Genomic DNA, 72,089 nt, shown 5'->3' on the forward strand with positions numbered 1-72,089 from the left:
ATGTTATTTAAAGATGTTGACCTGGAGCTTTTCGAGTTACACTATATGTATCATTGCATTGAGTAGATAATTGATTTTAATATTGGGTTAAAATCAAACTGATCACTTGTTCTTTTAATTTGAAATGATAAGTCCCTGAATTTTGAGAAATGTTTAAATTGATCAATTTGTTATTATTCTGTCAACGGGAATGAATGGAAAACACATCATGTGAGGAGAAAGTGTTTCCTTTAAATATAATATTCACTTCAAAGTAAAATTTATTTGAATTTGTTAACTATATTATGACAGAATGATCAATTTAGACATTTTTCAAAGTTGAAGAACTTATTATTTCAAATTAAAAGAACAAGGGGCCAGTTTAATTTTGACTCCAAGTTCAAGAGGATCTTTATGTATTTTTCTTTTCAATATATTCAGTGAAATAATGTTACTCATTGAAATTACCTGTCTTGTAAAGACCATCCAGAAAGATTGGCCACTTCTCTCAAAGTAGCTCTCCACTTGTGAACCTTCTTCATGTTCTCTTTGAAATGTTTTTCGTGTTCAACAAATGCTTGTGCATAAATTTTTGTCTGTTTACGAACTTCAGATGGATTCACATCATAAAAAATGGGTAGAATTATAAGCCCCATCTTTTCTTTGCATTCCACAATTTTTACAAGTTCATCCAAACACCATGGCGATGATGCATAGTTTTTTGAGAGAATGACAATAGCAAACATTGATTCTTCTATTGCTTTTAAAAGCTCAAGTGAAATGAGTTTTCCTCTCTCAAGTTTTTCATCGTCCTTGAATGTGAAAATGCCCTTTTGCTTCAAAGCAGCGTATAAATGGTCTGTAAAACTCTTACGAGTATCTTCACCTCTAAAACTTAGAAAGACATGGTATTTCCACTGATGGCTAGAAGAGAAAGATGGGCTTTTTGTATCCATGACAGCCAATCTAAGTTTACAAGTAAATTTGGAATATAGAGTTATAGATAAGAAATGGTATGTACGCATGAAAAAAAAAATCATTCAATTAGATTTTGAGGAAAAAAAACAAAACAATTCAGTAATAAAAGTGAAACTACGAGCCTGTTTGGATGGAAGGGGAAAGGAGGGGGAGTGGAGGGGAGTAAAGTAAAATTAGCTAAAAAGAGGCTAATTTTGGACAAAATCTACTCTACTCTACTCTACTTCCCCTCCCTCCCCTCAATCCAAACCGACCATAAGGGGGAGAGAGATAAAATAAAAGCATGTGCATGACAAATCAAAACTTACAAATTTTGGAGAAGGATGCTCACAAGTCAGAGCTTATACAGATTTTGGAGAATTGTAGTGTTAGTGAAGAACCATGCAATTGATGGTTAAATAGGAAGAATAAGGTTTGGGTCTAATACTATTGTGCATTGGATTTGACACGATGTGAGAACATGACATTTTTTAGACACGTGTATAGGTCTAATATATTAGAGTAATACACTCAAACCGTATTCAATTAGGAATGTGTGAAGCAATTGCAGTTATATTGACACTTCCTTTTCTTGTTAGTCTTAGGTGAAACTAAAAATATAAATCCTACCACCGTGCACCCTCGGTGTGGTGGTCACTCCACAAGTATAAATGCTTATGGAGTGTGGAGGGCAAAGGTTAAGGTTCAACTCTCCAAGAGGGAGTTTCATATACATATACACTTAGATTATGTTAGAGTATAAATTCTATTTTGTATCAATATATATATATATATATATATGAGTTGGGTTCAAGTTACACCTGGTGTAACTCTAAGCAATGTTACACCACTTAATTTTTTTAATTGAATGCAAATTTTGACAAATCTACCGTTAAATTACATTATCTTTGTATATTCTCAATACTTGCAAAATTTCAAGGTGATCAAAAATTAATAGGCATGTCATCAATCAATTATTTTAATTCAAATTTTTGTAGTTTAAAATTATGCATAAAAAATGAGTTTGTGGATTAAATGGTAAATTACATTCAATTGGCATGAAAATTGGCATGCATGTTAAGAACATATAGAGTATATAATTCAATGGTTGGATTTTCAAAATATGAATTTTATAACAAGTTATTGGATGGTGTAACATTACTTAGAATTACACCAGGTGTAATTTGAACCCAACTCATATATATATATATATATATATATTTATATATATAAATCCTACCATTTGGCCCAATCCTTTTCTCGTGAATGTCATACTCCAAAGTCCAAATATTAACAAAATTCCAGATCTCCTCTAACAAATCCCAAATCACCACTATATTTATAAAATAAAATAAAAAACATATCTGTCTACACCATCGCGGAGCTGCCTTGCCATGTTGTTTGCCAATCTTTCGCTCAACTCCACTCCTAAACCAATCCAACCACTGGTACATCTCTCTCAAGCTATCACTCTCACTTTATTTCTCTGTCTACTAATAACACTGCTGTAAAGTAGTTCACAAAACAAATGACACTGGAGTATTTGGCCAAGTAAAAGTAAAAGTTGGCTGCAACATGTGTCAGTTTGGAAATAACTTATTTAGTTAAAATTGAAATTTTTTTACTGAAAGTATTGTAAATAAAGCTTAAAAGTAGCTGTAGTTTCCAGTTAGCTCAACTGGTAAAGTCTCTGATGGTTGTATAAGAGATTTGGGGTTCAATCTCTTACACCAAAAACTGATTGGTGTCTTGGTCTGATAATAAAGAACTATTATCAGGAGCGAATGTCATAGGTTGAAACTCTCTAAAAAAAACACATATTATAATTACACCAAAAACTAATTAGTCTTTTTTTTTTTTTGAGAAATAATTACAACATGCTGCTAACCTTGCAGCTCGAACCATTTCTCTCTTAGACTCCCAAGCATTTTGGGTATGGGGAGGTGCCAATTTAGCTACAAGGCCTTTGGCTCTGATTAGTGTCTTGGTTTAAATAAAGAACTATTATCAAGAGCGAATGTCATAGGTTGAAAATCTCTAAAAAAAACACATATTATATAAAAAAAAACAAACACTAAATAAACTTTTAAAAAAGAGTACATATTATAATTACACAAAAAACTGATTGGTGTCTTAATCTGATAATAAAGAACTATTATCAGAAGCGAATGTCATAAGTTGAAATTCTCTAAAAAAACTTATTAGTGTTTTGGTCTGATAATAAAGAACTATTATTAGGAGCGAATGTCATAGGTTGAAACTCTAAAAAAAAAAACATTTATTATAAATAAAAAAAAAACACTAAATGAACTTTTAAAAAAAGCACATATTATAATTACACCAAAAACTGATTAGTGTCTTGGTCTGATAATAAAGAACTATTATTATGAGTGAATGTTATAGGTTAAAAAACAAACACTAAATAAACTTTCAGCAAAATAAGCGAATCTTTAAAACTCTCTAAAAAAAAGCACATATTATAAAAAAACAAATACTAAATAAACTTTCAACAAAATAAGCGAATAAGCGAATCTTTGAAACTCTCTAAAAAAAAGCACATATTATAAAAAAAATAAACACTAAATAATCTTTTAGCAAAATAAGCGAATCTCAGACAAACATGTAAAAGGAACTGGGTTTTCACGCCAATGCCAAAGTCAACCATATTGTAAATTGTGATTGTGAACTGCTGTGCAGCTGTACAGCATTTCACATATTATATTATATATAAAAGCATATAATAGTTTTGTTTTTGTTTTGTACAATAGAAATAATTTTATATACTATCAAATAATATAATTCGAGTCCCAAAAAAAACAGTATAACGTTATCTATTTATGTTTGGTGGGAAAGATTATATAGAAGTTAAGTTTAAGATTATTAAATAATTTTTTAAGTGATTGTTTAAAAAATTATTATAAAACTTAGTTCAAAATCAAACATAAATAGTTTTAATACAATGAAATAAATTAAGATATAATTTTATTGAGTTAGAGTTCATTTATGAAATAAAGTATTTGGTTTGGGTCATGGATTTTTTTTCTTCTTCTACTTAAGAATTTTGGTTCCTCCACTAATTTTAGTATTTCTACTTTCCTAATAATTATTTAAATTTTTAGTAAATATTATTAGTTATAAACTAATAATGAATTTTATTTAATTAATTATAATTATGAATTAAATTCTCCAAGAAATTAGTGGTTTGGCCATTAATCCAACCTTAATTGAAACAAAAAATCGGGTATTTTCCAATTCCTTTTCAGACCTGATTTTTAAAAACAGAGATGAAGCCACAAAAATCTTATAATGTGCTAGGGTAGCAATTAATGCAAGCCTAATTATTAAAATACTTGTTAAAAGTCCAAAAACTTCGAACATGAAAATCTTGTCCATTCTTAAAATAACTTATCCAGACTTAATGAAGCCTTTTTGTCTAGAGTCAATATGCCTTGTTGAAAGTCCAAAAACTTTGAACATAACCTCCAAAATGGTGTTAGAACTCATTTCCCTCTCCCATGTGTGTGTGCGCTTGTTTCTAAAAAAAAAAAAAAAAAAAAAAAAAAAAAAAACCTCCAAAATGACCCAGGGGTTGGAAGCTATCACTTTTCAAGATTTGTTAGAGTAGCAATTTCCAACTAATATAGCCTTAAACTCAATTAGGGATTATATTGGAAACTAGAAAAATTTGGTGACTGAATGTTTTTAAACATTAGCGATCATGGCATTTAATCTCGAATAGACTTTGATTTTTCTTTAGTCGTGATCAAGCATATACATATGTACTCAGTTGATGGACTAAACAAATGCACACACTTAAAAATTATCATAACTTTTGATAGAGTTTAGAGCGTGTTTTGTGCTAAAATCTCATTTCTCTCTCCTATGTGTGTTTGTTTCTTGAAAAAAGGGAAAAAATTTAGTAGAAAAAAGATCAAGGGCCTTGTAATTAACTCAATGACATACCTAAATATTTTCAATTAGGGCGGTCCATCGACCCAACCCACCCGTCCGATCCGGTCAGACCCGAAGACCAATGGGCGGATCTGACTGCCAAAACGGGTCAGTTGCGAGTCAGTTAGAGATAAATTTTTGGGTTTTCGGTTTGGTTTCGGGTTCCACAACTCATAATCCGTAGAAATCGACCCGACCCGTAAGAAGTTTAAAAATAAGGCAAAAAAACCCAACCCGTGAGAAGTTTTCATTTTTCAAATTTTTACACTCTCTCTCCTTTAGTTTCGTATTTTCACGCTCTCTCCTTCTCTGATATCTCTCTCTCTCAAATCCCTAACCCTATCCCTTCTTATAGCCGCCGCCATTAGGGGTGTGCAGAAAACCCACCGACCCGTCAAACCCGACTCGACCCAACCCGACCCGCCGGGTTGGGTCGATTTTTTAGGCTTGGTGGGTTGGGTTGGGTTACAAAAAAAATTTTTATGGCGGGTTGGGTTGGGTCTGGGTCATAAAATTACAAACCCGCCAAACCCAACCCGACCCACCCATATATAATATATATTTAAAAAATATTTTTATATTTAATAATTTTTTTAAAATAAATTGTAGGGAACTTTTATATATATATATATACATTTAAATATATATTATATATTTAATAATTAAAAAAAAAACAGTTGTAAAACAGTATTTCCTCAGTTCCTTCTACTAATACTAATTTAATATATATATAATATATTATATAATTAATAAATTTTTTTAAATAGTCAGTTCTTCCTATCCTATATAAAAGCCAATTAGTTCACACAAATCCTAATAAATTACTATTGTTGTTTAGTCATTAGTGTTGTTTGCTTTTAAAGAGTTACCTTGATACTAATCTTTAGGTTTTTTTAATATTTTAATTTTTTTTTATACTCAATTTAATAATAATAATAAAAAATTTCAAACCCATGGGTTCAACCCGACCCAACCCGACCCATGTGGGTTGGGTTGGACTTATGTGATGGGTTGGGTTGGGTTGGGTTTTTTTTGACCCGCCATGGTGGTTTGGGTCAAAAAATCCCCTCAACCCGACCCAACTCGACCCATGCACACCTCTAGCCGCCATGGTCAAGTTTTCCTATTTCCACCGCCGCTGTCGTCAAGCTGCTCAAACCCGTCTCAAAGCCTCGTCTAATTTGCTTGAAATATCCTTTGATCATGTGCATCTGATGGTGGGTCAGTAAAAAATGTAATTTTTTTTTAAATTTCGCACTGATCTTGTGATGATATGGTGATGATGGGTGAGGGGTGTGGTGGTGGTGCCGGTTTAGTGTGATATCTCTCTTTCTTTCTTCATTTCAGTCCATAGATCTAAGTTCTTGTTTGTACTATGTGATTTCTGCAGTTTGTGTTTGGGTTTATGTCCTTTGGGTTTTGATTTCTCTGTCCTTTTTGGGTTTTTATTTTTGTGTTCTTTTGGCTTGATTTCTCTGAGTCCTTTGGTGTCGATTCTGTGTTTTTGGCTTGATTTCTCCATGTCTGTGTTCATTTGGCTTTTGATTTCTGTATTGTTTGGGTTGTGATTTCTCTGTTTTCTTCTTTTGTTTCAAACCCGATATTACCCGACGGATCTGACCCAGTCAACCGATGACTCGAGCTACCGGTTTCGATCCGAACATATGGTCAGTTGCGGGTTCATTTTATGTTCACCCGAGCCAATCGGGTCGGGTGCGGATCAACCCCAAACCCAATCTGACCTGACCCGTGGACAGCCAAAGATGTCCATAATTTGAATTTGCCCTCCCTCACTTAAAAAAGTGTATTTAAAAAACAAAATAAAATAAACTGGACCAAGAATTTATCTTTAGTGGACCAAGTCAAAACTATTATTATTATTGATGGTGCACTAAAAATTAACTCCAAACTCGTCCATGATGGTCGTCCAAGCCAAGAATGAAAAAAGTGACCTCAACTAAAGTGCTCGTCCAGATAAGGTCGTCCATCCAAAAGGTTGTTTGGACGACCTCCATACGTCCCAAAGCATGTTGCTCTTTGTATATGCTTTGGATGACCTTATTGCGAAACACAAAAGTCAAGGTTCATTATTGCTAAACGCTCCCAATAGCGGTTATGAGAAATAAGACCAGAAAATATGACTTCCATGGCAGTTATAGAGGTTAACTCCGAATCTTTCGAACTCCACAAATGTGGGGGAAGTTATGAGACAAGTAACTGCTTCCATGGCATTATATAAGCCGTTATCTCCCAACAAAGAGAGGTAAGTTTTTCCAGATATAATCATGAGAAGTTTGGAATTCCATTTATCAAAAGAGAGAAACTAAATCAAAAGAGAGAAACTAACTTCACCATCGGAGGGTTTGTGGCTGGTGAACCCCGGTCTCCTCTGACCTTTTGTTTCTTCTTTTTCAAGCCCTTGAATCATTAGAGCCCGCGCCATCCAGTCTACTGATTTTTTGAGTATTATCAATTATTATTATACATGTACACTATATATATATATATATATATTATGATAAATAGTAGTATAAAAAATTATAAATATAGTTCCAGACATGAAAGAAGAAGAAGCTATTTGTGTGCTATAGTAGACTCAAATGAGAAAACAGATCACAAATTTTAAATCTACTATAAAACTTAAGTGGGAAAGCAATTGATTTGAGTAAAGAAAGGTCATTTGAAAAATAAACTCAAAATCTGATAGAGATCGTTTGATGGAAAGTGTGTCACATTCGGTCTATGGAAATTAACAGGGCATGAATGCAGTCGGGAGAATGTTTTGTAGTACGGAATTTATTTGAGGTAACCAAGACGAGTATGCAACATTTCAAAAAGTTGGGCCAAGGGCCATACCCCCTTAATTCATGCAAATCCGTCCCTATCTAGGGCACCGACATTAAAAAAATTTCTATAATTTTGTTGAATGCATGTCTATGGAAATTATTATTGACGCATAACGGGTGTCATCTTACTTCCGTCAAAGAGTAATTTATTGGGTCCAACTATATTGGAATGCAACAAAAGCATATAAATAAATACTTTTTTTTTTTGGAGAAAAATATAAATAAATACTAAATGCCTTGAATTCAATAAAACCATTTAAACCCCTAGTCCTAATGGCCTACATGCAGTTTTTTTTTAATCGTTTGTGGATGATTGTGGGAGATTTTGTAAAAGTGGAGGTCAAAAATATCTTTGCTAATAAATGCATCCCCTAGTATCTAAATAAAACCTTAATCTATCTAATCCCAAAAGTAAATAGCCCGAAACCATTAACCTATACCACCCCATAAGCCTTTTTAACACAATATGTAAAATTGTGTCCAACATTTTGTTTTAAGATTAAGAGAAAAGTTAATGGATGTCCTAAGGGCATTAATTTAGGAAATATTTTTAGAAATTTTTTATGAGAAATAAAAGAAAAAAAAAACCAATTTTTTTGACAACTTTTTATATTTCACATCACAAGGGTAAAATTGTAATTTTGATAATTTGATTTTTAATTGGACTGCATGAGATAAATCTTGAAGTTGTCTAGGGAGAAAAAAAAAGTGAGAATTTAACCTAAACTCCAAGTCAAGGGAGAGAAAAAAAAAAAAGAGAGAGAACTTAACTAGGAACCCCAATGGATACATACACACATACATACATACATATATATATATATATATATATACTCATTTATTTAATTCCAACGAAAACTAAAACACCTAAAGCTACAGCAGTTTCAATTAAACCTCACTAAACGACACCTTTGGGTTTCTTTTCTTTTACTTATGAACTTTGATAATTCAATATGAAACTTGAAATTTGCAACTTATTAAATCATATATATTTTGTAAGGATTGGGTTCAAGTTACACCTGGTGTAACTTTAAATAATATTACACCATCTAATAATTTTTAATTAGATATGAATTTTGACAAATCCATTACTGGATTACATTATCCTCGTATATTCTCCTTGCTTACAAAATTTAAAGATGATCAAAGATTAATAGTCATACCATCAATCAATTCTTTATTCAAGTTTTTGTAGTTTAAAATAATGCATAAAAGATGAGTTTATGGATTGAATGGTAAATTACATCCGATTGGCATGAAAATTGGCACGCATGTTAAGAACATATAGAACATGTGATTCAACAGTTGGATATTCAAAATATGAATTCAATAACAAGTTATTAGGTGGTGTAACATTGTTTAGAGTTATACCAATTGTAACTTTTTTTTGAGAAACTATACTAGTTGTATCTTGAACCTAACCTGACATTATAAATTTAATACTAATTTGCTTGTTTATGTCTTATTATTTTCTATTATACTTTGGTGGAAGGAGTATTATTTTTGTAATATCAATTAATCTAGTTATATTTTAGTATGGGAGACGTTTTGTTACATAATGGGTTATATGGTAGCAAAAGAAAGCAACAAGTGTCCAAAGGTCATGTGCAATGCACATGATCAAGTGGACCCTTAGACACTTGTCACTTTCTTTTTGCTACCACATAACCCATTATGCAGCAATTGCTGCATACAAGTATGCAACAAAACCTTTTCCTTCTAGTATTTTTACTTTCATTATAATATATCATATAAATTTTTAGGAAGTATTATTAGTTATAAACTTGTCATTAATTTTATTTATTTATTTATAATTATGAATTAAAATCTTCATGCAATTGATCCAACCCTAATTGAAACAGAAAATTGGGCCTTTCCCAATTCTTTTTCAAACCTAATTTTTGAAAACAAGCCTGATGAAGCCACAAAAATCTTATAACGTGCATTGCGTCAAATACTTGTCAATTCTTAAAATAAATTATCCTGACTTAATGGTGGTTTTTTGGCTAGAGTCAATATGCCTTGTTGAAACTCCAAAAACTTCGGACATAACCCCCAAAATGACCTGGGGGTTGGAAGCTTTCAGTTTTTTTTCTTTTTTTGGGCGCTGCAAGCTTTCAGTTTTCAAGTTTTGTCAGAGCAGCAATTAATGTGAGCGTAATTATTTATAAACCAATTTCCAACTAATATGGCCTTAAAGTCAATTAGGGTTTGTACCGGAAACTAGAATAATTTCATGGCTGAATGTTTTTAAACATTAGCCATCGTGACATTTAATCTCGTATAGACTTTGATATTTCTTTAGTTGTGAGCAAGCATATACTCGTTGGACTAAACAAACACACACACACACACACATTAAAAAATTATCACAACTTTTTGGTAGAGTTTATGGTGTGTTTTTGTGTTAAAATCTCATCCCTCTCCCTTGTGTGTGTTTATTTCTAGAAAAAAAAAAAGTTGGTGGACTAAAGACCAAGAGCCTTATAATTAACTCAATGACATACCCTAATATTTTCAATGGAAATGTTCATAATTTGAATATGCCCTCCCTCACTTAAAAAATGTGTATTTAAAAAAAAAAAAAAAAAAAAAAACTGAACCAAGAATTTTTCTTTAATGGACCAAGTCAAAACTATTATTATTACTTGATAATTTGCCATGCAATGCACGAATACTTTGCAAATTAATTTAAAACAATTTTTATGTTTTTTAAGACCTATTTATAATATTTATGTTTTACCAGAATATTGTTAAATGCTTTGAAACTCAATTTTCTTAATTCATATTTTATATAATAAAAAATTGTCATAGAATTAGGTTCCAAATATTGAGTGGAATTGCTCTACTAATCTAAAATTTTGAGATTGGATCAGTAAAGTTTTTCAACATTTGTAGGAGACTAATATATTATATTATTTGTAGACTTTACTTTTTAAATCGATTAAATGATTTTAAAATTTGAATTTCAGAAATTTAAATTGAAAGCATAAAATCCTTTCATATCCTAAAGTTACAAAAAATCAAGCAACCTCCCAAATACTTCCTCAACTACTCCATTTTTACAACCAAATACCGAGCTCCATATCTCAGACACTCATTTCATTATGTCAACAAAAGGAAATCATTTGTAAGTACTGGCATATAGAGAATGTGGTAAAATAAAGAAAAAATGGTTAGAAACATTTCCATTTATCAAGATTTAATTGCCTTTAGCAAGGCTTCCACATTAAAAAATAAAAATAAAAATAAAACTCGAAAAACACTCTAAAATATCATTGACTTTTACTTTTATTGTCGTAGCTCATATTGATATTGCACTAAATAACAAAAAAAAACTACAAAAGAATCTATAAATTATGAGTTCTAAAACATAATAAAAAAGTAACTAATCTCATCAATAATTAATTTGCAAGTTTCTTTCTATTTCTCTTTAGTTCTAAAACAAAATACATTTCTGGTTTTCCCACACCAACACCCAAAGACCCAAAGCAATTATATGCTTTACAGAACCCACAACATCTGACCTCATCATCAAAACTATAATCTGTCATCACTCAATAAAAAAGCAAGCCATCTTCCTTTGTTATAGCCAACTCATATGGGTTAAGATTATATGGGATGACGAAATTGGAGTTAGGTTGGTGCCATTGAAAGGTTGAAAATAATTGACATTATTTTTTGTCTGGATATATTTGAGATGAGATGGCATGAAAGGTTGTGGGCTATATATATAAAGGAGTAGAAGTGCAAGAGGTTTATCTTGAAATATTGAACCAAAGAAAACAAAGAGTCTTACAAAGAATATTTATTCTTTAATAGAAAAAGTCTTGAAACATTGAACCAAAGAAACAAAAAGTCCATTTTTTTTTGTTCCTATCTTGTGGGTTAAGAGTATTTTAATTCTCTTTTTAAAGAGTGCACCACATGGCAGAACCTCATGCTCTTCAACATGAAGTCTCTGCTTTTATATATACTAGTGTTTAACCCGTGCAATGCGCGAGGTTGTTTTACGTATTTATGAACTTTGCTTTAATAATGTAGTATATTTAAGCATGTAGTGTCCAATATCCCCTAAAAATTTTAAAAATTAGTTTCTTCAAATCACTTCTTGTGTGTATTTCCTTGATATGAGAGACTTAAAAAAAAAAAATAAATAAATAAAATCTGACTTTTACAATTAAAACTTACATGACAATTTCAAATAGCAAATCTGCTATTCCTAGGAACCATAATAAATCACACCGAACTAAAACTTGCAAGACAATTTCAACTTTACAACCAAAATGTTTAAAAGAAAATAATGGCTAACCAACTAATGATATTCTCTTTATCCTGCTTATTCTTGTAAGATTCAATTGTGTAGAGTAGTCTTGATGCCACAGCCAACTGATGATGTAGGGGGTAATTTAAGTATGTTGTTGTTGGTCTTTACCAAGAGAAAACTCATGGATTTACAACTAAGAATAAATTATGGCAAGGCAGAGTGTTCAGTTCCAGAGAGTTCAGGTTGAATTTTTTGTATGCCTGAATTTACTATAAAGGACAACTATGTGTCGACTCTGTTTGCCTTGTATGCAAGGAGTAGTTTGAAACACCAATGGAGAATAAAGGTGTGTAACTTAGCGCTATGCCAATTGCGGCGAGACATGAACCCATTGATAAATTTATTGAAGTCAAATCACTTCTTGTGTGTACTTCCCTGCTATGAGAAACTAAAAAAAAGAATCCGACTTTAAACAATTAAAACTTACATGACAATTTCAAATAGCAAGTCAGAAAAATATGTCAAATAATAATGCATAATTAATAATACATGGGAATTTCAAATTCTAAAGCCAAAACAATACATAACCCTTAAAAGGGACATTGAATCCAACCTTTTTAACCGTAAAAGAAAAAAGAAAAAGCTGTAGTGCATCCCGAATCAACAATTCCAAACAGCTGCCATGATACACAAAAAGTCTAAAACAAAACAACCACCCTCAACCCACAATATATAATCAATACAGAATTCCACCTATCACATATAAAATGCATTATCAATAGTAGATGGGAAGCTCTAATTCTAAAACTAAACCAATTCATAACCCTTCACTAAAATTCATGGCAATATGTACAAAGAAAATGACATACAATAACTTAATAATACATTTAGTTTACTCTTCTAAAAAGAAAAAAACTTAGCAATACAATGAAATACATTAAAATTCATAGGTAATCTAGTACGTCCATTTGTTTATCTTGCTTGTAAGAGTATGTTATTTATAAAATACATTGAGATGCATTAGACTTCAATTTTTTTTCTTCTTTGATGCAATCTGCTTAGTACCGTTTTGATGTTTTTGAAGCATTTGGAGCGACATACTTTTATCACTAGTTTTTTCATCTTTTGTAGTTATTGCAACAATTAATTGAGGTCTTTCAACAGATGTTTGTCCTATTTCTATTTTTTGACTGGCGATGGACTTGCCCTTCCTTGATTTCCTTACAATTTCCTCTATTGTGTCCTGCAATAATTTGCACTTTTATTAAATGTTGTTTGAAATAATGGAAGAATATATGCATGTTGCTTAAAATTTAGAGTGCTTTCATTGTACTATACTGACTTTGATGGTGTCATATAAAATTTAAAATCATATAGCAAGCAAGGTGGAGTGTGTATGCTTCAATTTCAATGAACAATATATAAAGCATATTGGACATACCATGTAAAGAGTAGTTATGAATCCTATGGTACTTAGGTGTGATAAATATACTAGAAATAGATTTCAACTTTATTATTACTTGATGTCTTTCAACTTTTTGTGAGATTTCCGTTTCCCAAATCTTCAAAACAGTGTGATTTTCTCTTCCATATTTCAAATTATATTCATCAAGATGCAGTTGGAAGAAATATTCATTGCTAATTATCCTCTAAATCTCCCTTGGTAGGACATTGTCATCCAATTTTAAATTCTGTATAAACAAAGAGTCATACAATTAGCAAAATATATATACATGCATGCATCATGTCCTGTGCAATTAGTTTTTTTTTTTTTTAATTAAAAATTGAAATTCCTCTTCATAATGCATAGTAATGTTATTTGAGTAGTCCCTTTGGCATAATATCATGCTCCGTTAAACTAAGGCTTAGCCTTTTATTGAGCTCGACCACACTATTGACTACTCTAAAAACATTAGGAGTACACTGGTCAGATTAAACCTTAAAATGCCTCAATTCAAATGAATTATCCCTTGATGAAAACCACCTCAATCACCCATAATTAACTAAAGAGAAAAATAACATTAAGCATCAACGGCCTACAATAGTGAATTTTGGGCCCTTGAATAGGATCCCAAATTACATCAAACATGTAAATAAAGTAAATTCCTAATGAGATTGCATCATATATGGAATATAATATAATCAAAGCGGAAAGCCCTCTAATAACATCAATCATGATCAATAAAGTCCAACAAAATCAATCAGCATTTAACAGTTGCAATTTGGTATTTTTGAAACCTTTTTTTGTTCCTCTTCCCCAGATAAAGTATTTTGTTGTAGCATCTTCTTCTGTTTCCTAACTTTAGGTTTAAACTTACATTGCAGGTTGCAACGTGTTGCACCACTTACACATGCTGTTGGAAATGGACCCCTTAGCCCATTTGGATGGAGGGGAAAAGGAGGGAAAGTGGAGTGGAATCCACTTCCCATGTTCTTCAAATATTTGAATCATGAGTGGATTTAATCTCAGCACCTCCTACATTCAACCTATAAATGGTTTGGATGCCCCTTCCACTCAAATTCACACTATTGTCACCCACTCTACTAATTGAGTCTGTAAAAAGCCTAACTACAATGGGAACAATCTCAATGACATTTATGAACTCTAATGATCCTTTTACTGGTAAAAACTCTACCACAAGCACATCTATATTGATGGGTAAAATGTACTCTTTAATAAAATATATTGGGACCAATTTTAGACCATTTGCCACAACATCAAAAGTAGACTCATTTACATTGTAATTCCCAAAGGAGAATGGATAGAAATGGAGCCTAACGAAATAATTCCCTTGAATTCCTTCAAATGTGTAATTCAAACTATCTGTGAAAAACCGAGCAGTTTTGTACTGAGGTCCAAAGTTTGAGCTGCTGCTTAACACAGCAGTGGATGCAGCCATTCTGAGTACAGATTTAGTTTTGCCAATTTTAAAGCAACTATACCTTTTGTAGGCACAATCATGCTTGCGCATATATATGCATCTTTATGCAGGAAGCATAAAACTAATGAATTTCAACATTTTAACCAACAATGTCTAGTAACTGACTAACCAATTTTGCTTATGAATCATGGTTCAGGAAAATGGACAGTAACTGTACGGCTGAAATAAAGCTTCTAAGACTATCTGTGAAAACCGAGTAGTTTTGTAGAGAGGTTTAAAGTTTGAACTACCGCTTAACACAGCAGTGGATGCAGCAATAGCTTCTCCAGCTTTAACAAAAGTAGAGATTATCACTGACCTCATTAATAATAGACACCCAAAATCACTTTGAGTTGCGAGAAATACTTCATTGTTAGTCTACTCAAAAAGCATACACCCAAATCCTATTTTCCCTAGGATGTTGATAAATTATTTGATTAGTTGAAAAATATACGTGTGTAAGGGAATTATATATAACATAAGCAAATTGAAAATGACATGGGAAATTGTGCATATTTAAGATCACTTGTAACATCTGCCATAAAGCAATTAATTCATTGTATTGGCATCCTATATACCCCTTAAGAGATTAAGATGAAATATGAGAGAGTTCCAGTTACCCTTAACAGAACAGACAAATCATGAGAAAAGCTTTATACTATTCATCAGATATAGCACCTGAAGCAGGGAGATTCTAGCCTGATGCAAATCACGTTATGAAGAACAAAGAGTTTTTATTGTTTTCCTTTTCCTATTTGAATTAGGATTTATTTACTGTAGTACTCTGAATTAAAATCCTTTTCCTAATTGAATTGGGATTTTAATTGTTTTTCTTTTCCTAGTTAAATTGTTTTTCCTTTCTCAAGTAGAAGTTGGTTTACTATTTCTTTTCCTAAAAGGAGTAGGAGACATTCTATTCCTATAAATACTCTTTATAGAGAGGTTATTTATGTTATGTGTGTTTTTAAATAAAAGTTTACTAGAGAGGTTTTCTCTATTATTTTGCCTATTAGCCTAGTGTTCTTGTAGAACTTAGGTATAGTGGAAGAGTTGTAGTATTTGTGTGTTATAGATTCTGCTTCTACACGCCTACGCTGCATCAGTTGGTATCAGAGCACGGTTAGGTTCCTACCATGGCATGAGGATCATGTGGGGGATGGCACGCTGTTGTAGATGTTGAGTATGAACGCGATGAGATTGCACGCAATACACAACTAGAGGCACGCTTTCAGCAGATGGAAGAGCAGTTTGAAGCACTGACAAAGCAGCTTGCTGCCTTAGCCATTGTTAACCAGCCTCGAAACTGTAGTCCAACTCTACGTTTTGTGAAGGAAGATGAGGTAGACTATAATGTTGAGGATGAGATGGAAAATCCGTTTGCTGGACATAGAAGGAGGAGGGAGAAACCCTTGGTTTCATACAATTCAAACAGATAGGAATTTGGGTTCAAATTAGATATTCCAGAGTTCAAAGGTTGTTTACAACCTGAAGAATTCCTAGATTGGGTTGCTGCGATTGAAGAAATTTTGGAGTTTAAGGAGGTGCCGCAAGACAAAAGAGTTTCTTTGGTGGCGACCAAATTCAGAGGACGTGCTGCTGCATCGTGGCAACAATTAAAGCAAAGCCGTATTCGCCAAGGTAAATCTAAAATTAATACTTGGGAAAATTTTTTGAAACATATGCGTGCTGCATTCTTACCCCATAATTATATGCGTACATTATATCAACAACTACACAATCTTAGGCATGGTACACAATCTATAGATGAGTATACTCGAGAATTTTATCAACTTGTAGCTAGAGTTGACTTTGCAGATTCAGAAGATCAATCAGTTTCACGTTATATTGGGGGCATGAGGCAACAATTTCAAGATACTTTGAATTTATTTGACCCAATTTCTGTATCCGAAGCCCATCAGAGAGCTTTGCATTTAGAGAAGATGATGAATAGGAGGACTAACATGGTTTCAAATAGTAGTGGCAACAGACTACCACCAGTAGCTCCTCCTTATGGTGCAACCACACAATTTACACAAGAAAAAAGCCAAGTTAATCAAGCTAATCCACAACCCAACCGCACTGCAGCTAGTAGTTCTGGCCCTTGATGTTTCAAGTGTGGTGAGGCAGGGCATAGAATGGCTGATTGCAAGAAGGGTGGCCAGTATGGTAAGGGCTTATTTATTGAGAGTGAAGAATGTACTGATGATCATTTAAATACCTTTGAGTAAGAAGCTGTTTATGATGCTGAAGAGGAAGAGGAGTGTATGCAAGGGGATGATGGCCCTTTGTTAGTTACAAGAAGGGCATGTTTCACACCTCGCAAATCTGAAGGTGAGGATTGGCTTCAAAGCAATATCTTTCAAACTACATGTACTATGGGGGGCAAGGTATGTGGACTTGTTATTGATTCTGAAAGCTGTGAGAATGTGGTATCAGAAGAGGCTGTTTAAAAATTGGGATTGGCAACAGAAAAGAACCCTAACCCTTACAAACTATCTTGGCTCAAAAAGGGCAATGAGGTAACTGTATCTAAACGTTGCTTGGTTTCTTTTTCTATTGGGTTGAAATATAAGGATAATGCATGGTGTGATGTGGTAGTTATGGATGCATGTCATCTTCTCCTTGGTAGACCATGACAATATGATAGAGAGGTTCAACATGATGGTAAGAAGAATACATACAGTTTCATGTTTGGTAGCACAAAAATTGTGTTGTTGCCTTGTAAGGAGATTGAACCTAAGCCAACTTCAGGAGGAGGTAAGAATCTCTTAGCTAAAAGGGCATTTGTTGAAGAGATGTTTGATTCGGGGTTGGTGTTTGTATTGTTGGGAAAGGAGAGCTCAAAGGGTAGTGTAGTACCAGAGGCTGTGAAATCTTTATTAGATGAATTTGCAAATGTATTTCCTAACGATCTACCTGAGGGGTTACCGCCACTCCGAGATATACAACACCAAATTGATCTTTTACCAGGTTCTAATCTACCTAATCGCCCACACTACCGCATGAGCCCAAAAGAGCATGAAGAACTTAGAAGATAAGTAGAAGGTTTGTTGTTAAAAGGGCACATTAGAGAGAGTCTTAGTCCCTGTGCCGTGCTAGCCTTACTAACACCCAAAAAGGATGGATCATGGCAAATGTGCGTCCAAAGTTGTGCCATCAACAAAATTACAGTTCGGTATAGATTCCTTATTCCTCGATTGGATGATTTGCTTGATCAGTTGAGTGGTGCTATAGTGTTTTCTAAGTTGGATCTAAAAAGTGGGTACCATCAAATTCGAGTATGTCTTGGTGATGAATGGAAGACAGCATTCAAGACACCTGAGGGGTTGTATGAGTGGCTAGTAATGCCATTCGGACTTTCTAATGCTCCTAGCACCTTCATGCGTGTTATGAACCAGATTTTTCGCCCCTTCATCGGCAAGTTTGTTGTAGTTTATTTTGATGATATCCTGATATATAGTACCAGTATTGATTTACATCTCCAACATCTTCGAGAGGTACTCATAGTTCTAAGTAGGGAGAAATTTTATGCTGCCATAACCAAATGTTCTTTTATGACAGATAGTGTTTTATTTCTTGGTTATGTGGTGTCCAAGGATGGACTATCAGTTGATGAATCAAAGGTTACTGTTGTCAAACAATGGCCAATACTAACCACAATCCACGAGGTCTGCAATTTCCATGGGTTGGTGTCATTCTACCGACAGTTTATCCCTGACTTGAAGCATGTCAATGTGAAAGCTGAGGATCTAATCGCACAAATTCAAGAAATTCATACGGCTACTGCTAAGCGTTTACAGGAGACTTCCGCTAAGTACAAACAAGCCGCTGACAAGAAACGTCGAGTAGTAGAATTTGAGATTGGTGATTTTGTTTGGGCAATTTTGACCAAAGATCGCTTTCCTGTGGGAGAGTACAACAAACTAGCTGCTAGAAAGATTGGTCCTTTGGAGATTCTTGAGAAAATTAATCCTAATGCCTATCGGTTGAAACTTCCAAGTCATATGCGGACATTTGACATCTTCAATGTTAAGCATCTTATTTCATATCTAGGAGAAAATTCCAATCCAGACTCCAAACTTGAGGACGAGTTTCTTCCAACCTAGGGAGGATGATGCAAATCACGTTATGAAGAACAAAGAGTTTTTATTGTTTTCCTTTTCCTATTTGAATTAAGATTTATTTATTGTAATACTCTGAATTAAAATCCTTTTCCTAGTTGAATTGGGATTTTAATTGTTTTTCTTTTCCTAGTTAAATTGTTTTTCCTTTCTCAAGTAGAAGTTGGTTTATTATTTCTTTTCCTAAAAGGAGTAGGAGACATTCTATTCCTATAAATACTCTTTATAGAATTGGGATTTTAATTGTTTTTCTTTTCCTAGTTAAATTGTTTTTCCTTTCTCAAGTAGAAGTTGGTAGAAAATTATTAAACTTTCTTTTCCTAAAAGGAGTAGGAGACATTCTATTCCTATAAATACTCTTTATATAGAAATGTTATTTATGTTATGTGTGCTTTTGAATAAAAGTTTACTAGAGAGGTTTTCTCTATTATTTTGCCTATTAGCCTAGTGTTCTTGTAGAACTTAGGTATAGTGGAAGAGTTGTAGTATTTGTGTGCTATAGATTCTGCTTCTATACACCTACGCTGCATCATAGCCTTTTGCCTTTAATTTTTTAAAAATTTAGCAATATACCCCTATTTCGAAACTATATAGGGATATGCCCCTGTTTCGATACTCGATTACCTTAAAATCAAGTTTTAATGAAATACTCGATTCGTAGAAAATCGAGTTATGCCCGATCAAACTTAAAAAAAAAAAAAATGCATGGAACTCGATTTTAAGAAAGTCGAGTTCCGAAACGCCGCTATAGGGCTTTAAAACGTCACTATATGGCTTAAAAATGTCACTATAGGGCTCCTTGAACCTGGTATGGGGACTTACAAAAAATTTTGCAGAAAAACGCCGCTATAGGGCTTTAAAACGTCACTATAGAGCTTAAAAACGTCACTATAGGGCTCCTTGAACGGGGCGATGACACTTATAAAATTTTTTTGCAGGAAAACACCGCTATAGGGCTTTAAAACATCACTATAGAGCTTAAAAACGCCACTATAGGGCTCCTTGAATATGGAGTGATCATACTTGTAAAATTTTTTGCATTGAACTTGATTTCCTGAAACTCGAGTTCCATGCAAATTTTTTTTTTTTTTTTTTAAGTTTGATCGGGCATAACTTGATTTTCTATGAATCGAGTATTTAATTGAACTCGATTTTAGAGTAATCGAGTATCGAAACAGGGGTACGCCCCTATATAGTTTGCAAACAGGGGCATATTGCCAATTTTTTTAAAAATTAAGGGTAAAATGCCAGAATCTCCCCTGAAGTAGTCCAGATGAACAGAGATAGGGAAAAAGAATCTCCACAAAATAGGACAAAAGACACTAATGTACACAGGGTGTATACAACAGATACCCACAAATTAAACATGAAAAGTACAACACTTCATTGATTTTCATAAAATATAGCATCAAATTAAAACATATAATTAGGGTAGTAGGAACCCAAAAAATGATGTCATTAAAGCAAAAATATCCTAAATCTTGCAAGATATTAAAATATTTGGTTGGGTATACAGACTGTAGTGAAAAAAGAAAAAAGAAAAAAGAGAAATAGAAAAGAGAAAATTCTTTGAAAGGTCAACTTTAGTCAAACATATCAATACTTCTTCTCATGAAATCTATTTTCACAGTCATTTTATTTATTTATTTTATACTTCATTTTTTAATCCAAAAAAATCCTTTATGACTTCTAACTTTTTCATAATGATGTCCAACTTCTAGTTTATTTTTGGCCTATCTATAGAAGAATTTTAATTACTCTTATATTTCATGGATACAGCATAAATATGGTATGATACAACACAAACACAGTGTAACATGGCATAGATATGACATGGCTATAGCAAGTATATGTCTGGGAGTAATAAACTGAATTCTTACCCAAAAAGAGGGGCTTAATTATATATTAATTAGGACACATTGCACACATCCATGTACTTATTATTTTTTTCATAAAATTCTTACTACTGTGAAAAGGGGGGTTTAAATGTAAAAGATGGGATCTTGTGGCTAGAAGAACTTCAATATTCCAAATCTCTATAAATGTCAAACATGGATTATGAGTTATGTTCTTATGGGTTGTTTTGTTATTTATAACTTCAAAAACCAGATATTAGCACACTTTTTTAAATTAAAAAGAAATTAACTATGTATCAACAATTAAGGCCAATTACACAAAAAAGCTTTGCATAAAGGTGTAATATATGCCTTTTGATCATTTCTCAAGAATAATGCTGTAAGAAATTGCAAACGCATCCATATATCAGTAATCCACTTTCTCATATGCTTTGACACCTAATGGTCTTAATTAACTTAATTCCACATCACTAACCCAATGCAAGTTCACCAAAGACCACAAAATATGTATATGAAAATTAAAAGTTTTAATACTTTACATAGATCATAACAATAACTTTGAATTCAGAACTGTTTTTTGTCAATAAAACTTGAGCAATTTTTTAGAAACCTACTAATATGAACTCAAGCACAATAAACATAAATATTGTGGTAAACTTATATAATCTCTCAAATTAAACCCTCCAAAATATAATTAAACCACACTCCAAATAACCATCAAACACCAGCCATTTGATTTAGTCCTGCAACTTAAAGATCTGATTCCAGCTACTCTTTGCCCTCAAGAGCCAATCTTTCAAAACCCAAATCACATTTTAGACTAGTTCATCCAATCACTTGAATCTTCATTGCTTATAACCACTAAAACCTTGTCATAGTTCTTTTCTTTTAATGTGAGCTAAAAAAACCCACAGAAGAAAGATTTTAGAGAAGGGGAAATTTGAAACAATAAAAAGTAGTCCTTTCTCATAATAATTAAAAAAAAAAAAAAAATACTCTATCAATACTTACTTTAGACTGATCAAGCTTGCGGATTGGGTAGAGATGTTCTTTAGTAGACCACTTCTTTGCCAAGTTACCGTCATCTATCAAATATAGATAGGTCAAAAAATAGTTAGCTGACTAACCACCAAGGATTGTTGAACCACCATGCTGTCCTCAGCAATGGAATTGAACGTGTGGTGACCCACTATGCTTTAACAGATAAACAAAGCCATTCATCAACCCAAAAAAAAAAAAAAAAACGAATTTTGAATTTTTTTTCATTATTGCATCAATACAAAATAAAACCAAGTCTAACCCAAATGCAAACCAAAATCTAACCACCAAACCTTTAAAACAAGCCAACCAAAATATCTTGTAAAAAAAAATCCAACAAAAATACCCATAAAACAATTAAAACACATGGTTAAAATACCGTTTTAACAAAAGGGTCTACCGTTTGGTTTTAAACCATTTCAATATTAATAAAACACAAACAAAACAGCATGAACAAACAAAAATTGATCGAAGGGCAGGGGTAAAACGAAAAAGAAAAAGAAAAAAGGAATACCAAAGAATCCATATTCCTTAAGGCGTAGAGAGAACAAATAGAAATACCACCAGACTACCACCACCGTCAAGCAATTGAAACCATTAGAGGAAAAATAAAGGTTGCACAGTAGTTGAATTGGAAAAGAGTATACCATACTTACCTTCCTATAATTGCAGAGAAGGGATGGGCACTGTTGCAGTTAGAACGAATATTGAAACGATGGAGTCAAACTTATTTTCTTGGTTGGTTTGTATTTAGTTCCGATGAACTTTGTGTCTTTATCACCGTATCAAGCCTTCCGAACGTATACTAAGATTTAACCGGTTAGTTTTCCTTTTATATTGAGAGGCTATTAAATAGTATTCTTTTTTCTTTTTCTTTTTTGGATACATATTAAACGGTGTTCTAGTGTTTTATTTATTTATTTATTTTTTTTTTTATACAAGGTAGAATTTTTACTCTAACCTAATCTAAGTATATATGTGTGTGAAGCTCCTTCTTGGAAACTTGAACCCTGACCTTTGCCCCCCACACCTCACAAGCACTTATACTTGTGGAGTGACTATCGCACCAAGGATATGCATTGGTGGTGTTCTAGTGTTGTTGAAACAGTATAATGTTTCACTTTTTAATTGTGAACGTGGCAAATTTTTAGATGTATTTTTTCCTATATGTCACAACATCCTTAATTGTAGTCAAAATTCAGAGGAAAACGAAAAAAAAAATACAAATTTAACAAAAAAAACTGCCAAAAAAAAACCAAATGTAACTTAAATACAAAAATCAACAAAACATAAACCAATTCAAATTTCAGGAGCAAATGAAAAAGTACAAATCTATCAAAAATCTTCCAAACAAAAACAAAATCTAACCAATACAATAGTCGACAAAACAGAACTCAAGAAATTGAAAAAAAATAAATGGGAAATTAGGGTAATAGGTAGCCAAACCTTTACCCTTGATTGAGTAATTCTTTTGGCGGAAGATGGAATATAATTATGTCAAAACACTACCATGTTTAGAATTAAAAAAAAAAAAAATGCATTCCCACACTGCCACAATTCTACACTCCCAGATTAAAAAGAAACACTCCCACCCAAAAAACGAACTCCAATTCCCACATTTAGACTTAAGAAAAAAAAAAAAAAAAAAAACCCAATCCCTAATTTAACTCAAATACCCCAAGCTAAAGGCATTCTTACCCAGATTCCTACATCAAAATCAAATTTAATCCAAACACCTAAATCGATATCAATCCAACCAAAATAACCGAATCTAAATAACAATTAATCCATAAATTTTAACAATGAAAAAAAAAATGATAGGTTATGTGCAGCGTATATGTAAATCTAAATCTAAACCAATCCAACCAAGAAATTCAAACCTAAACTATATTCCATTCCCAAATTTGAAAACGAAAAGGAAAAAACAAAAACAAAAAATTTACCAATTATGGGTACACGGCCTGTCTCTCTGCTGGTGGTAGATTTTTCTTTCTTTATGTGCTTGCAGTTCCAGTGGTCTAAGTCTGGCAAGGAAACGGACGCTGGTCTATCTCTGTAGTTTGTATCGCGAGTTTTTTTTCCTCTCTCTATCTTTGTATTGCAAGTTTATTTAGGAGCATTGCTTCTATTTTAATCGGTTCTTTTTATTTATATACGGAGAATCCATCAAACGGTGTTTTAACGTGAAACTATATAATTGACCGCTTTTTAACAGTGAACATTAGGGCTGTCCACGAGTTGGGTTTGTGCCCAACATGTAACTGACCCGCCGAAGATCGGGTAGGGAGGTGCTAGACCCGCAACCGACCCATACTAGGGTTGGGTTTTATGGGTCGGTTTCCCGTCAGGTGAGCGGCGGTTTTGGGTGAGGCCGAAACCTGCTGGAGAGGATGAAAAAAGTAGAAAATCGGCGAGATCTCTCTCGATCCGTCCAAGATCCTGTGCGATCTAGCCGGATTTGGTAGAGATTTCGCCAAATCCGATGCTTTTTCCCCAAATTGTGCCGGGAATTGCCGGATCTGGTGTTTTAGTCGCTGAAATCTACCAAATTGTGCTGGAAAACTCGCCGGAAGGCTTGAAATCGCAGCTCGTCGTTCTCTCTTTAGGTGGGTCGGGTTGAACAGGTTTTGAAGGAAGGGAACTGAAATCGAACCGCCGGCATCGGGTTTTGGAGCTTGAGACCTGCGTCCAACTACCGGAGCTGTTGGATTGGGTTGTAAGGGTCGGGTACGGGCGGGTTGGGCAAGTCAACGAGTGAGATGGACAGCCTTCGTGAACGTGCAGAATTTTAGATGGTCAGTTTTCTTACATGGCAGCACCTCCTTAATTGTAGGAAAAAACTTCTGCTATTATATATAGTATATGATATGATATATATATATATATATATAGCAAGACTTAAGTACAATACTTAGATGTTATTCCTTAGGTTCATTTCTTAAGATTTTGCCATATGACTTTTTTCTTATAAATGGAAGTGTATTTTTTAAATTAAGTAACTACATGATAGAATCTTAAAAGAGAAAACTAAAGAACAACATCTAAGATATTGTATATGTACACTATATATTATGATAAATGGTAGTATAAAAAATTATAAATATAGTTCAAGACATGAAAAATCTATTTATGTGCTATAGCCTGTACGGTAGCCTCAAATGATAAAACAAATCCCAAATTTTGAATGTACTAAAACTTAAGTAGGAAAGCAATTAATTTGAGTCAAGAAAGGTCATTTGAAAAATAAAATCAAAATCTGTTAGAGATCGGTTGATGGAAAGTGTGTCACAGTCGGTGTATGGCAATTGAAAGGGCATGAATGCAAAGAAATTACCATTTTTTTTTTTTTAGGGAGAATTTTTTGTAGCATGGAATTTATTTGATGTAGCCAAGATGATTATGCAACATTTCAAAAAGTTGGGCCAGGAGGGCCATGCCCCCTTGGTGTAAATTCGTCCCGGTCTAGGGCAATGACATTAAAAAATTTCTATAATTTTGTTCAGTGCATCTATACGGCAATTATTCTTGGTTCATAACGGGTGCCATCTTACTTCCATTGGAGAGAAATTTATTGGATCCAACTATATTGAGAAGCAACAAAAGCATACAAATAAATACTTTTTAAACTAATCTGTGTGATTGCACCCATGGTTATTAGTATCCTGATTTGGATCTTAAGGTCCTAAGATTTTACATCCCTAAAACGTGTTGGATCTCACTATGATTGTATTGAAGTGTGATTTGTGTGAGATCCAAATCCAAATTTTAGGATTTTATAGGATCTTGATCCCATAGCGATACTAAAGATCCTATGTTATAAAGGAAATTTTAATTTTTGTTGCTTATTTTGGCGGGCCTCCAAATGGAGCCCAAATTAAGGCCCCAAACTAATTTAAAAAAATGTAATAAATAGATTAGCTTTGCGGCCCCAACACAAATTGATAATATATATATATATATATATATATATATATAACCCTAACTCACTTTGGTCTTGATGACTAAGTGTGTTTGTGGTGTTGTTTGAAACATTATTATTTGTTTTGTGTTGTTTATGTAAGACATTATGTATTGTTATTTACTTTGAGTTTTTTTATGTGAGACATTATATTATTGTGGGTGTTGAACTTTGGCTTTTTGACAAAGTTAGGAGCACAACTAATTTATAAAATTGGTTGACAATAATCCACAATGGGAGATTTGAATATGAACAACAAAGAGTTACATAAAAACTACGTAAAAAGGCTTCATTCATCTCAAGGAAAAGTGTTGAAGAGCTTATTACAAGAACCAAGTGTTCTAAGGAGTTCTCTCTCTCTCCCTCTTTTCTGGATATTTTCTGTGTCCCCTCCTTTTCCCCCTCCTCATCCCTTATATTTGCTCTTCCTTCTTCCCCTTGTTGGGCTTTGTAGAGCCTAGTTTTGTTTGATTCGGTTTGATGACTTGACTCGACTCGAATAATGTTGTGTGATTTTTTAATGGGAGATTTATTGAGGCTTATTCCATGGAGCGGAGGCTTGGGTCGATAGGCCTAAGCCAGAGCGCTCATGGACAAGCCTCTTGGGGGTTCGGGGGCAACACCCTCGTGAAAAATTTTTTGGGCTCGTTTAGCCCATTGTGGAACCGCCTTTTGTAATTAGGGTTTTTTAGTGTGGTGTTGTTGCCATGTTTGATATAGAGAGAAAATATTGTAGCCACAAGTTGTACTTTGTATTCTTCCCTGATAATAGTGATATCCCTGCAACTCCGTGGACGTAGGCAAATTGCCGAACCACGTAAATACTGTCTTGTGCATGTGATTGTTTTTTTTTTGCGTGTGTTTTTCTCTATTTTTTTTGTTTCTCACAGGTTGGGAATTCGGCTTAATTCCCTACACCCCCATCTATGTTATCCCTGCACAGCTAGATCACTTTAAGTCTCATTAGGCTCTTCTTTTCCTATTTTTCATGATGCAGGTTGCTTTTGGGGCTCTTTACATTGTTTAGGCCAGTCATTTGATAATAAATGCGACTATGCTAGGCAAGTGGACTTCATTAATGCGGAGGTGATTTTGGAATCATTAGGAATCTTCAAAAAGCTTCCTCGAATAACTTCGCTTGCCCCAGAACCTTTCCTCAGTACCTCAGATGGTGGCTCACATTGGTAGGCTTGGAAGACGTCTTATCCTTGGATGAGGCCGTAAGAAAAGCCATGTCCATGGACACACGGTGGCTTCTTGCTCTATCCGTATTCCAAGGTTTGATGTTGACCCTTTCGTTGGGGGCTTGTACCCAAAGGCTTGAGTTGGGCTTATCTCCACCCATGACCCAAGTGACTTAAGACTGTTTGGGCCCTAAACAAAGCCATCCCCCTACATGTATATTTGTGGTGTTAGAACTTAGAACTTAGTATTTGTGAGTTGTAACTTTTGATCTTTGAACTTTATTTATGTATTTGTAATTTGGTACTTTGCCTTTTATTAGCAATTTGTGTCAAAATTTACATTTTTCAATGTTGCTTTATTATATATTATAAATTTAATTATAGGTATTTTTTAGTATATATTTTTAAATCGGAAAATAAGATCTTATGATTTTCGTGCTGATCCTATGATCTGATAGATCCTTGAATCCTATCATTAATTCGGTGTAGGATCTCGATCCTGATAACTTTGACTACACCTAAAAAATTGATTGATTACAATAAAAAAACTCAACCTTAACAACTGTATGGCTATTTATTTTTCCACATACTGAATTCAGTGAGATGTGACATGATGTAGCTAATAGGTTTTATTTTTTATTTATTTTTTATTTTATATAAACCGTGAGTGGCTAATAGATGAAACTACAAAGGGCCCATTTGTTATAATTATTTAAATAACAGTTTGCAGTGTTTAAATAACATTACACGTATTTTCATATACTTTTTTCACCTATATGTAACTTGCACTTTCTCAATAATACTTTCTTGACTTGCTGAAATTTGTTTTTTTTCTTTGTGGAGGTAGAGTCATTAGGGAATTTTTATGCATGATGCAGCTATGATAGCAACTCCTTCCACCGATCAAGAATAAAAAAACTCGACCTTAACAACTATATGACTATTTATTTTTCCACATACTGAATTCAATGAGATGTGGCACGATGTAGCCAATAATTTTTTTTTATTTTTTTATTTTTATAAATCGTGTGTGGCTAATAGATGAAACTAAAAAAAGTCTAAACTTGCACTTTCTCAATAATACTTTCATGACTTGCTGAAATTTGTTTTTTCATTGTGGAGGTAGACTCATTAGGGAATTTTTATTAATGAAGCAGCTATGATAGCGACTCCTTCCACCGATCTGGAAATTCTAAATGCCTTGAATTCAATGAAACCATTAAAATCCAGGAGTCTTGATGGCCTACATAAAGGGTTTTTCAACGTTTCTAGATGATTTTGGGAGAATCCGTAAAAGTGGAGGTAAAAAATATCTTTGCTAATATATGCATCCTCCACTATCTTAATAAAGGGCAAAGTTTAGGTACAGTACTTAGATATTATTCCTTAGGTTCACTCATAAAATTTAACCATATGACTATTTAACTAAAAATATACTTTCATCTCATGAGAAAAAAAGCCACATAGCTAGATGTTGTACCTAAGTTTTTTTCCCTTGATAAAACCTTAATCTGCCTAATCCCAAAAGTAAATAGCCCGAAAACCATTAACCAATATCACCCCATAAGCCTTTGTAACACGATATATAAAATTGTGTCCAAGATTTTGGTTTTAAGATTAAGAGAAAAGTTTCAGTCAAAAAACAAAAAAAAAAAAGATTAAGAGAAAAGTTAATGGACATTCTAAAGGTATTAGTTTAGGAAATATTTTTAGAGATTTTTTATGTGAAAAGAAAAAAACAACTGATTTTTTTTTTTTTTAAAGGTTAAACCCCTTTTATCCTCCCTTGTTTCCCCTCTCCAAACAGCTTTCATTGAGAGCAAAAGAGGAGCGGATAATGTTGTGAAAGCACAGGAACCAGTCTACTCCCTTAACCAAAAAAAGAAGAAGAGGCGAGGGGTTTGTGATATTTAAAATTGATTTGGAGAAAGCACACCATCGCTTGGAATGGAGTTTTGTGAGAGCAGTGTTCACCAATGTAAGCTTTTGTCCCGAGACCATTGAGCTAATTCTGAGTTGTATAACAACGACTTCCACAGTTCCACTTCCCTTCTATTTAATGGTGGAAGATTGGATTCTTTTTTGCCATTAAGGATCAATCTCTGCTTACATTTTCATTCTGTGCATGGAGTTCCTTGAAGGTCTGATAAAGGAAAAATGTAAGGGGAAAAGAATGGCAATATGGGATAAAGTCAAAGCATCAAAAGATGGGCCATGTTTCTCACAAATGTTCTTTGCCGATGATCTGCTTCTATTTGCTAAAGCAAATGACAAAAATAGCACAACCAAGGTTTTGAAGAGTTTAGTAGTCTAGCAGGGCAATGACATCATTGAAATTTTTTGGCCATTTGAGGAAAAGCATCTTATTCTCCAGTTGTCAGTGAAATGTGACATGTAATTAGTGGCTTATTAGATAAAAATCACAAAAATAATTTGTTTTTCCTCTAAATAATATGGAGGAAAGTATGGTTTTAAAAATCAAACTGATCAAAGAATCGAAAAGAAAAGTGATTCTCGATTATTTGGTCCAACCGTTCACGTAGTAAATAATTTAATTAATAAATTCAAAAATTAAATACATATATAATATTAATAAATTATCATATTTAATTATATATATAAATAGTTAAAAGAATTTTCAACTATTCATGCCTTATACTAAATAAGTATAAAGAGTAAATAAACATTACGAAAATGATAATTATTTTATAACAATTTTCTCCTTATGATCCTTTACAATATAATTGAAAATTATGGATTTAATTAGACTCCCCTCAAATAAAGTTTAATATGATTTGATAAGTTTTTTTTTATTGATACTTATAGTGTAAAATAAATGGTACACAATTAGATACTAGAAACTTATAAAGTTACAATTTAAAACATAAATATTACTTTATGTTTCTTTTGAAAAAAAAAAAAATAGTATTATCATTAATACTAGAGCCACAACTTTTCTCACAATTTGTTTACGTGGCAAGTTGTGAGTGGTGAAGTTATGGACTCACCACTTTTACTCTACCGCTCACGACTTACCAGGTGAACAAGTTGTGTAAAAAATTGTAGTCCTAACATTTTCCTAGTATTCCACCCTCCAACATTAATATAAATTCAAAAGTAATAATATTATATATATATATACACACACTGACACACACACACACACAAGAGAGTAAAGTTACCAACCCTCTTAAAATAATAAGTAAAGCCGCATGGTACACAAATAATGATAAGTTTTTTTTTTTTTTTTTTATTGATACTTATAGTGTAAAATAAATGGTACACAATTAGATACTAGAAACTTATAAAGTTACAATTTAAAACATAAATATTATTTTATGTTTCTTTTGAAAAAGAAAAAAATAGTATTATCATTAATACTAGAGCCACAACTTTTCTCACAATTTGTTTACGTGGCAAGTTGTGAGTGGTGAAGTTGTGGACTCACCATTTCTACTCTACCACTCACAACTTACCAGGTGAACAAGTTGTGTAAAAAATTGTAGTCCTAGCATTTTCCTAGTATTCCACCCTCCAACATTAATATAAATTCAAAAGTAATAATATTATATATATATATACACACACACACACACAAGAGAGTAAAGTCACCAACCCTCTTAAAATAATGAGCCACATGACGAGTTGTGATTGGTGCAAGTGTGTCCCCACGTGACCCATCATCACACTTACACCAATCACAACTTGCCAAGTAGTGAGTTGTGGCACAAAGTTGTGCACTTTTCTATATCCTGGACATTACTCTAAAATAATACAACATTAATTATCCACCGCTAATCTACCTCTCAAAAGAATACAACATTAGTGACACAAAAACCACTTTCAGTAAGTCCTCTCCTCCTATTATTTTATTTTATGTACTTCTCACAAAAACAATTCAGTTTTAAAGATCCAACCTCTCTCTTTGCATTTTGAAGAGTGGCGGAGTCAGAGATGACTCTTGAGAAATAGAAGAACGTGCAGTTTTTGAGGATTTGATCTCTCTCTCTCTCTCACTCTCTCCCCTTGCCTAAATCGTAGTTGTGGTTGTGCTCCTACCGTTTCAGATCTAAGAAAAATGTAGCATTTTCTGTAGAAAAATTCACTGTTTTAGCCCCTCTTCAAATATCAGCAAAACCGATTTAACTGGACTAGTTTTTAGGTTTCACGGTTAAATCGGCCGTTAACGGTTTTTCTTGCTTTTACATTAATTTTCGGTTTTGTTAATAACCGGACCGGATTGATGTTCGGTTTTCAATTGAACTGGTCAGTTCAGTCCGGTTTTTAAAACGATAACAGTAACAACCTGTTACTTAGAATTTGTTGTGAAAATATTGCGACATAGTATTTCTAGAATAATTTATTAATTTTGGTAGTAACATCAGCCAAATCTCAGCCTAGTTTTTGTATTTTACCTTAAAAAAAAAAAAAAAAAAAAAAACCAAATCAAACCAAACCAAACTAACTTCCTTTTGTTGTTGTCTTCTTTTTGTTTCTAGAAATTCTCTAGGAGAGAGAGAGAGAGAGAGAGATTCCTTTCCATTTTCCATTTTTGATGTTGAAAATTGAGTAAAATTTTCCTCTTTAAGCATAGAGAATAGAGAGATGAAGAAGGATAAAGGAGTGAGTCGAGTGACAATAGCTAATTCCCTTTTACCCACGGGTGGGTAAAGTGTTTTTTGGGCAAACTACAAGTGGGGAAAGTGTAGAGGTAATTTGCAAGCTAGCACAATTGTGGGAAACAATACAATAAATAAGCACAATTTTGAAACAATGTTGTAAACTAGCATCTTGAGTTTGAAAAGCTCGAGTTCGATGACAAGAATCGAGGCTATCAAGCTCGAGTTCTACTGTTGGCGTGGAACAATTTAGCCACGTCGAACTCGAGTTGGAGAGACTTGAGTTCCATGGAAGTAGATTTGATGAAGGAGAAGGAGAAAAGGAGAAGAAGAAGAAGAGGAAAAGAAGATCCAGATCAAAAGAAGAAAAAGAAGATGACCTGGAGAAGAAAATTGGATTTGAAGAAGAAGATCTGTAGAATGCCGGATCTGTAGAACGCTGAAGAAGAAGATCTGGAGATGGAGATGGCATGTGATGGAAAATGCTAAAGAAGAAGAAAAAAGAGGAATTTGAGCCTACTGTGCAGGAACTCAAGTTTTAAAGACTCAAGTTCTAGGCATCAGCTTGCCATCCCTTGCAAATCGAGTGTTAAATACTCGAGTTCTACATTAAACTCGAGTTTTAGAGTCTTGAGATGCTAGTTTGTTAAATAATTTTGTAAACTTGACAACTAATTAAAATGTTTAAAAAATAATGCTAAATGCAAAAAAAATTCATAAGGTGTAATTTTCCCTATATTTTTAGAGGAGTAATTGAATAATTTGAGAACCGCTAAATTTGTAACAAATTCTAAGTAATAAGTTATTACTAGTCCTATCTACCAAATTTTAAATGGAAAGTTGTTACTTGTTTTCCCAACCAAGGAACAGTCATTAACAACCAATTACTTTGAAGGTGCAACATGATATTTGTATTTCTCGAATAATTTATTAATTTTGGTAGTAACATCAGTCCAAATGTCAGCTTTTAGTTTTTGTATTTTTTTACCTTAAAAAAAAAAATAAAAAACCAAACTAACTGACTTTTTGTTGCTGTGTCTTCTTCTTGTTTCTGGAAATACTCATAGAACGAAGAGCGAGAGAGAGAGAGAGAGAGAGAGAGAAAGAGAGAGAGTTTCCTTTCCATTTTCCATTTTTGATGTTAAAAATTGAGTAAAATTTTCTTCTTTGAGCTTAGAGAATAGAGAGATGAAGAAGGATAAAGGAGTGGCAGTAGCTAATTCTATGAGCCCTAATAACAGCGGAGAAGACACAGAGAAAGATTCCCTTTTGCCCACCATCCGATTCTCTTCTCGAAATGCTTCCTCCAAATACGACTTCGTCAAGGTACTTTCTTTCCCTCTCTGTTTGGTTCCCCGGAAAATGTTTTGGAATTACTAAACATGTTTTAGATTTCTGGGTTTTGTACCTTGTACATAGTACTACTAGTCATGTTCAGATTGTTCATTAACTCAATTGCATATACAAGTTAACTTATTCGTTTCATACATAGTAAATATTATGACTCAATCTTTTTTAGTCCTTCTCAAATTTATACTAATGATCAATTACTACATTATAGTTGAAATTGTGTAATTTGAGTTAATTAGATAGGATGGTTTTTGTTTATGAACTTGTAAAAATTAGATTCACCACTTCTTGTGTTGTTAAAAATTATATTTAACTTTTACTAATGGAAATGACTATATATATATTATCATTAAGTTACAATAATGATTTGATATCTTATGAACTTATTTACGAATGTAACAATTTAATTTCAAGTCTATATAACTATATTTTATGCATGTATCCATCTAAACATTATATATACTTAAATCGAGCCTAATACTCACGAGCTTGTTTACGAACACTCTGTTATGATTGTGCTTGGCTCATTTAATGGTTGAGCCCAAACTTGGGCTTAAGTTTGGTTAGTTTTCTAAATAAATGAACATAAACCAGCTTTTTCTCGAGTCAAGTCCAAGCTGTTTATGAACGGTTCTGATAATTTACATCTCTAATTATTTGTAGTTGATCTATGCATAATAGAGTTAATAAATTTTATTCTAGCTGTCAACTCACCGCAACCCTGCTCTTTTTTCTGGGCTTGGGATCGACTGTGAACAAAATATAACTAAAATTTGCAGCAAACTCAACCAAGAATATATATATATATATATATTTATATATATATATTTGGAGTAAAATCAGCAGAACCAAGCATTTGAGGAGTATTATTGAGGTTGCACATGCATAACTTAGACTGTTTCTCCAACTGGAACTTACTATGTTCCGTTCTGACATGGATAGAGCCAATCAGTCATATATAGCACATTAACACCCAAAAGTGATCAGATGACAGATAACAGACCAATGGAGCCTTTTGGGTGCCTGGAATAGCATTGGTATCAAATTATCATATCGTACTCAAAACTACACCAGCCTAAAATAGCATGAGTAGAAATGAAAAATGATATGTACATACATGTTGTAATTATTTGTACTCTAGCTAGGGTTAGTTAGTTAGGTTAATGATGTATGTAAAGATATGTCGGTAGCCATGAGAGCCGTCTTTACAGTGGATTTGTATATTCTTTTTTTGTAAATAATTACTACTATTATTATCTTTAAAAGCTTCATTTGGGTTTTTGGTTATCATAGGTGAAGGTCTGGTTGGGTGACAATGCAGATCACTACTATGTTCTGTCCAGATTCTTGCTCAGCAGAATGTTAACTGTCACTAAGGTCTGAAATCCATGCCCAGGTCAATGTTTATTTTATATAACTTGTCAATTTTTTTGTTCCAAAATCCATGATGTTTCTGTAATTAATTTTCTTCTGCTATTTATTTGATTTTTTTTTTTTTTGGATAAGTAATGGATATGGAAATAATTTTGAATGTATCTAGCTCAATACCTGAAGCAATACATGCTATTTATTTGATTTTTTTAGTCTAATTTTGCATTAGTTTATTTGTTTAGCATCCTTTAGAGTTGTTCGAAATCTATACCACATCATGTTGATAGTCAATAAGTTGCAAAACACTTGCCCTGCTCACTTCACATCAATTTAATTAAGCGCATGGTAATATCGCCCCATTTTCTATTGGAATAAATATGCTTATCCATGCATTTTGCAATCTGAAATTAAGATAATGAAATATCTGGAATTTCTAGGTTAAGTGTTATGACTTGTTTTGTTGCAGATTCCTAATCATGTAGCTATCAAAATTGCTCTTGAACTCAAGAAGTTGCTCATAGACAACAGTCTTCTAGATGTGTATGCCTTCTTTCTTTCTGTCTTTTTAAATATATATATATATTTTTTAATTTTTTATTCTTTATCCAGATTTAGTTAAAAGTTTCACTTGCATGCTTGTATTATGTTACAGCTCTCAGTCTGATTTGGAAGCTAATTTGTTCAAGGTATGCCATACATATAACTTAACCAACTCCCTGCATGCAGGATTTATGTTTTCCCTTAGGATATTTGATTTCCTTATTCTTAGAACCAGTTCATGATCAAACAATGTTGTAGGAGATTCTTCTCTTTATTTTTAATATGTCTAAAAACTAAGGGAGGGGGGGGGGGTTTCTTTGATGAATTTGTTTTGTAGGTGTATCTCATGTATACATCCCATGTATTTGGGTTGCACCCCTTTGAATTTCTTTAGGGTGTGTTTGTTTGGAGTTGAAATAGGATGGATGGAAAACTTTGGAGAGAAAATGGGAAGGAAAACTTTTTTGAAGTGTGTTTGGTTGGGTGGGGAGGAAAGAAAATAAATTGTGGGCCTCAGGTGTTTTCTCCCTTGGCCCACCAAAAAGTTCTCTCTCTAAAATGGGGAGAAAATTGAAGGGAGAAAATGAGGCTGCTTAATAGACGAAAATGTCCATGAGTAAATTTATACAAACTTACTTTTTAACAAGGGTATATGCGTAAATTTATACAAACTCACTTTTTTCATCCCTCCACTTTTCCACTTTTAACCAACAAAAAGGAGGAAAATTAAAATCTTTTCTATCCTCCCACTTTTTCATCCTCTCAATATTTTCTATCCTTCAACTTTTCTACTCCTCCAACTTAACGGATCTTTAATGAAATCTCTTATCAAAAAAAGAGATTTTTCTTAGATAAGAAAAACTTTGGTTTACATGGCTTTATATGATTGTGAGGGAGTAACAATTATCATAAGTACATAATTTTTTTATTTTTATTTTACCTAGATATTGGGTCAGTTAGTACGCCAATGAGTTTTAGCTCAAATGGTACTTCCTCCTCTTGTAAAAGCAGTGTGGAGGGTGCGCTCATGAGTTCAAGACCCACCGGGTGTGTGTATCACTTACTAATTAAAAAAAAAGGGTTTTCTAACAGGACAAGTTTTGCAGCTTATGGAGCGACGGGGTTATGGGGAAGAGTACATTAATCGTTACAAGATGATGACCAGGTAAGCCATTGAAGATAGGTCTGAGTCTTTACCATTTTGCTAGCTGTCTCTTTCAGTGTTCACTTCACATGTAGCTGCATAATGGTAATTCATGATTTATTCTTTTTTTTTGATAAGTGGTAATTCATGATTTATTCTGCTATTCGTATAAAGTGTTCTTCTGATAAGTTTGTGGATAGATTGATGTTTCATTTGGTTTCGTTTTTGGTTGTGTATATTTTTCTCTTGTTAAGCTTCCCTTGTTAGGATATTTTGGAGTCGAATTTAATAAATTGCTATGTGCTATATGAACCTCTTTATGCTGGTTCAGGGTTGAACATGTGCTATGTTATGATTAGAGCTTTGGCTTTTCAAGTAGGCTCTAAGGAATGGGTTAGGAATTTATAGGCTCTGTGCTTGGCCCGATTAGACAGCTCCTCTTTAGAAATCTGACATTTGATAACTTGATAAAGAAATAGCACATTCATGTGAACTCTGTGTACTTACATTGCAAATTGGAAATGGAGCCAATTAATCCCTTTCTTTTGCATTGCTCAGCTGTTTAGTAGCTGTGATGCTTGGTGTTTTCTCTGTGGAGCATGGTTTTGCCACACTTGTTTAACATGGTAGCATGTGTGTTTGGTGGTAGACATAAGCAACTAGCATGGAATGTGTTGTTATGTTTGATTTGTTGTATTTGGTGGGAGAGAAACAGGTGGTCCTTTGAGGGGTCGAAAATTCTTCCTTGATCTAAAGGCATCTTTTGCTAAGCCACTTTTTTGCTAGTTTCTTAGAATCATACCGTTTTCCTCTACCCGGAAATCGTGATCTTATAGATTCTTTGAAATGTTATCCCTCATGTCTGTTGTACTTCTTGTATGCTTGGATTGTATCTCTAATAATTATTTTAAAAATTTCTTATTAAGTAAAAAATTTAATTGCTATTAATTATTGCATGGTATAGTAATGTTGTGGGTTTTTTTTTGGGTGTGTCACTGCTTTCAGATTTCACCATCAAAGAGTACCATTGGTAATTCTTGTGTGTGGAACTGCCTGTGTCGGGAAGTCTACCATTGCTACTCAACTGGCACAAAGGCTAAATTTGCCGAATGTCCTACAGGTCTTTCCTTATATCTGTAAAGATATTCAATTTCTCTCCTTCTCATTGATTTGATGATTCTTTTATGTGTTGTATACTTATGCCTTTTGATGTCTGTGTTTTTCATTGTTTCAGACAGATATGGTATATGAATTGCTACGAACAGCAACAGAGTATGTCCCGAATTTATTTATCCCTTCCTTAATCTCATTCTTTTCCAATACTAGAAAGTTTATTGCTTGGAACAATTCAGAACTCTAAATATAAAAAGAATATCAGTACACAAATTTCCTTCTTTCAACTAGGAATGATGTTTGGTGTCCACCATTAATCTGTTACTGAAGCAATAAATCTTGTGAGACAAATTTTCACGACTGTTGATGTGACCTGTTATGATTGGTGCATAATGAAATTGGTGGCCAGTGGTGGGCCCATGGGAAGTGAAGTTCCAATTACAACTTGCCATGCTAGAAAGTTGTGGAAGAGGTTGTAAAATTGTGTGTCTCTAGCATTGCTCTTACTGAAGTTATATAAAAATGAACTTTTTAAAAGTGTTTCTGCTGGAATTCCATGGCTGAGGAAGCACTAAGTGATATCTGTGTGGGCTGATGCTTATTAAGACAGTTTTTTTAGTGCACATGTGGTCATTTGCAGTTGGAGGATGAAATGGAAGTAAAAGATGCTCCTAACCTATGGTGATGTTTACTGATTGTGCGTACATATTGGCGATAAACCATATGCATTTTACTGGGACTATTCTTTGTTAGCAGCTCCTGACAATAAAAATGGGTTTTGGGATACTTATAAAAGGAAGATACTTATATAGAAGAGGATTGATCCTCCCAAGACCCAAAATCTCGTAGTTTCTTCACCTGTTTTAATGGGTGTAGGTTGGAAGTTGTCTGGTTCTGGGTTGATAATGGGTTTTGATTTCCCCTGGTGCATAAAGCAGGGTCTCATCACAGGCAGATGCCTTCTTGGAATTACATGTTACACATATTGACTATATTATCAGTTTTCTGCTGTTGACAATTTATTTTATTTTATTTTATTTTAATTTCCAAGTCATTGAGAAGAATAGAGGGTGCAATATTTTAGAATTCAGTTGTGCATTTGAATATGCAGGATATTGGCACAAATATTTCTCCCTTTAATAACATCTTTTTTTTTTTTTTTTTAATTTTATTTGAAGTACTGAGCACTAAAGCAAGGGAATTATTTATTTATTTATTTTCTTTTGGTGGACCAAATCAGAATGCTTATTCTCTTCTTATATATGATTTAGTGCGCCATTGGCATCTACTCCAGTATGGGCCCGGGACTTCAGCTCTTCTGAGGAATTAATCACTGAATTTTGTAGAGAGTGTAGAGTTGTTCGTAAAGGTATTCTTTTGGTTTAAATTAATGTGATCCTTTTTTGGATAAATAATTTAGCTGTTGAGATTTGCCTTTCATAGTTTTTTAATTACCACTATATAATCTGGATTTTATGATTATTTGAGAGCCTCCTATAGAGTTTCTACTATATAGGGAATTGCATCATTGTAATAGCAAGTGTCTTGATCATTGATTCACATAGCATTTGCTGGCTAGGTTTGGCTGGTGATTTGAAGAAAGCTATGAAAGATGGAAAACCAATTATAATTGAGGTATGTTTACCGTTTTAATTATGTGGATTGTAGATTACATTTACCCTTCGGTTGTTCATCCTCTTCTTCCTTCATTCATCCCCACTTCCACTGTTGCTATAATTTTTTAAATAGTAATGTCTTTCATGTACTCAAAAAGAATCCATTTATTAAATTCTTTTTGTTTAGCATTAACAGTTTGTTCTAGGATTCGTCGGCGCAACGTGGTATAGTAGAATGAAAAGGTGTGAAGGAAAAGGAAAGAAAATGATACCATGGGTTGCTTAACAGACAAACAATATTAATAGGAGTATATGAGTAGTAGTATCGGAAAACAAAGGTGAGATAGATAGTAAAAAAAAGAGTCCAAAGCCTCTTTGGAAATCCATTCATGAGTTCGTTACGCCATCCCCTCAAATACTCAAATTTAGGCACAAATTACCACTCTGAACTCACCTGAGTCTCTCTATTTCCTATCCTACCTCTTCATCCAGACTCTATCACTGGCCTAATTGTTACCTGAGAGATCCAGAAAGTGAGACTGGAGACCAAAGTTCTTGTGTTGTCAAGCAATTTGAAAATGTTAACTGTTTCTCTATAGTCTATACTTCTTGCACATATGCTTCTGATGAGTAATAACTTTCATTGAAAAAGAGGATGATTATAATGCATTCTTAAAACAAATTACAATTGAAGATTCATACAAACAATAAAATCTACCTCTCTATGAGGCCTCCTACATTGCACTTGAAATAGGTTTAAGGCCAAGGACCACAATTCATGTGCCACCCACAATGTTAAGAGCAGATGATATGCTGCTTCACCATGCCTCATACACATAAAACATCTATTCACAATAACAATTCCTCTCCTCCAAGTTATTAATTGTCAATATTTTGCCCAAAGCTGTTGTCCATCTAAAGAATGCCACTATGGTATGTTTAAAGCCCTCCACTAATAATTAATGTAGTGCTTTGTAAAATGATGGCACTTCCTCAGTGCAACTGTGCATTTCCCACTGTAGACAAAGTAATTTTGATCAGTGTAACTCCACCCCCCCCCTCCCCTCAACCCCCTAAAGTTTTTTTTTTCCCCAGCTTGCTAATCTTCTCTATATTTTCAGTCACCACATTCCGTATTCCTTGTGCCCTCCATGCTGGGAGGCCCAAATGCCTCATTTTTAAATGACCTACCCTGCATCCCAGTCAATCTGCCAATTCATTAACACCTTCAAAGTCTCCTACTTCTACTCATTGTTTCATGTACATGTAAAGGTTCTGCTGAATTCTTAACATAAAATCAATTTATTTATTTATACAATTGATAAAAGATTTGACAAAGTGTCTAGGACCCATTTCTGTGTAGGAAATTTTGATCCTAGCATTTATTAGGGAAGGCTCTTCGTCAGTTTTTGCAAAACAGATGGTCTCTTCCAAAATCAATGAAAATGGAAATAAAATCTTTAGGATAATCTGCTAAGTGACCAAGAAGGGCAAGTTGTTGTAAGTTTCTTAGAGAAGAATCAGAAGATGCTAAACTGTATCAGTGTATTGATTATTGTTATGCTTAAGGTTCTTCATCAGCTTAGTAATTGTTTGTTATTTCTTTTAATGATTTCACATAAGGGATATGATAAAAAATTGTATATTTCCTGCACATGGTGTATTCATTTTATGATTGACTTTTTACATTTATTTATTTATTATCACAATGGTAGGGCATACATATAGATCCTAGCATTTATTTGATGGATGATGAAAGTAAAACACCAGCTAATGTGCCGGAAAAATCAAAAGAGGCTAATCAGGTAGCTGTGACATGCGGTGATGGTACAGAAACAGAAATGGAAAATAATTCTACTAATGTTTGTGGAAGTGACAGTAAAAAGAGCAACTGTCCTGGGCATGTGAGCTCAGAAGAAGGGATATTGGCTGATAACATGAATAAAGTCTCAGATACTCTTGAATCTCTCAGCCTAGCAGGAAGTGTCCCTGTTAGCAAAGGTCAATTTACACTCTGGATTCTGCTATCTTGTTAAAATTTTTTAGATCCCTTCTGAGATTGCTGACATGACTATTTGTATTCTTATATAATGAATGAGAAAAGTATTAATAGGAATTTGCAAATTTTTCCAATTGTTTTTGGTTATGCAGGTGAAAGTCTTAAGGATCCAGAGATAAACGGAAATGCTTCTGTTAGGAAGGAGAAGTCTGGTGCTGAACCAATAATTGTACCTATAGTTCTGAAAATGTCTGAATTTGATCATAAGGTATGGGGATGTTTTTATGCACTTTTATGGTTTTCATAATACTATAATGTAAGTTCAGCTAGGATTCTTTAAATTAAGAAATGCAGAAATATAAAATAAAGCTATATGTGCAGGCATTACTAGAGGAGTGGATCTCGACTCGTACATTTAATGATAAATTTCTAGTCCAGGTACTAATGATGCCAAGTTTATATTGGTATCTATTAACAAGAATGTTCAGCATATAAATCATGTTGTAGTTTATCTAGTAGTAAAGTAATATAGGGTGATTACACTGCATTATTGGGTCCTTGTAGTTTATTTTTTGTTTGTATGGGAAAAGTTCAAGTTGAAAAGAGATGATGCCAAAGTCAATTTGGTTCAGCACGGAGTTTGAGAGAGAGAGAGAGAGAGAGAGAGCAAATGCTAAGTTGTAATAGCATTTGACCTCCTTTGTTGTCTGGGAAAGTTAATCCTAGAAATTGGATTAGGAAACACCCAACAACTTTGTAATTTCTCCACTGGAATATAGGTGCCTTCTAGATAACAATGCAACACATGTTCAAAATAGAGGGTAATTCCCCCCCTTCTTTTTTTCATTTATATTTATGACATTTTTATTTTTGGGGTCAAAATTGTCTGATATAAATATAAATGCCTGTTTTGTCTATATTTTCTGATTATTCGAAATATAGCACTAAATTCTTTCATTCTGACCATGTGAATGCAAAAGAACCTTTGGTTTTGGCTTTCTGGATCCTGTCCATTTCTTATGATTTTATTTCATTTTTACCTCTATAATATTGTCTTAGTTGTTTATTGAATAAATAAAATATTCTTTGCTTCATTCTGTATATTGCTGATAACAAGATAAGTTTTTCTTCTGACCTTTTATCTTTTTTAAAATTCTTTTCTTGTAAATATTTCACTTTTTGCAGGATAAAGATAAGCTAATGACCAACTTAAAGACCATTCAGGACTATCTTTGCTCATTCAAGTCACAGGTAATAGCCACTCATGTCTGTTTCTTTTTTTAGTTAGTAGGATGCAAGCAGGGTTGCTATTGTCTTTGCATCTTTAGTAGTAATTAAGAAATCACTTATTTAATTATATTAAGGGACCTTCAGATCAACAGATTAACAATTGTTAAAAATCACTTATTTAATTATGAGCACTGTTTGTTGTACTTGTTTTTAACTAAAAACGTGGGTTCAACCCATGATTTTAAGTTTGAAATCTTGGGTTGAACCCATGTTTTTAGTTATAAAACTTGTGTATACACACATGTGACGTGTGTAATAAGTTTTAGCCTTTAATCATATTAAGGGATCTTCACATCAAAAGATTAACAATTGACTGCTTATTTCTACAGCAACTTTATTGATTCAGGTGTGACCGTATAGCTAATATTGAATTTGAGAGAAACAAATAAAGCAAATCATATTTGGGAAACTTTTTTAATTGGGAAGATTGATGAATGTCTATATCATGGATTTCTTTTTTGTTTTATGCATTGATCTTGTAAGTGAGCTAATGCAGGAGCTTTCTTATGTCTTGAGTAGAATAACACTAACTCTTTACTAAAAACAATTTATTGGTGTGTACAGTAAGATGTTGACATCAAGTTCAGTTGGGTAACAATGTAGAGTGAGATTTGTTCTGTTTTGAAGGCATTTTCCTGCAAATGATTTGAAATTAAGAGCATTAACTTTGTCAAATTACTGGATTTCAAAGTGTCCACAACTAGTACCTTTGCATTCCTGTTAGTTTTAGGATTGTGTATCATGGTTACATGTGTAAGGAAACTTCCAATTTTTTTGTATTAGGAGTTTGAAAATGTTAAACAGTGTTGCCAGCCATCTTCTTTATCATTTTTTCCCTGATTTTGTTTTATTTTCTTGGAATAGGGTTTGACGGTTGCCAATATATCAGCAACAACGTTCCCACAAACATTGGATTGGCTGCACAGTTATCTTCTTCAGGTATGGCGTTTCCAATCAATATATGAGGACATATTTTAGAAATTTGTCTATATATGCTTGTGGTGGGGTGAGGGATTGAAAGTTGGGGTTTGGAGTTAGGGTTCTTGGTTGAGGCTTGTGGTGGGCTTGGGGTTTGAAATAGAGAACAAGCAGGTTGCAGGATTTCCTGGGCAGCAGTAAAATAGTAGAGCTTTTATGGCTTATTTGTATGGGTGAGCAAATAACCATGGTACCCAACCCAGCCCACCCGCCCGCCTGACCCGGATTGACCCAACACATTTCAGCTGATTCGACTGTAGCTTTGGTCAGCAGTGGATTCTACACTATGAAACCTGACTGGTTAGATGTTGAATATTAAAACTGACTAGCCAATTGCATCTTGTCGTAGGAGGCCAGATCTAAGTTGTGCCATTGGTAGCTACCATTGTGGGAGGCCAAAACACAGTCGTGGAGGTCAGATCTAGGTGCCACCATGACGTGTCTCATGCCTTCTTTTTCCTTGCCATGAGTTGTCATGCTTCCCTTTGCCTCGTTGGTGTTACCTGTGACTAAAAACTTGAAATGGAAGTGCAGTTGGTGAGCCTACCCTACCTGATCTTATCTGCTCAGATGGTGGATTGATGCTCAACTGGACTGAACCCAGAATGACTTATTACTAGTTATTTGGTGGCTATTTGGTAGGGGAAGTGTGCAGGGTTGTAGGGTTTTGATAGGTAAAGTAGAATGGCTCAATTTGAGGTTGTAAAGGACACTATTGAAGACCCAACTGGCGTGTGTGTTACTTACCAATAATTTTTTTTTTTTTTTTAAAGAAAGAAAAAAGATGACTCATATACCAAAGTGTTTGAGGTTTGTGATGGGTAAAAGTAAGTGCACTTTACTAAGAGTTGCTAGTTGTATGACTAGTGAAAAATAATAGCAATTAGGGTCTTCATTAGCAATATTACTGATGGAGTACAAGGAATGCACACTACTCAATGATATTGTATAAGCGCTTGGAGTATAACGAAATCGGATGTAGTTAGTAGTTTTAACTTTTAGCGAAATTGGATGTAGAGTTGTAGGTGGCATTAATGTGATAGTATTGGATCCAATTATTAGTGAATTTAGCTTCTAAATCGACCATAATATTATAGAACTGCCTTTGGCTGTCAAAGAGCATCCTGCATAGGCACAATATGATAGGTATAATAGCTGGAGTAAGTCATTACGATTTTGTCAGTTACCAAAAACCTTTAAATTCAAAGGAGCTGCAAAACTCACAGATCTGTCCTTTGTTGTACAACTAACCATAGTTTGTAAAATAACAACCCAAACTACTCTTCAGAATACTTATGACCAGACCTTTAAAACCGTACAACTGTTACTTAAATTGGAATTCACACGTCAGTGGCTCGCATATTGTCTCTTATTTCATGGCTGCACTGCATCAATATTATAAGATACTGACCTCCTATCGATAGAGTTCTAATATTGCGTGTGTGGATATCTGGGTTCAGTTCCTCTGGATTTTCAGTGGAAAATTAGCTGTGGTAGGAACACAACACCACCTCACAATACTTCATCTATGCTTGGTGTTCTTTGTGTTTGGACCTGCTAGAATGTTATTCTGATTCCTTATCTGTATATTTCCTTGTTCAGTGTATTGAGCAGGGCATTTCATCGGAGTCCAATGAAGATGGTAGACAACCAACTGAAAATTAGAGCACATGCTGAAGTAAGCCTCAGACTTGTATTAAATGAACCTTAAATAGCGAAAAAAAAAAAAAAGAACCTTATATAGTTTTGACATTTTTTTTTTTTTGGTGTACAGTATGCTTTTCATTTAAAGGAAATAAAAATTTCTTGTTTTTGTTCACCTCTTATATTCTTTTTAACTATTAGAACTTCCTCTTTTCCCTTTTTCTAATAAAATTTTTATTCTAATTGTATGATGTGCCATGCTTATTGATTGCCCAACTCCTTTTCACTTTCCTATCGCTAAAATTATTGTTGAATTGCATTTGGTGTTCACTGTTTTAGATTAGACAAAAAAGGGGTTGCAATTGTTGTCCTGTTTATATATCTATATAATAATATTTAAAAATTGAAGTTTGGTATTTATTGTTGCTACATTCTTGTTAAGGCACATCAGTGTAGCATTTCAATCCACTTTGATCTATTTGGTCCACTTTGCTCCTGTTGGTCTAGTTTTGTCCAGTTCGGTCCAATTGGTCATTTCGGTCCAATTGGTCCATTTCTTTGGTCTATTTGGTTCACTTTAGTTCATTCAGTCCACTTCAATGATACTTTGGGAGGAGAGGTTTATGTAGAAAGTGGAGCAACTTTATTGACAATTATCTTACTTTCTCAGCGTAGTGTTAGTAGGTTCTTGATAAAATTACATTTTTCTTATATTATTGAAATCTTGTATTTTTTTTTTATCTAATATAAGTGATGTATTTATTTATATTTGCTTCCTTTTTGGGTCATTCAAGATGTATAGAGGATGAACCATTTGTAAGGAGTGTTAGAAACATATTTGAACCACATATTGCATTATTCAAATATGTCGCCTTGTATAATAATTGAATGTGAAATGCATTATGTTTCAAATAACAATTTTTTGTTTTTTTGTTTTTTGAGAAGAATCAAATATCAAGTATAGGTAATTTAATGTAGAAAATCTAATATATTGTATCAACTATTAGTCTCACCTACTATTTTCATTTTTCATTTAACAAAAAAATGAATCACCAAAATTTTTCACGCATCACAAGGATTTGCAACTATTTACTATTAAAAACAAATAGAGCACTTCCGTTGTGCACATAGAAACTTGTGTCCAGATCTTTGGAAAATTGAATCAAAGTCTGAAGGGTGTTTAGTTTCCAATTATCCATGCCAACTTTCAAATTCAGGCTTTTGGAATGCTCATCAGTAGAAGACCACCAATACAACTAATGCATTTTTTCTTTCTTTTATATTTTCATCTTTTCGTTCCACTAATCATAACTTATCACTTCAACAAGTAATGAAAGAAGTTAAGTCTACAACTTACTAGTAGCATATTTCACAACTCGATAATGTGGACTCTTGATTCTAGGAACTAAGTGGTATTTTAGTAGAAAAAGCTCAAAGTGAGAAAATATTCTCCACATGAATATTAAAGGAACTGATGGAATGGATTTATTTTTACAATGACATGGTTTGATATGGTTGCTTATCCCTGCAGTCCAGAGACTTTGTAACTCTATCCGCCCCCTCGACATTCAAGTACAACTGAAACCACCAAAATAAGAAAAGAAAAGAAAAAGAAGAAGAAGAAAAGGTACAGCATTGTAGTTATGGTTAAATATCTTCATCCCACAAATCATGAAGTGTCTTGTATGGGCTTGTTGTTTGGTTAACAAGAAAATCCCCTCTCATGGTCTTGCTCTGCTCCAAATTGTCAATCTCAAGGAAATCTTGGTCATCCAACTTCAAATCAAAGGACCCCATGTTCTCCTTCATCCTATCTTTATTAAAGCTCTTGACTATCACGCTTGATCCTTTCGATATTCCCCATTGTAGAGCAACCTTCATAATTTGAAGCAAACTTTGAGTCTTTGGGTAATCTTTTGCAGATAAAATGTAATTGGATATGGCACTTTTAGCATGATTTACAACTTAATTTATCGGTGCATGGTATAAAAGGACAATTTTGGAACAATTTCTTCCATATTGTACTTGTACTTTACGTATTAAATTCAATCATATGACTGTATTGGTCAAAAAGTTATATAGTTGAATTTAATGGTCAATAAGGCTGTGTTTGGTTCGCGTAAAACCATTTCCGGAAAATATTCTATTTTTCGAAAATACTATTTTCCGGAAAGGAAAACGTTTTCATGTGTTTGGCTGTCACAAAATTCATTTTACGGAAAATTAATTTTGGTGTTTGGTTCATTTAATCATTTTACTAGAAAATGCATCAAATCCGGCAAAACGCTCGTTCGACGAGCGGCGTGATCGCACCGCTCGATCGACGATCACGATCGTGCACCGCGCTGCTCGTCGGCGCGGTGCGATCGTCGGCGCGATCATCCCTCTCTCTCTCTCTGATTTGGGCTCTCTCTCTCTCTCTCTCTCTCTCTCTCTCTCCGGAAGTAATTTGAAGTGAAAATGAGGGGAGTAAATGATTTCCGGGTCAAAGGTGAAATTAGTGGTCAACCGGAAATCATTTTTCGGAAAATAGTGTTTTCCGTGGCAGCCAAACACATGGATTTTCCGGAAAACGATTTCTGAAATTGGTTTTCACCCAATTCAAACGCAGCGTAAGTTATATAATTGAATTTAATGGAAAACGTTATGTAAAATACTTAAAGGATTGTACCCAAGTTTTATACTTTTCAAATTAAATCTAGGAGAATGTTATGTTAACAATGAGACTAAGTCTACCTGAGCTGAGGTTGCCTTGTGTTTGAGAGCAATGGATTTGATGATTGGGCTATCTATCACAGCTGTTGATCCCCATGCATTTCCGGGTGCACCTAGTGGTGAGTAGGCACTTACATGAATTTTGTAGTCTGCACAGGTCTCTCTGAGCTTGCTTTGCCTCCACATTGGGTGCATTTCCACCTGTTACAAGTAAATTTAATTAGTAGTTAGCTTAGCAACGTTGTTTTAAAATATTTTAGCCTTTGTTAGGAGTTGATTAGTCTTAAAAATATATAATTGGTTTGCACACGAGTATTTTACTACCTATAATGCCTATTCTATTATATTGCTAATGTTTGTTAAAAAAAAAAAAATTATATTGCTAATGTGACAAAGCTCTTTTGGGTTCTTCCCTCCTGGATTGGAGGCCTGATTGAAGGACATTTTTGTGTACAAGGCACTCTATTGGATTGACTTTGTTAAGTTAAAAAACATTTTTATTTACTAAATCATTTGACTTATGCAAATTAGTATTATACATGTTATATCACGTCTATTTCAATTGCGTAATATTGCTTAGAGTTACACTAGGTGTAACTTGAATCCAACTTATATATATATAAATATATATATATATATTTATATATATAATATTTCTTATCCTTTCAATTTAAATATAGTATGAATTAGTAGCCAAATAAGAAACATGATTAGTATGAAAATTAAAAAAAGCTTAATTTTCCCTTGGAGAGAGAGAGAGAGAGAGAGAGAGAGAGAGTTCAATTCAATGAATTTCAAACCTAACGTCACAATTTAGAGAATACCACTTTATTTTAACATTGGTGCATGTACTTTGGACTAGAAATAGAATTGTCACAGCATTTGACATGAAATAAATATATATCAGTTATTGACAATGGCGATTGATGACCACAATGACAATGACATGAAGACTTCAGTACAAAAATTCTCAACAATTATTAAAAAATATATATATTCTCAACTAATTTGGCTGATCATCAAGTAGAATTCACGTTTGGTATATATACATACATATATATATATATATATATATATAAAATTTTAAATTTAGTGCCCAAACAAACCCAAGATTTCTTTGGCTGAGTCATGCCAGTGACTTTGCACATCAGTATGACTATTTTAGTATACCTGATTGACGGCTGGAGACACTGAAGCAAAATCTACCAGTCGTTCGATCTTCTTGCTAGAGAAATTGCTCACACCAATGCACCTACACAACCCCATCTCCATGCACTTCTCCATTCCAGCCCAGGTGGACTCAAGGTCTAGTTTTTCAAAGTCCTCTTCTTTTGGAACTGAATCACAAGCCCATGGCTTCAACTTAACTGGCCAGTGCACTAGGTACAAGTCCAAATATTCCATTCCCAAGTTCCTGATTTCCAATGCAAACCAAAACAAAAACTAGAATAGTTAGAACTTATTTGACAGATTGGATGGGTTGTGTTTTATATTTTCAGTCTCATATAACATTGGTTTTCTAGGCCATAGTTTTTTGGTCCATGGTTTTCTATCATTGTTTTCAATATCCTAGCTAGACCTATAGATATAATAGGCGATCTCATATGATTTGGCTGACATATTAAACAAGCATAAAACCAAGATACGTTGCACACCCACATGCAGTCTTTTTAGTGTTGCTATCTTATAAGCCTTGAATGAGATTTTGGGTATTATCTAAGATTGTTCCATTTTTATGAAAAAAAAAAAAAAAAAAAATTGAAGGTGATGAGGTAAGGATTAGGTACAGTTTACGTGTTGTATGTTTTATTTCACAATTGAATTTAATCATATAATTACATTGATTTGATCAATACAGTATACTATATTTTTAAGAGCTGTATCTACGTTTAACATATATAGCTACTGTATCTAAGATTTGTCTGGTAAAGGGTATTATATATATTTCCTTGAGCTGAGATAGGAAGATGCTCTTTTAGTACATTAACATAGTTTGGATTCTGGAACATAAAGGGAGATTTTTGAAGCTAGGCAATAGAATAAACAAAGTAAAGTGGAGAATATCAAAGAACTCCTCTAGATTATTTTTTCCTTCACTTTTTGAAAGTGTGGTGTGGATGTTAATGCATGTGCTTAGTGCTTGATGCTTACTGTAGAGTTTGCTTGAGTGCTGAAACAGGATCATGGTGATCACTCCCCCAGAGTTTAGATGTAACAAAAACGTCTTCTCTTTCTATTGTCTTATCAAGAATTGCCTTTCTTAAAGCATTTCCCACTGCTGGCTCGGACCCATATATTTTTGCTGTATCAAAATGCCTGTAACCCAACTGCATATTGCAAAACAACCATAGCAAATTAATAACCAATACTTAGTTATGGAAGAATGGAAAACAAAATATAATTCAATGAAAATAAAAGAATGAAAAATGATAATCTGTTTCGATAAAGAGCTATTTGTCGTGAAAGAGCATGCTAGGGACACAATAATCTTCATAATCATTTTCATGTGAACTCATCATTGATAGTATTTTAAGTAGCGCTAACCACAACATACTATCTTAACAATAGTGAAAAAGAGTATGAATAACTGAAAAATTGTTGTGTCCTTAGATTTAATTGTGGTGAAATATCCATTAAAAAAAACTAAAATTAGGAAAAAAAAAAAAAAAACAAGTAAAGAAGATGTTTTTCTGTTTTATTTTTATGTAATAAACGATTAGTGTGTACGGTTTGTACCTTGAGGGCCATATGAATGGCTAATTCTGTTGTCTCCCTATCATTTTGGGAGGAATAAGTGCCTAGTCCAATGACAGGCATTGTTATTCCACAGTTCAAACGCACCTGATTGTTCCTCATCTCTGTCTCTCTGTCTCTGTGTGTGTGTTTGTGTTTATGTTTGTGTTTTTAGGCCACACCACAAAATGGTTCTCTAACTCCACCTATATATACAAGAAAAAAGTCAATATTATTAACGGTTTCCTTAGGACACTTCAACCACACAAAATACTTATAATGGTTAGGAATATTATAATTCTTTGTGAGAGTTGATGAAAGATGTAGAAAGAAAGTTAAAAAACTAAAAAAAATAATTGAAGTGTACAAATCGAAGCATGGGATCTTCCATGTCTCTAGGGATTTTATCAGCTGGCCCAATCCATCATTTTTAAGCCAAGTATCTTAGTAGAGAGCATTCATTCAGAGGAGGTTGTTTTCTCTATTTATATAAATACATGTTAATTAAATATATGTATAATTTTTATTTAAAGTCAACTTGATATATTATATTCCACTCTTGAGGAAAACATTATAATATAACATGAAATATGTGCTTATTTGCTTATATGCTTTCCCCAGTCATTCCCTCCCTTTCTTCAAATTTGAAGGCGTGAAGAATAAACTCTCATTTCAGGCTTGTGGGTGGTGCAAAATACTTGTTTTTTAATGGGACGGTTGACTCTTAGCATATAAATACCTTAATAAATAAATTAAATATTAAGTATTTGACTCGAAAATTTGTCAATGAATTTTTTTCTTTTCTAGTTTTAAGTCAATTCAGTTTTTAAATGTAAATGATTTACTGTTCTACATGATTTTGCTGCTCTACAAGTTGACTTTAATTTAGAAGTTATAGGAATCATGTTCTTTTGCTTTTGAAATTATTCAGATGTGCCACACGTCTTGTCTTGTCGATAATGTTCCTTGATAACTTTATTTTTTTCCCTAGCAAAAGAAATGAGAATGACCCATTTATTGGTTGTCAACGCCATACAATGAGAATATGAAGTTAGAATGAATGCCAATTCCCTTGTAAGTAGAGAAATACCCGAACTCCTTAAGGGCAAATTACAAAAAATATAAAATAATATGTTGATGAAAGAAATTCAAATAATATGTTAATAACACGTGGGTTCAAATTAACGTAATTAATAGAGTCTATTATTGTTAAATAAGAGATTTTGATCTGATTCTCACATACAAAAAAAAAAAAAAAAAAAAAAATTGATATTTTGATTTGATAAAAACATGTGGGTACAAATTAGATCAACTAATAGAGTTTATTGTTATTAAATAAGAGATCTTAATTTGAATCTTGCCTATATAGCAATAAAAAAAAATATTGATATTTTAACTTGATAATAACATATGGGTTCAAGTTAGCTCAACTAATAGAGTCTATTGTCATTAAATAAGAGATCTTGATCTAAATCTTGCTTATACTATATATATATATATATATATATATTGTGGGTACCTAAGGCATGCTTAGGCATGCTTGGCAACGTCCTAGGCATGCTTGCAACGTCCTTGGCCGTCCTCGGCATGCTTTGCAACATCCTAAGCGTCCCACATCGAAGAGAAATCCCCCCACTTTCTACCTTATAAGCTTTGAAGCGAAGGAGTAGTGTACCGCTACTTCTTTAAAGAAAGAAATAGTGGTACACTACTCCTTCGCTTCAAAGCTTATAAGGTAGAAAGTTGGGGGATTTCTCTTCGATGTGGGACGCCTAGGACATTGCAAAGCATGCCGAGGTCGGCCGAGGATATTGCAAAGCATGCCGAGGATGGCCAAAGACGTTGCAAGCATGCCTAGGACGTTGCCAAGCATGCCTAAGCATGCCTTAGGTACCCACATATATATATATATATATATATTTTTTTTTTGATATTTTGACTTATTGATAGTAAAAATATATATATCAGAGTTTCTAAGGCTGATTTTTTCTTTAAAAATGTTTTGTCTTCTCTATATACGGGTTCAACTCATGACAGGAAAGGGAGGTAAGTGTCATCACGCTATAGGCCTTTTAAAAACACCCTCTCTTTATACGTTGAAAAGGGATGAAAACCTATTGTTTTCTTAAAAGAAATATAAAAAATAAAAATCAATCCTTATTTTTTACATTGATTTTTAAAGTTTTCATTAATACACATATCCCATTTTAGGTCCAGCTGGAAATTAAGATTGTCCACATAGACCAAATTTTTTTGAGAAACAACTTGACCAAATTATATAAAACAAAGTGTGTAGGATCGTATTTATTTTGGGAAATCACAAATGAAATATAAATAAATAATTGGATTATGTAATTGTTTGGGTGAGATACAAGTGTTATACTTTACATGGACAAAGGAGATCGATATTCACCATAATACACGTATTTTTTTTTGTTTTGTTTTGGAGCACCGCCACAACACGTGTCGGGATCTTGAAAATCCTGTCATGTGAAATATGGATTTTCTCATGTTCCTATGATCTTAGGCATATTTTCCCAATGCTCTGTTTTCTTTTTTTTTTTTTTAATTTTTTTTTTTTAAAGCCCAATGCTCTGTTAAGTTTTATTATTTTAGCTTTTTAATGGTGGATGTTCTCTCTATAGCACCGTTGTGAGCCATGGTTCTTTGTGTCAATGACTCATTCCGTACATCTGGATCTCAATTATTAATTATTATGGCTGTCAAAAAGTTGGTCCAAACATTTGCTGAGTACTGCAGTTAGCATTTTATGTACTTGAATTTTGAACTTATGTACTTGAATTTTGATGCCCGATACAATTTCCATGTACACACAATGGAAATTACGGACAACTTGCATTTCTGTCTCCCTCCAAAGAAATAGTTCTAAGGTAAATTTTGGGGTAAAACACTAAAACCTAAAAAGTAGGAACCTAGGAACCAAGACAGCAATACATAATACAAAAATGTAAAATCAGAAGTAGTGTTATTGTTAGATCTAAGACAAGAATTGTGAAGAATATAATTATCTTTTGTCACTTGATCTTGATGTAAAATTTTTATATTTTATATTTTATATTATGTATATACTATATATAAGTAGCAGAATCTGTAACATCTATTATCAATTTTTATCATTACGTCAAGATACCAATTGAGTAATCACTTGAAAAGTCATTTACATGACAAACCCTCACAAGTATATATATAGTTATAACAACAAGCAAATGAGGTTTTGAAATTTAGCTCTTCTCATTAAAAAAAATAAGATAGAAGAAGAGAAAACAATGCCATTAAAATATAAGATTATTCACCTATTAAGAAAATAATAGACCCTTTTTGAATCTCACTATCTCGGATTGGAGTTGGGTTTGGAAACTCAAACAACGTCCGGATTCCATTTTTTCCTCTGGCTAAGCTTACAACCTTACACAATAGTGTACCGGTTTGTGAACTATCAGGTTCAATAGGCTTCGACCTCCCTACTGTTTGTTCTATATGTGGTATGCATAATTAATGAATCAATTGTACATGTTCTTGATAATTATATTGTTTTTGACGAGATTCTATTGGACTAGGATTCGATTGAATGCTTGGAAATCTGAAAAAAAAGGAGGATTCTCCGTACTAAACATTAGCTACGAATTGTAAAGAAAGTACAAGCTGTTAACGCGTTTCCATTAATGTTCAGCTAGACACAAAATTTACATGAGCACAAGCAATATCCCATGGAACAAGGAGAATCATCTCAACTTGACAATATTTTTTATGCCAAATCCGAGTTTTTCATTGAATTATGTTAAATTAATGTTTGTTTAGAGATCAATGGAAGATTTAATTACAGTATTTTTGAGCTAGTACTTGTTGTAATCTAGTTTCCTCATACTCATGCAAAAGTTAAGGCTTAGGCCAGTACACAACCTCAACAAAAATCTATTTAATCTTTGATTACACTCCTTTATGTAGCCAAGATTCTACACAAAAAAAAAAAAGCACAATATTTATAAAGAAATAGAAATATTATGAACCAAAATCCACTAAGCATTATTATGTCTAATCCAAGCATTCCATCATTCTCTTAATAAATAATAATTTAAAAAAAAAATTCCACAAAGCATTTGATAAAAAAAAAAAATTAGAGAAAAAGAGTGTGCCTATCCACAACTTTACTATTCTTGTACACTTCAAATAAGTCACCCCAAAATACGTGTTAACTTCCTAATATATTATAGCCGACCCATGATGGGTTTTCGATCCATACGGAAAATACGACGTAGGTGTTGGAGATTTGCGTGCTGGATGTGTTGGTCAAAGGTAATGAGAAGTGGACTTGAAAAACAATATAATGTTAAATTTTCAATTGAATTGAAATAATAATTAATATTAGGGATATTACAAGTTTGGATATTTTCCAAAATTTAATCCAGTCCTCTAATTTCACTTTTCTTTAATTAAGTTTTCTAATTTTTAAGTTTATTGAATTTAAGTCTTTCGTTAATTTCCGTAAACAAACTCCATTAGGAAGCTTTTAAACTCTATAGCATGGATTTAGCTGTTTAAAGGATCCCTAATGAGGTTTTTTTTTTGGTAATAAATTTTGTAGTAGCTAGGTTAAGCATTTCTTTAAAATAATTTATTATGATTAGTTTATAATAAAAAATAAAGCCAATGGTGGACCATTTTCATAGAACTAACACCATCGATCCCACAAACCTTTAGTTCCCTAATTTTATTTTTCTTCTATTAAGTACTTTTCCAACTTTCAAATTTATTAAATTTAAATCTTCAGTTAATTTCCGTCAAAACACCTCCGTTAGGAAATTTCTAAACTCTAAAGCATGGATTTGGTTGTTTAAAGGGTCTCAAATAAAGTTTTTTGTAATAAAATTTGTAGTAAATTAAACATTTCTTTAATATAATTTATTATGATTAGTGTATAATAAAAAAATAAAGTTAATGGTGGACCTCTTTCAAAAAACCAACACCATCCCACACATTAAAAACTTTATGTGGCTAAGTTATGTCGGTTTGGCAACTGCTTTTTATTATTATTTTTCAAAGTTTTTTTTAGCTCACTTGTTAATATATGCAGTTTTAAAACTTTCACTTTTTCTAATTACAAATTTACAACTTTACTTTAACCACTTTCTAAAAAAAAAAACTCCACTTTGACCAACTTTTAACAAATAAATTTTTAGCAAAAAGTTATATTCAAAACTCATATTCAGCAGTGGAGCCACATGTACATGTAGACCAGCCATACTTTTTAAAATTCATTTATTTCACCATATGGTAATGGTATAACATCTTTACAAGTATAGCCCTTACAAAAATACTACTTGGCCCCCTTAAAACTTTTTAATGTTTAAACACTATTGTTAGTTTTAATCCTCCCAAAATATATTTTTTAATGTTTAAACACTAGTGTTAGCTCCCCACCTCATATCATCTGTCATCTTTGCAGATCCTTTTATGGCCTCACATGAGCCCCTTTGGCTTGGTGTACCAAATTCAGTGCTACAATTTCACAGCTCAAACTCCTCTAGTCCTAAAGACTCAACCTGCTTTCTCCATCTCGCAGATAAAGGTGTTACTCCTTTACTATCATATGTTGGTGGCATCATTATTAATGGAGTTGATCTTGTACGAATTGAGGAACTTAAATGATCAATCAGCCACCACTTCGACATGAAAGATCTAGGCACTCTTAGCGACTTTTTTTGGTCTCGAGATCACCTATTCTGATGACGGCCGCTATCATCTCTCTTAAGAAAAATATGTCTATGATCACATCTTTTGTGTGAGTCTCATTGATTGTAAGCTTGTGACAGTGACACACCCCTTAATTCCAATATCAAGCTTCTTGTCACGGATGGCGAGATCCTTCTTGATGTTAATCTCTATAGAAAATTAGTTGGCAGTAGTCTTGTGTACTTAACAGTCACCTTCTTTACATTTCTTACGTTGTGCACCTCGATAGTCAGTTTGTGTCTTCCCCATGCTCTGTTCACTTTGCTATTGTTTTCTACATCCTACACTGATCAAAATGGCACACATTTTTCGTAGGCTTTTCTTCTCTTCATCAACCAATTATTTAGTACAATGTGCCTATTTTAATGCTGATTAGTTAGGAAACCTCACTTATAGTCATTCCACCACTGAATATTACTTCTTGCTAGGGGATGTATTGATTTCATGGTGAGTGAATAAGCAAATTGCTGTTTCCTGATCTATTATTGAGGTTAAATACCATGCTTGGCTAACACCATTATTGAACTCGTTTGGTTGCACTCTATTCTCAAGGACATGGGAGTCCTTATTTTTGGAGTCACTTTGATTTATTGTGATAAACAAAGTGTTATTTTCCCTAAATGAGAAATGCTAACGAGTGCCCTTAGGTCATTAGTTAATAATTCATTTTAGGAAAGTTTTGATACCACTTTTATGGGAAATGAAAAAAAGTTTTTTTTTTTTTCATTTCCCATAAAAACTTTCTTTAAATGGGAAATATTAACAAATGCCCTTAGGGTACTGGTTAATAATCCATTTTAAGGAAGTTTTGATACCACTTTTATGGGAAATGAAAAAAAGCTGTCAAAATATTAATTACTTTTTTTTTTTTTTTTTCATTTCCCATAAAAACTTTCTTTAAATGGATTATTAACCAGTGCCCTAAAAGCACTCGTTAGCATTTTCCTATTTAAATTTCTCAAAATGACATATTCAATGAACGTAGACAAATCATATTATGCGTTTTTCACTTAGCGCTACTGCCATCTCGCTAATCAGGATTGCCACATGGGATTCACATCTATTTGAGTATGTGCTAACTTGTGAAATAGTTTTGCAATTCTTTCCGCCGTCGAATTTCTTCTTTTAGTTGTAATTTTTTTTTTGTTGAAAATAAATATTTTTTTTTATAACAATATATGTGTGTGTGTGATGAAAATGATGAAATCAAGTTAGTGTTAATTATTTCCATATTACACCACTCAATAACTTTTTAATAGTTTCTCAAAAAAAAAAAAAAAACTTTTTAATAAATAAATATTTAAAAATTCTATCGTTGGATCATAAATTCTCATTCTTGTAATATATATGTATTACAAAATTTTGTGTTAATTAAATGTTAATAAAATAAAAACTTGACATTTCAATATTTTATAGAAGATAATCATGAATGATAGCTAGAAAATGAGAAGATTGGGGATGCAGTCTATAAAGTCTATATTTTTAGGTTGACAACCATGAACAAATTGTAACATTTAGAACTTAGTTTTTGTCTAGTGTTAAGTCTAGAAATTTTCAGAAACAAGACAAATAAAGATTTGCACAATTGAAGACTCAAGGAAATAAGAAAAGATAAGTGCAGAAACAGTCTCACTTATTTCGACCAATCGAGATTTGTGTAGATCTAAAATCTCACATTCTTTCTTAGTCATTGGATCTAGGGTTTTGATAGATCTTAAAAGATATTTAAATGAAAACCTTAGAGCATGTTTTATACAGTTGAAGGGCAAGAGTTTTGTACACAGATTTGGAGTTCTCCAAACCCTTTTGAAGCCACAGCTGGAGACCTTGTGCAATCAACAGATCTGGCTTTAGAAGAAAGTTGCTGAAATAAAATCAACACAGCCCCTTTCTCCACAACTTATTTTCCTCCCAAATTCAAAAGTATATGGCATTTAGAACCCGCAGGATGGATTAAGCTTTTAAAGATGAGAGCAAGTCGAATCGAGAATAAGCTTTACAAAAATATTTCAATATCCTTAAACATAATTTTTTTTAATACTTTTTCTAATTATTACTTTGTTGATAGTTAGAAATATATGCATTAACATGCTGCCCTGCAGCTCGAGCTCCTCTCCTCTGAACATCCATGCATGAAGTATCAATTGAGTTATGAGAATTTCGAACTTAATTTTCTAATCAGTAACATATACTGGACTCATACAATAATTTCAAAGGTCCTACAAAATGTAGTACGATAATATTATTATATTAATATGCACTGGACGTGCTTCACTGCCAGAATAATCATATACCAAATTACATGAAAAAAAAGGAGGGAACAGCAATTGCATGTAGTAAAGGGTTGAAGCTTATTAGTTATTATAAAGTATAAACCACCATGCAGTGGAAACCGAAATACTTCTGAGACTCCTTTAGATACAGCTAGCAGAGCAGCGCAAAAGAAGTTCTCAACGATGGCCGATGGAAGAGTTACGACAGTAATTGTAGCAGCCAGCGGGGCCAGAACTCATGAGCTTACGACCCTTGAAATCTGAAAGAACAAGAAATCAATGCCGTATAATCAAGGCCTTTGAAAAATGATGTATATATATTTTTTTCTTTCTTTTTGAAAGGAAGATAGTCATAACCCGAATACAGTAATAATTCAACCAAATTAAATTCAGGTATTTGAAGTTAATGATTTTCTTTTACAGAGCACAGTTGTGCTGAAGATTAAAGTCTTGTATGTAAAACACATATACGCTCACCTGTCCACATTTAAAGACAAAAGAAAAGAAAAAAAAAGGGCAATATACGCTCACCTGTCCATATTTAAAGTAAGAGAGATACTACGTCTATAACAATTTTACAACATTTTTACAATACATGTGGTTAGTTGTTATTTGTTTAAATTTGAAACTAACACTAAGATTACTTTTTTGTCCTAACAATAACAACCAATAACAACTTACCACTTAGGATTTGTTGTAAAAATGTTGTAGACATATCATTTCTCTTAAAGTAATGTTAAACATATCATACATCATGTTAGATATATTATGGCCCAAGTGGCCCAAATTAATTGTACGCTCATGTATTTGTAGAATAATTAATTTAACTTTAGGTTAGTCTATGATTAGTCTAGGCTTAATTAAGTATTTTCTAGTATAAAAACCCTACATTGGCTTCATTGTAACACAAGTACTTAATATAATACGTAGTTATCTAGGACTTTCATATCGTGAGCATAGGCCATTAGGTTGAACCATATGTGTACTATCTTTTTCATATTTCTATTTATCATTCAATTGTCATACAATCACACATCAACTTTAACAAAGTCGATGTTATAAATTGAAATTTTATCGTATCAATAAATAAGTAAAAAGTAATATAGATGCACGCCAACTCTCTTACCAATTTACTAGAATTTAGGACTAACAAATTAAATCACATTCACATAAAATAAGAACTAAAACATTCACACGAGATAAAGTTAAGTGTGGTGCACATTCACATAAAATAAGAATTAAAACATTTACACAAGGGATAAAGCTAAGTGTTGTTCATCCAACTTCATGCTTTCATTCACTAATAATATAGCTTTATATAGCCTTATAGTACCAATAGTCTTATAGTTTAATAAGCACATTTTCATACACAAAGTGCTTAGAGGTCTAGGGGAGAAAGAATATAAGCTATACATGGAGTTAGTAGCATGATGTAACTATCTCAATACAACTTTATCATTTTCTGAAGCATTAAAAACAAACAGACTATAAAAACCGAGGATAAGGGCAGATTAATTACTTGCCACACCAAGCTGAGAAGTCTCGGTTCCTCCACTTCCTTCCACTTTTGAGGCAAAGAGAAGAATCAAAATGAAGAGAACCATTGAGATGAACTTTTTAAAGGCCATTGTTTTCGCACATAAAAGCATATAAGTCTGCAACATGATATATTGTATATATAACCGAAGAGCAGCTGCCTTTCATTTTCTTAATTATCTCATTCAAAGTCTTCTTTGATTGGGTTAAGTAAAATTTTCAAAGTCTCTCTCATTGCCATGTCTTAATGTACAGTTTATTTTGAAAATGTCAAACCTAACTCCCAATGGTGACCTTATTGAGGATCTGAAAGGCCAACTTACTTCATGTAGTAGTAGTAATTGGAGTTTGACTTATCTCCAGTATTTTTTTAACTGAACATATCTTTTTATTTTAAAGGAAATGCTAAATATAGAAGGGCAAGTGGTAGTGAGTTTTAATTTCCATTTTTTTATTTAGTTAGTGGTAGATGTGACCGTCTCTCATTAAAACAAAATGAAATTCCAGTTAAAAAAGTATTACAGATAAGCCAATCACCACTTGGAATTGCATGGCATGTTTATGTGGTACAAATGCAAACAAACATGCACATTAATTACTTTTTTTTTTTCTTGAGTAAAATTAATTACTTAGTTAATTAGTATTACCTTCGTCCTAAATTGTTGAGGGTGCGGCTTGTATCCAGTGAAAGTTATCACTAGACACGTTGGATTATGGACACGTGTCCGAATCCTGACGTGTCTAGTGATAACTTTTACTGAATACAAGTTCTTCCCAATTGTTAATAACGCTTAGAAAACTCAATTTTTTAAGGGATCATTATTTATTGTCTTGTCTTTTAATTTAAAAGATGCAAGTTCCAAAATTACCCTTAAATAAAGTTTTAAAAATAAAAAATGTTTATATGCTCTGGAAAATAAGGTAGCCGCATAATAGAAAACTCAATAAATTAATACTAGCTTTTAATTTTAAAAACATGAGAAAATTGTGCGAGGGGAAATAATGGGATAAATTCAAAGCATCCAAAGATGGGCCGGGTTTCAAGTTACTGTATGAGTGTATGACACTATCTTTCTTCTCCAACAAATAAAAAAAAGTCATACTATTTGTCTGCCATGCGTCATGAGTTGGTTAGTTACCTAACCATTATTGACTCACATTAAACCTTCCTTGACTGACATGACTTTTTAACTGGTAATGGATTTCTGACAAGTGCAAGTCCCGTATAAAAAAGAAGATGGACTTAAAAATGAATTAAGTCGTAATATCAGTATTTTTACGGCATTGGCTAGTACATAATTTTAAAAAAAAAATTTGAGACTAATTTTATGAGAAATATAAAATATTATAAAAAATTTAGGTTTTTTTCTTTCTTTTTTTTTTTTTTTCATATAAAATTTTTAAAAATATTTTATAAATCAATGCTCTTAAGATATGTATTATATTTTCTCATATAAATATCCATTAAGGGAATGATTTAACGATTCAATAGTTCCACCCTCATTAACCATTTATATTAATAATTGAATTAAATTTTAAAAAAAAGAATATATATATATAATAACTAAAAATAGGACGCTTGATTTTTTTTTTGGTTGAGGAAAAGGACACTTGAATTAATCGTTAGTCTACTTACTTCTTATTTCTTTCTTAATCTTAGAACAAATTTATTAAATTTAATAAAACCTTTTGTTATACTTCTATTGGTTATAAAAATACTTCAATTATGTCTTGAACTATGTTTATAATTTTGTATACTAACTTTTATCATAATAAATATTGTGTACTTGTAAAATAATAATAATAAAAATTTTGACTTGGACCATTAGGAAACAAACGGCTAACTAGTTTTCTTGTTACTTTTTATTTTTTACTAATGGTAGATCTAATTGGTGGTAGTTGACTAAGAGTTTTATAGCTTAATTGATTAGCATTTTATAGTGTTTCCAACGAAAATATCCTGAATTCAAATTTTACCTCGTGTCATGCAAGGAGTTTAAGTCCCACTTGGTTTAGGACTTGAAGTAGCTGCTGACATATGCTAGTATATATTTGTACATAGGTTCTCTTGTATTTGGGTAGCCGTATAGTAGTGAGAAAGAGTGGTGCTACAAGATTAGTGCAAATGCCTCTATTCTTTGTGTGAGAGAGTCAATGGTATATTTGGGGTTTGGGTCTTGTGAGAGTGACTGTGTGTTATTATTGTAGTTTCCTTATTTTATAGTGGAATGTTTTCTATCACTGCCTGTGTGGATGTAGGCATATTACAACATGTAAAGTCTATGTGTCTATTTTTCTTTTCTCTTCAATCTTGCGTAAGTAGGTTTATTTTCACAACAAATGGGGAATCCTAAATATCTTCCAAGGTCCGATGTACCACAAATCTTTTGGCATATGCTGTTTTCTTTATCTTCCAGTCACGTTTGGAGAGAAAAAAAATCTTGGATTTTGCCTTGCTAATTTTTTGCCCAGTTAGACAACTGAACTCTTCCAAAACATTATTGACGTTTGTGTGCTATTTTTGTCATTTGCTTTAGCAAATAAAAGTAGGTCATCAGCAAAGAACATATGCGAGAAACCTGGCCCATCTTTGGATGCTTTGAATTTATCCCATTATTTCCCCTCATATTTTTTGTTTATCAAACCTCCAAGAACTCCATGCACAAAATGAAAATGTAGGGGTAGATTGGATCTCCCTATCTAATGCCCCTTGATCCTATTTAATGCCCCTTAATCGTTAAAATCCAATCTTTCACCATTAAATAGAAGGGAAGAGGAAGTTGTTATACAACTCAGAATTAGCTCAATGGTCTCAGGACAAAAGCTTTCTCCAAATCAATTTTAATAATCATGAACCCCTCCTTCGTCCTTGCCTTTCTTTTTGTTAACAGAGTAGAGTAGTTCCTGTGCCATCACTACATTATCTGTTCCCCTTTTGCTTGGAATGAAAGCTATTTGGAGAGAGGAAATATGGGACGATAAAAGGGGATTTAATTTTTTTTTTTTTTTGATACAAAAGGGATTTTAATCTTAGAGTCCAGTAAAATGGGTATTTTTTAGAACATTTTTTAATAAACTATCTTAGGAATTTTTTTTTTCTAGGAATTTTAAGATAGTTTTGATACTACTTTCATAGAAAATATAAAAAGTTGTCAAAAATATTAGTTTTTTTTTTTTTGGTAAATTGCAAATTACACCTCTAAAGTTTGGGAGTATTTGGATTTTACACCTTGAAATTTCAGAATTTGGATTTTACCTATTAAAGTTTGGGGGTGTTTAGATTTTACACCCTAATATTTCAAAATTTGAATTTTACCCCTAAATTTTAGGAGTGTTTGGAATTTACTCCCCAAATTTTGGGGGTATTTGGATTTTAAACCCTAAAGTTTTAGAATTTGCGGGTATAAATTCTAAACACTCCCAAACTTTAGGGGGTAAAATCCAAATTTTGAAATGTCAAGGTATAAAATTCAAATACCCCCAAACTTTAAAGGGTAAATTCCAAAATTTGAAATTTTAGGGTGTAAAATCCAAGCACTCCTAAACTTTAAAGGGTAAAATTCAAATTTTGAAATGTCATTGTGTAAAGTTCAAATATCCCCAAACTTTAGGGGGTAAATTTCAAATTTTGAAATTTTAGGATGTAAAATTCAAACACCCTTAAACTTTAGGGGTGTAATTTGCAATTTACAATTTTTTTTCTTTTTCAATAAAAATTTTCTAAATGTATTTCCTAAACTAATGCCTATAGGAGCTCCATTAACTTTTCCCTTAATTTTAAAACCAAAATCTTAGGCCATTTTTGATATACACCACTATCAGTTTCTTTCAGACATTCTCCCCTCTCCCCGTGTGTGTGTGTTAAAAATACTTAGTATTCTCAAAAGAAAAAACAGTGGGTTAATCCTACATTGGAAAATGAGTGTGAGTTAAAGATATTTAAAGCCTGTGTTGTGTATCCAAGAGTTAGACCATTTTAGATATATACCACTGTCAATTTTTTTAAGACCTTCTTCCCTCTTCCTATGTGTGTTAAAAATACTTAGTATTCTAAAAAAAAAAAATTATATATTGTGTACAAAGGCTTATGGGGGCGGAATTGGTAATGGCTTCCAGGCTATTTACTTTTGGGATTAGGCATATTAAGGTTTTATTTAGGGGTGTGGCTTACTTCCAGTATTTTTTTAATTGGAATCTCCTTTTATTTTATTGAGAAACTGTCACATTACCCACTAACTAAATAAAAGGTGGAGATTAAAACTCACTACCACTTGTCATTGTATATTTAAAACAACAGTAGATGTCCAATTAAAAAAATACTGGAGGTAAGCTAAATACTAGGGATGCATTTATTAGCACAAATATCTTTTACCTCCACTTTTACAAATTCTCCCACAATCATTCAAAAACGTTGAAAAAAAAAACCCTGCATGTATGCCATTAAGGCTAGGAGCTTTGAATGGTTTAATTGACTTTAATGCATTTAGAATTTCAGATTCAATGCATTTAGAATTTCAAATTCATAGCTACTTCATGCATAGAAATTCCCTGATGAGTCTACCTCCACAAAGAAAAATTAAAACAAATTTCAGCAAATCAGGAAAGTATTATTAAATGGGTTCCAGTTAGTTCAACTGGTAAAGTCTCTGATGGTTGTATAAGAGATTCGAGATTTAATCTCCGCCTACATCAAAAACTGATTGGTGTCTTGGTCTAATGATAAAGAGCTATTATCAGGAGCAAATGCCATAGGTTCAAACTCTCTCTCTCAAAAAAAAAAAAAATAAAATAAAAAAGAAAAAGGAAAGTATTATTGAGAAAGAGCAAAGTTTAGACTTTTATATTTTCATCTATTAGCCACACACAGTTTATTAAAAAAAAACCTATTAGCTACATACGTGTCACATCTCATTGAATTTAGTATGTGAAAAAATAAATAGTCATACTTTTTTTTTGATGAACAAAATAAATAGCCATATGGTTGTTAATGTTTTGAATCTTTTCCATTGAATCGATTAGCTTTTTAGGTGTAATCGCACATAAATTAGTAAACAAATTATTCCAATTTAATGCATTTCTTGTATTACTTATTCCTATTTCCATGTAATAATCATTACAGTGTACCAAACATGCCTTATAGTTGTTAATGTTTTGAATATTTTCCATTGTAATCGATTAGCTTTTTAGGTGTAATCACACATAAATTAGTAAACAAATTATTTATTTATATGCTTTTGTTGATTTGAATAGAATTGGACCCAACAAATTTCTCTCTAACGGAAGTACAATGATACCAATTACGCGCCAATAATAATTGCTGTATTGATGCACTCAGCAAAATTATAGAAATTTTTAAATGTCAATGCCCTAGACAGGTATACGGATTTACACCAAGGGGGCATGGCCCTCCTGGCCGAACTTTTTGAAATTTATTGGGCATGACCCAAGAAATTTCTCTCTAAAATGGAAGTACAATGACACTTATTATGCGCCAATAATAATTGCTGTATCGATACACTCAACAAAATTATAGAAATTTTTACTCAATGCCCTAGACAGGTACGGATTTACACCAAGGGGGCATGGCCCTCCTGGCCGAACTTTTTGAAATGTTGCATACTCATTTTGACTACCTCAAATAATTCCATACTACAAAAGATTCTCCCTCAAAAAAAAAGAAAAAGAAAAAAAAAAGAGGTAATTTCTCTGCATTCAATCATGCCCTCTCAATTTCCATAGACCGACTGTGACCCACTTTCCATCAACCGATCTCTGACAGATTTTGATTTTATTTTGCATATGACCTTTCTTTACTCAAATCATTTGCTTCCCCACTTAAGTTTTCAAGTATAGATTCAATGTTTGGGATTTGTTTTCCAATTTGAGGCTCCCATATAGCACATAAAAAGATATTTTCATGTCTTGAACTATGTTTATAATTTTTTATACTACTATTTATCATTATATATATATAGAGAGAGAGAGACTAAAAAAATAATAATAATAGTTTTGACTTAGTCCATTAAAGATAAATTCCTGGTCCAGTTTATTTTATTTTATTTTTATTTTTTAATACACATTTTTAAGTGAGGGAGGGCATAATCAAATCAGTGACGCCTCACTCGAAAACATGAGACTGTCATTGAGTTAATTACAAGGCCCTTATAAATAGACACGCACAAGGTAGATGAATGAGATTCTAACACAACATTATACCATAAACTCAACTCAAAAGTTATGATAGTCTTTTAATGTGTATTTTTTTAGTCCATCAACTGAGTATATGCTTGATCCCAACTAAAGAAATATCAGAATTTATACGAGATTAAATGCCACGTTGGCTAATGTTTAAAAACATTCAGTCATCAAATTATTCTGGTTTCTGGTATAAACCCTAATTGACTTTAAGGCCATATTGATTGGAAATTGGTTTATAAATAATTAGTCTCACATTTCTGCTCTGACAAAATTTGAAAAGTGATAGCTTCCAACCCCCGGGTCATTTTGGAGGTCATGTTCGAAGTTTTTGGACTTTAAACAAGGCATATTGACTATAGTAAAAAAAATGATACCTTTAAGTCAGGATAATTTGTTTTAAGAATCGACAAGTATTGACTGAATGCACATTATAAGATTTTTGTGGCTTCATCCCTGTTTTTAAAATTCAGGTCTGAAAAAGAATTGGAAAATGCTCGATTTTCTATTTTAATTAGGGTTGGATCAGTGGCCGAAGTCCGAATGATTGAGTTCATGAAGAATTTCATTCATAATTATAATTATATAAATAAATAAATAAAATTCATGATAAGTTTATAACTAATAATACTTACTAAAAGTTTATTTAATTACTACGAAAGTAGAAGTACTAAAATATAACTTGACAAATTGATATTACAAAAATAGTATTCCTTCCACCAAATTGATGAGTAATCTTTGGATGTTGAGGATATGACATTGCTGTTATGAAATTCAGAAATTTTCTCAAATTTATGAAGGTTGAAAGCAAGAAGAAACCCCTAGAGAGTTCCCGAAATTGGAAAGAATCTAAGGGGAAGAAAGAGAAAAAGACTCGGGCTATCAGTAACTATATGGGAAAGAGGATACATGGACATTAACCTCTATCAGTATACTTGCTTCTAATTACATGAACCTGCCTGGAGAGCATAGATAATTAAGGTATGTATTCTGGGAAACAAATTATTGCACTAACCAACTAGCTGCGAAGGGAGGCATGGATAACAGGCGTAGTATCATACATATGTTGAGTCTCTGGTTTTTGTTGTACTCTATGTGTGATGCCTTGCACAGAACATCCCTTATAATTTGTAAATAGTAAGAAAAAAAAATGTAAGACTTTGATGCATAAAATGAATTTGTTCAACCAAGATATTCCTCATAATACATGTAAATTAACATGACATGCTTAAAGGACTCATAGTCAGCGTTCAATATATGCGTGTTACACACATTTTTGTTAATGCGTGTTCAATATATTCCTCACAACACATTTTTATTACTTCTATTTTTATTAGTCTTATTAGGGCGAGAGAAGATTACTTTAGTTCTTAGAAGCCTGCATCTCCAGCTGCTGACACACACTTCGCATGGTTGGGCGAGATTGTGGATTGGTATGTAAACATGAAACTGCTAAGTTCATCATTAGAGCTAACTCATCAGCAATCTTTTGACTTGTGGGAGGTGAGAGACGATCATCTAACACATCTTTGAGGTGGATATTGGTACCAACTGGGGAATGTAGATCTGTAATGAGTTTGGCTGGATGCTTTCCCATAAGAACTTCTAGTACCAAAACACCAAAACTATAAATATCACATTTTTCACTCACTGCCATCGTGTAAGCAAGCTCTGCAAAAAAATCAAATTGGAAGACAAGATTTGATTTAAAAACATGTACTCTAATATTCCAAAATATTATCAATTATTCAAATAATGAATTGAAATGAATATATATATATATATTTATATATATATTTTATAACAACATTACTATTTTTTTTTTTTTGAGAAGAAACACAAACAGACAACACACACAGGGAATGGGGACAAAGGCATAATATCACACAACTTACCCACAACATTACTATTATACATTTTTGTTTATTAAAAAAAGTAAGCAATTGTTTTTTGTTGTTATTATTATTATTATTATTACCATAAAAGTAAAAAGATACGGAAAAAAAAAACCGATCAAGATGATGGCTTCAATGTGTAGCCCATTTGGCGCAAGATAACAAGATTCAATTACAAAAATGAAGAAGTAAAAGAAGAACTGAAAAAAACTTTTGACCCTTAAAGATTGGGGTCGTTTTCATTTTAGCTATTCGTATTTGATTATGTTTTCATATTGGTTATGTTGTTCATTTCTATTAATAATTTGGTGATATTTGACATTATATGGGTGAAGCGGCTTAATGGACACCAATTATCTAGATTCAACAATCAAATTACTACCATAAAAATGGAATCAAAGATTAAAAGATCAAAATGAAAATTTTGAAACATAAAGGGCCAAAATGAAACCAACCCTGAACTTTAAAGATCAAAAGTATACCTTAGTCTTGAAAAAATAATGAGCTATCATCAGGTAAAAGTGCATCAAATATTAAGAAAAAGGAAATTATAGGAAATGAGTGAAAACACACACACACACACACACACACACACACAGATATATATATATATATATATATATATATATATATATATATCTGCGTCATCAACTTATTTTGATCAAATTTTCATTAAACGTCATTAACCCATTCCGTCCAATTCCTTGCATTTAAAGAATGAAAATTTGAGTTTTTGATGAAAATAGAAGAATGAATGTTATCTTATAACCATTTATTCCCTCGTAATTAAACTTGGAGATAATGAGGAAATAAAAAGAATATTATTAGAAGATTTTTTTTCCCATTTCATTCCTTTCCACCATTTAATCAATATATAACATCAAATGCACATATTTCCCAAAATAGAAAAAGCAAAGTTCTAAAACAAACATGTTCAAGTCGAGGAAAAATATCAAGTCGAGAAGCTTTAAAGCTTACCTGGGGCGAGATAGCCATATGTGCCTGCAACTGTTGTCCAATTAGATGAATCAGGCTTTAAGAACCTTGCAATGCCAAAATCAGAGATACAGGCTTCAAGGTCGGAGCTCATCAAAACATTCTTACTTGAGATGTCTCGATGAATTATAGGTGGGAGACATTCATGATGCATATAGGATAAAGCATAGGCCACACCTTTAACAACTTGTATCCTAGTTGCCCAGTCTAACTCCATTGCTTCTGTTCTACTTAGCATATCAGCTAAGCTTCCTCTTTCCATGAATTCATAAATCAAAAACATGTGAACTTCATGGAAACAAAAGCCAAGGAGCTTCACAATGTTCCGATGTCTTATTTTTGTTAATGTTGCTAACTCATTGCCAAAGCTTTTTATATTGTCAGTTCCTATGCCTTCAGCTTGGGAATTGAGCTTCTTGACTGCTAATACTTGAGCGCCTGGTATTTCCACTTTGTAAACTTTTGCAGATGCCCCCATTCCAATACAGTACATGTCATCAAAGTTGTTTGAAGCTTCAAGGATGTCTTCATACACGGCATTCCCATTAAAGTGCCATATGGAGAACGGATTTTCAATCTTTGATGTGCTTTTAACTTTCGACATATTTCTTGAATGCTTCTTTTGGATAAATACAAAAATTCCAACAAAGGCAAATGAAATTGACAATGCACCGACTATAGAAGCAACAATGACTATTAAAATTTTGCTTTTCTTATTTCCACCACCCTTCTTAATAATTACGGCATTGCATGGTTGCAAACCTTGGATTTCACCACATAGATTTTTGTTGTTACTGAAAGCCCCCAGCGTAGCTGATCGAAAGATTTTTCCCTCTGGAAGAGGACCCTCTAAATTGTTGTTTGACAGGTTGATGCTTATCAAGCTCAACATGCTGCCTAGTGACAAGGGGACTGAACCATTGAGGTTATTGTTGGAGATGTTCAAGTATTCCAAATCTGAAAGGCTCCCAAGCTGTGGTGGTATCCCTCCCATCAGTGAATTGAAACTCAAATCAAGATCTTGTAATGCTCGAAGATTACCAATTTGGTAGGGAATCGTCTCATTCAAGCAATTCTTGCTTAAAGATAAACTTTGTAGCTTCCAACAGTCCCCTATTTGATCTGGAATCGGCCCACTAAGCATGTTTATGGAAAGGTCAAGAGACTCCAACTCAGTCAGTCCTCCAATTCCTGCCGGTACCTCTCCAGAAAGCTTGTTGTCTTTCAAGATTAGCTTTATTAAATTGGATAACTTTCCAATTTCTACTGGTATGTCACCAGACAATTGATTGGAAGAAAGGTCAAGGTATCCCATTTTGCTCAATCGAAGAATCTCATTGGGGATTTTGCCACTAATCATATTCCCAGCAACTCTCAGCACTGTCAAGTTTTGGCTTTCACCCCAGTTTGGTGAGAGTTTACCTCTTAACCTGTTGTAACTCAAATCAATATAAGTAAGGTTTGGGTAAACCCAAAAATCCTGGTCTATATATCCTGTTAGTTGGTTATGTTCAAGCCGGACCCTATATAAGGTTCGGCAGTTTTTAAGACTAACTGGGATAGGACCAGTGAAATTGTTAAAGGCTGCACTGAAATTAGTAAGCTTTCCACCTTGACACACTTGTTGGGGTAAGTGGCCAGTGAAGTTGTTCTCAGCCAGGTGTAGAGTAACTAAGGAAGAAAGGTTCCCTATTTCTTCTGGAACAGAACCAGATAACTTGTTTTTCAACAAGAACAGTTCTGTTAGTTTTAAAGTCCCAATACTAATGGGGATTTGTCCCGAAAGCTGATTTTGAGCAAGACGAAGAATGGTTAAGTCACTCAAATTACCCAAGGATGAAGGGATAGGACCAAAAAAGTAATTCCCATCTAGAGCCAGTAGAGCCAAGTGTTTCAGATTTCCTATTTCTCCTGGAATTCTGCCAACAAGGCCATTAGTTTGGAGGAGAAAATTTTTTAGACTAATGAGTCCGGTTTTAGACTTACCGGTTCCATCAGGGAACAAACGGCTATCTAGTTTTCCTGTTATATTGTTTTGGGAAACATCAAGCTCATAAACTTTTGTGAGATTAGCAAGAGAAAGTGGGAGCGATCCATTGAAGAAATTAATGGAAAGGTCAAGAAATTGGAGTTTAGAAAGTGTGCCAATGTTCATTGGTATGGTGCCTTTGAGTTGGTTTGATCTAAGATCAAGGTGAAGAAGGTTTGGAAAGGAGAGGAAATCTAAGTTTTCGAGGGTACCTTTCAATCCAGTGTAGTTAAGCTTTATTTCAGTCACACTCCCTTCATTGTTGCATGCTATTCCACGCCATTTGCATGGACTTGAAGCTCTATTTGAATTGAATTGTGCTACCCATGACTTCAGAATTGGTTGATCTGCTGGGAGGCTTTTTTTCCATTTGAGTAGAGCCTCAACTTCTGCATTTGGATTAGCCTTGCAGGAGGATAGCAAAAAAAACCAGCAAGCAACTAATAGTAAAAGTGAAACATGTTTTGGGTTCTTTCCTTGGCAAGCCATAGCTCAGAAGTCGGAACACTTTTTTCTGTTTTTTCAAGTGCTAATGGCTTCGATCAACTTCACTTAAATAACACTTCTCATTAAGAGCCTTCTAGTTCAATTGGCATTTTTTAGTATTTTCAATAAAAACATTTAAGATCTAAATTCTCAGTTTCTCATTGTAACTATTGAATTATTAAAATATTTTTAACCCGTTAAGAGTAATCTTTCTTGAAGAATTTTAGCCCCTTAATTTTTTTTATTATTAAAATATTTTTTAACTAAAGAATTTTAATTTCATAAAACGCAAATATATAAACAAAAGTTTTACTCACATTTTAATATTTTGAGGGTCAAATTTAAATATTTATTATACAAATAAATAAATTTATGTGAGGCCACCGTACACTTGATCCCAACATGAGTTGGTATTTGATCATGTGATTAAAAATACACAAAATTATTTGAATTGTTACGTAATAAATTTAAAAAGCATATCCGGCCTTTTTCTGATTTCATCTAATAAGCCACAAACATGTATCTCACTGACAAATGGTGGAGAGGTCACTTCTCGAGTTCAATCTGTTTCCAGAACAAACGGCCAAAAATTTCAATAATGTCGACATTGTCCTGTTAGCATTGCGGCCATTGAACTTTAGCCACGAAGAATTTTTCTTGGGATTTTGGACTGTACTTGATTATTTATTTGGGATATAGACCATATTGGTTAAAGGTCAATTAGTTGGAGATTGTTTA

The 72,089-nt window shown here is 33.0% G+C and overlaps 4 protein-coding genes and 2 long non-coding RNA genes across 8 annotated transcripts in view; 1 reads left to right on the plus strand and 5 right to left on the minus strand.

Moving 5' to 3' along the window:
* The window catches only part of LOC115961103 (TMV resistance protein N-like), a 5,762-nt gene extending 4,827 nt beyond the window's left edge, over positions 1 to 935 (minus strand). The window contains exon 1 of the mRNA XM_031080143.1: positions 448 to 935. Within this exon, the coding sequence (XP_030936003.1) occupies positions 448 to 935 (488 nt within the window). The remainder of the gene's footprint in view (positions 1 to 447) is intronic.
* Positions 936 to 21,475: 20,540 nt separating this feature from the next.
* On the minus strand, positions 21,476 to 22,721 carry LOC115958852. The gene is made up of 3 exons (XR_004084696.1): positions 22,593 to 22,721; positions 21,910 to 21,983; positions 21,476 to 21,796 (listed from the first exon to the last, which is right to left on the minus strand). It is a non-coding gene; the product is annotated as an uncharacterized LOC115958852 (long non-coding RNA).
* A 9,985-nt stretch (positions 22,722 to 32,706) lies between these two features.
* Positions 32,707 to 46,368, plus strand: LOC115960146. 3 transcript variants are annotated; one of them, XM_031078885.1, is made up of 16 exons: positions 32,709 to 33,023; positions 34,341 to 34,424; positions 34,885 to 34,958; positions 35,071 to 35,104; positions 36,065 to 36,123; positions 37,108 to 37,222; positions 37,337 to 37,374; positions 38,487 to 38,584; positions 38,795 to 38,850; positions 40,547 to 40,832; positions 40,983 to 41,098; positions 41,212 to 41,268; positions 42,016 to 42,081; positions 42,985 to 43,059; positions 44,701 to 44,776; positions 46,274 to 46,368. In XM_031078885.1, exons 1-15 carry the CDS (start codon positions 32,886 to 32,888, stop codon positions 44,761 to 44,763), a joined length of 1,359 nt encoding a protein of 452 aa, XP_030934745.1. In that variant the 5' UTR covers positions 32,709 to 32,885; the 3' UTR covers positions 44,764 to 44,776; positions 46,274 to 46,368. The 3 variants fall into 3 exon arrangements, with proteins under 3 accessions (XP_030934746.1, XP_030934745.1, XP_030934744.1); XM_031078886.1 differs by lacking the exons at positions 44,701 to 44,776; positions 46,274 to 46,368 and adding an exon at positions 43,448 to 43,568 and having other exon boundaries at positions 32,707 to 33,023; XM_031078884.1 differs by lacking the exon at positions 46,274 to 46,368 and having other exon boundaries at positions 44,701 to 44,903.
* Positions 43,568 to 44,692, minus strand: LOC115960149. Its single transcript, XR_004085099.1, has 2 exons — positions 44,610 to 44,692; positions 43,568 to 44,548 (listed from the first exon to the last, which is right to left on the minus strand). It is a non-coding gene; the product is annotated as an uncharacterized LOC115960149 (long non-coding RNA).
* On the minus strand, positions 46,368 to 50,313 carry LOC115960147 (NADPH-dependent aldo-keto reductase, chloroplastic). The gene is made up of 5 exons (XM_031078887.1): positions 50,194 to 50,313; positions 49,609 to 49,784; positions 48,628 to 48,871; positions 47,479 to 47,658; positions 46,368 to 46,617 (listed from the first exon to the last, which is right to left on the minus strand). Exons 1-5 carry the CDS (start codon positions 50,311 to 50,313, stop codon positions 46,390 to 46,392), a joined length of 948 nt encoding a protein of 315 aa, XP_030934747.1. The 3' UTR covers positions 46,368 to 46,389.
* Positions 50,314 to 67,187: 16,874 nt separating this feature from the next.
* LOC115961104 (MDIS1-interacting receptor like kinase 2-like) lies at positions 67,188 to 71,354 on the minus strand. Its single transcript, XM_031080145.1, has 2 exons — positions 68,819 to 71,354; positions 67,188 to 67,616 (listed from the first exon to the last, which is right to left on the minus strand). Exons 1-2 carry the CDS (start codon positions 71,352 to 71,354, stop codon positions 67,309 to 67,311), a joined length of 2,844 nt encoding a protein of 947 aa, XP_030936005.1. The 3' UTR covers positions 67,188 to 67,308.
* Positions 71,355 to 72,089: the final 735 nt, after the last annotated feature.

Source organism: Quercus lobata, chromosome 9 (genome assembly GCF_001633185.2).
Source record: "Quercus lobata isolate SW786 chromosome 9, ValleyOak3.0 Primary Assembly, whole genome shotgun sequence".
NCBI classification, from domain to species: domain Eukaryota; kingdom Viridiplantae; phylum Streptophyta; class Magnoliopsida; order Fagales; family Fagaceae; genus Quercus; species Quercus lobata.

Bases quoted from the DNA above. Each gene is read 5' to 3' on its own strand.
- LOC115960146 (XM_031078885.1), top strand. From the start codon at position 32,886: ATGAAGAAGGATAAAGGAGTGGCAGTAGCTAATTCTATGAGCCCTAAT. The intron at 38,585-38,794 runs GTATTCTTTTGG...TTTGCTGGCTAG, and splicing joins GTGTAGAGTTGTTCGTAAAG to GTTTGGCTGGTGATTTGAAG. The intron at 41,099-41,211 runs GTATGGGGATGT...CTATATGTGCAG, and splicing joins TGTCTGAATTTGATCATAAG to GCATTACTAGAGGAGTGGAT.
- LOC115960147 (XM_031078887.1), bottom strand. From the start codon at position 50,313: ATGAGGAACAATCAGGTGCGTTTGAACTGTGGAATAACAATGCCTGTC. The intron at 47,659-48,627 runs GTATACTAAAAT...TACTTGTAACAG, and splicing joins TGTCTCCAGCCGTCAATCAG to GTGGAAATGCACCCAATGTG. The intron at 46,618-47,478 runs GTAGACTTAGTC...CAAATTATGAAG, and splicing joins ACAAGGCAACCTCAGCTCAG to GTTGCTCTACAATGGGGAAT.
- LOC115961104 (XM_031080145.1), bottom strand. From the start codon at position 71,354: ATGGCTTGCCAAGGAAAGAACCCAAAACATGTTTCACTTTTACTATTA. The intron at 67,617-68,818 runs GTAAGCTTTAAA...ATTTTTTTGCAG, and splicing joins ATATGGCTATCTCGCCCCAG to AGCTTGCTTACACGATGGCA.